This window comes from Canis lupus, chromosome 20 (genome assembly GCF_048164855.1).
Source record: "Canis lupus baileyi chromosome 20, mCanLup2.hap1, whole genome shotgun sequence".
NCBI lineage: Eukaryota > Metazoa > Chordata > Mammalia > Carnivora > Canidae > Canis > Canis lupus.
Genome location: NC_132857.1, coordinates 10,332,206 through 10,404,294, shown reverse-complemented (window position 1 = coordinate 10,404,294; position 72,089 = coordinate 10,332,206). Strand labels below are relative to the sequence as shown.

The window sequence follows — 72,089 nt, the reverse complement described above, 5'->3', positions numbered from 1 at the left end:
ATTCTCATACATATCTTATTTCCACTCTTCACTTGCAGTTTGTGTGTGACCTCACATCTAAAGTGACTCTTTTGTAGGCAGCATATAGATCGGTCTTATTTTTTTTTTATCTGTTCAATCAACCTATGTGTTTTGAGTGGAGAATTTAGTCCACTTATAGTTAAGAAAGTAATTATTTAGACATATGTACTTATTGCTGTATTATTAATTGTTTGCTGGCTGTTTTATAGTTCCTATCAATTTTATTAGTAAATATGTCACATGTCCATGTCTTCTTTTCATCTATGTTATCATTGACTTAGCACCGGTGCTCACTACCCTTTGCTGGGACCGTTTGCAAGGCACGTTAACTAATTCCCTTTTCCAAAGAGTTCTCTTTATCAATTCTCTTCACATAAAAACTACACATAAGAACTACTACTCTGTCTAAAGCAAATCCACTTACTTAAGATCCATTAGTCAATCATTTAGCCTAAAAGATAATGTCTATGTTCTTCAATCTGGCATATAAGTTATTTCAAGAACTATTTTTTTATTTTTATTTTTTATTTATTTATTTTTAAATTAGCATTTTTAAAAAATTTATTTATTCAGAGAGAGAGAGAGACTGAGAGGCAGAGACACAGGCAGAGGGAGAAGCAGGCTCCATGCAGGGAGCCTGACGCGGGACTCCATCCTGGGTCTCCAGGATCAGACCCCGGGCTGCAAGCGGTGCTAAACCGCTGTGCCACCGGGGGTGCCCCTAATTTTTTTTTTTTAATGGCTCTATCCTACATTTATCCATGCCAGTCAGAGAGAGAGAAATATATATCATATCTTTATGAGAGATGGAGATTTCAAATTTAAGGAATTGGTTTGTGCCATTGTGTGGGTAGACAAATCTGAAATCTGTAGAGCAACTGGCAGGCTAGAGATTCAGGTAAAAGTTGACTTCATATATATATATTTAAATTCAAATATTGGAAATAGGCAAAATTTTATGTTGAAGTCTGGAGGCAGAGCTCCTTTTTCAAAACAATCTGTCTTTACACTTTGTATCTGCAACTGATTGAATAAGAATCATGCACAGTATGGAGGGTAATCTTTACTGAAAATCACCTGATTTTTTAAAAATTAATCACATCTAAAATATACCTTTACAGCAATACCTAGACAAGTGTATGACCAAACTACTGGTTTCCACAATCTAATAAAGTTTACACATAACATTAATCATCACTTATGATAAATAGCCTTCTTTCTCTCATCTACCTATATTATTTCTATTTCTCTTCAAAATACAGCTGCTGGGAGTCTAATATGGCTACTATAGACTGTGTTGGTTGGCCCTAATCAATAAAACATTGTGTTTTAATATTTTCTGTCAAGATTTTCCTTTACAAGAACATTATTATTTTTCCCTCAAAGTTTTACCTTCATAATGATATAAATAATCTAGTATTGGATATGGAGGTGTTGATCATGTGATGCAAGACAGAGGAACTACTGACTACAAAGTTTTAACTAATGTAGCCACCTATAATGAGTGAGGTCAGTCATACAGCACCTCCTCCCAGATAACAACTATAAAATATAATGAAGGAAGGCACTTGTCGTGAGCACTGGGTGTTATATGTGATACCAATATTACCATATATGTTAACTAACTTGAATTAAAAAAAAAACTAAGAATAAAAAGGAGTTTCAAGTGTCTAGTTAGGAGATCTTATTTAACCACAAGGTCTGGATGTCTAAATATTTGAATGACAATTAATTGGCTAACTTTGTGAATCTATGGATAGATATTTGAAATATAAAGACATTTTTCATCTAATGTCAAATAATCAACATGATATAGATAATGATTGGAAGATAAAATATAAAATATGTTGGTTCAAGGCCACTCAATAGAAGTAAATAATAAATATGAAGATGGAGCTTATAGAGAATTAGGGAAAAATCACTACTGTGGATGCATAATTTTACTACAAAAGACCAGATAGTCCAATAGATTTTGCAGGCCATGTACAGCCTCTCTCATGTATTATCTTTTTTTCTTTTCTTATATACAACACTTTAAAATATGGGTACTATCCTTAGCTCATGGGCCAAACAAAAATAGGCCCCTGTCAGATTTATCTTCAACGTGTAGCTCTTAAGTAATTTTATAATTCTCTAGGAAATATGTAATGACAGGAGATGTCTCCTCATTCTTTCAAGTGTATTTATGATCTGTTCCTTTCTTTCCTGCATTATGTAGGATATCTTTTGGCTATGGAAAATAGAAAAATCTAAAATAAGGGTGGCATAACTAAGACAGAAATTTATTTCCCTCATGTTACCTTCAGAGGCGCAAAATCCAAGTCTGAGCCACATATTTTGTATGGATCCAGGCTCCTTCAAACATATAACACCCAGTGCTCATTCTCTTGGATCAAGATTGAATCTGTGTCCTAGACAGATGAAGGAGAAACAAAAAAAAAAAAAAAAAAAAAAGAAAAAGTGACAGTACCAAATGTATCTAAAGAAGTGTTCAAGAACGCTTCTATAACCACTTATATTTATGTCTGTTTTGTCCAAACTTACTCATGTGAGTACATCTAGCTGCAAGGGAAGTAAGGTGATTGTCCTTATATTGGATCATAGTGTATCCAGTTAAATTTTCTGTTTCTGGGATAGAAAATGAGAACAGATTTTAGGGAATAACTACTGGTTCCTGCCATGATTCCTCCTTGTTTGAATTAGGAAGTTCAATTATGTTATATAAATATTTAGTCCTATGGCAAATTAAGTATACATACAGATACAAATATTCACATTATTTAATTTTTTTATAAGTTATCTGTCAATATATTTTAACATTAAGTTGAATCATTTCCAGAAATATTATTTTATGAGAAAAAACACAAACTAAATTTCTCTGAGAAACAGCTATATACCACAAAGCCTAGTTGATCAGATATATATATTATCTCTTTCTGGTAATAAACTCACTATCAGGACTTGAATGATCTTACTAATGAATATTAAAATACCATATTCTGAAAGATATTTTTTAACTTGTCAATTTCTCATGCTCTGGCATGGAGAATTTTTTTAAATAAAAATGTATAAGAGGAATCTTTTTAAGTAGTTCACTGCTCTAAAGGAGAATTATTTAATGATTCATTTCACCCAGATAAATGCCCAAAAAAAGTAACTTTATTATTGTCATTTTAACCACAATAATAAAAATGAGTAGATAATAAGTTCCCTCATATTTATAGCTTTATCATATGCATTTTTAAGTGAAGTTTCTCATTAAAAAAAGAAATTGAGATGTGAATAATTTGATGTCTATATACCTCACTTTTCTACTTGTATCTAGAGACATTATTTTGATTTTTGATTTCCTACATTTTCTTCACACACACACACACACACACACAATTTACAATATTTATTTCAGCTCTACCTGGGAAATAAACATTACTTTATACACATATCTGTATAAATTTTTGTGACCAAAACAAAAACATAACAAAAAGATAAAATAAATAAAATAATTAAAAATATTAACTTTGAAAACATATATGAAATTTTAATAAGCTCATAAGTAGGTGGAAAGTATCCTAAAATCCCTACATAATAATAATTTATAACTCTATATTATATGAAGAATTTCTACAGTGACTCCACTTATGTTATTTGCAGATTTTCTTCATAGATGACTGAAGCACAAGTGGTACAGACATAATTCTTCTATTATTCCTAGATATTTATTAAACTGCTATATTATACTAGGTTTGATTTAAATTCATTAGAGATAAATTACATAACATAATATTTCCTACTTCAATAAAAATGATCTCTTTCACCAAAATTATACTTGGTGACCAAATTAGCATTTATCTAATTGAAAAGTGCTTCTTCCATGCAGACTTATAGGTGCAGAGTGATTTATCTTGCAATTCCTAGCTGTGATCATTTTAAATGCATAGGAAGTCAACGTGTTCAGTGGTCTCTTCTCCTTTGTGCAAGTTCTTTTATTTCAGAGTTAATTAATAAGCAGTAATAAAAACTCAGGAGTTCTGAGCAGAGAATGGTGAGCATTGTGTAAATATTTATCTAGTTCTATACAGGCAAAAACAAAACTTGTCAATTCCAAATAACATATGCCACTGAAATACTGATTGGTTTCATTTTGTGAATTATGCATTAAGTTTTATGTACTTGCAAGCTATTAAGAAGCCTTCAAACTCAGCACAGGGTTGGGAATTCCAAATGATTCACATTTCCAGATAAAAATGAGTATGTTTCCAAATATTCCTGAAAAATGGAAAGGATATGTAGAAAGACAAAGAAGGGTAGCAAATCAACTTGGCTGAAGCTTTAGTTTTTGGTGACATGTCCCTTATGAATATTTTCTGATTCTTTTATCATGGTTGTTACTAATACAAAACATTCATCCTAGGATGTGCCACATAGGTTACTACGGTAGCTGTAACAACATTATATTTTAGAGTGCTGGCTGCTTGATTTAGCATTTACAACTACTAACGGAATTATTCACCTGTAGAATTCTTAGACGTATCTGAGTCAACTTTATTTTACTTTATTTACTACAAAATAAGTTGTAACTTTCTTTAAAAATGTTTTATTTATTTGAGAGGAGAGAGAGAGAGAGAGAACATGAAAGAAAGCAAGAGCAGGGGGAAGGGGTAGAGGAAGAGAGGGCAGCTGACTCTCCACTGAGCAGGGAACTGAGAGGACCCCGGGATCATGACCTTAGTGGAAGGCAGACACCCAACTCACCAAGCCACCCAGGCAACACTTAGTTGTAACTTTTTAAAAGTGACTAAGTAATTTTCAAAACTTCATCAGAATAATACAAACTATCCTAAAGTAACTTCTCCAAAGTATTTAATTGTTATTTAGGAAAATAAATATATACGTATAGGAAAATTAACACCAAAAGAAGTGAAATAATTAATTAATTATAGTTTGTGAGCCACAGCCAGGAATCTGTTCTGACTCTGTTCCAGAGAGATTTGAGGAATTGCTACTTAATAGCTACACAAAGTTATGTACATTCATTTTATTTCTTTAATGTTTGGGGGGTTCAAAATTGATTGTTTCTGGTATATGATGGCTGATATTCATGTAAAGCTGGGCTTCTCATCAAATATTGGGTAAATATTCACAAATGTAATATTTTTTAAAATAATAATTATTGCCTTAGAGTCTAACTTGAGACACTACTCAAAAGCCATCATTAAATACACCATTTCATTTGTGTTTTCCTTACTGCAAATTGAATTTATTAATAGTTTGTTTGGTAAAGTAAAAGACATTCACAAGATTTATAGCAGAAACAATCACAGCAGATATTCTCTGTATTGTACTGAGGCTTTGTTGAGCTCATGGCATCCGTTGATTAACTGCCATTGGAGGCATAGTTTCCAACAGGGCTGTGTCACAGCTCCATGTCACTGTGTTTCATGAAGTTACTGGTAGGCCTTTGGGGAGGGTAAGTGTATAAACATTCACTTAACAAGAGATGTATGGACTAGCTGTGAAAGTAATGACTAATTGACTGCCATTCGGGATTTATTTGGAAATCTTTTGACTCCAGCTCCACCTCACATGATGATGAATGACATCTCTTTTTCTAATAGAGGAAACAGCAGGCTTAGGCCCAGAGCAGACACTCTGAAGTGTGACTAGAAGTCATAGTGATTCAGTGTGTGGAAATGAACAGATAGAGATGGATTATATAAGGATTCTCACTCACTTTTTCAGTAGTGAAATTAATCAATTAGGTATATATAATACTTTTTTTTTGCAGGATTAAAATGGCAAATTAAATCAAAGCATATATATGGTTGAAACTCAAATGCTTTAATTTCAGAGGTGCTTATTATTTATTAGCTGAAGAAGGAAAGCATAGTTTGTTTTCTGTGAGATGTAGTTTATATTTTATTAATACTGCCACAGTGTAGAATGGCCAAATGTCCACACCTGGCTTGTTAATCTTCATGGTCTTATTTAAAAAGAGTGCATGGAGGTGCCTGGGTGGTTCATTTGCTTAAGCCGAGGAGCTTTTGATTTTGGCTGAGGTCACAATCTTCTGGTGGTGAGATGGAGCCCGGCCTAGGACTCCATGCTCAGCTGGGAGTCTGCTGGGGCTTCTCTTTCTCCCTCTCCCTTTGTCCACTCCCTTGCCCATGCTCTCTCTCTCTAAAATAAATAAATATATATATATATATATATATATATATATATATATATATATATATATATATATTTAAAGGAGTGCTTTTTACTACAATTCATTTTCTCAATAATCATATCTATTCCATCAAGGTTATTTATTACAGTCTAGTAAAATCTTACTCCTGAGACACTTCAAATGTGTATCAGTGGGCTGTATACTTGGAGGATAATTGCTACCGTATATCTTGTAGGGGGGAGGGGTGGGGAGAGATAAAGGAAGTTTCCAAAGGAATTTTTATATGTTAAAGGAGACTTTTGGGATCCTGGAGGTAGGGATAATGTTAAACTAGAATTGCCTTTTGTCCTTAGCAAAGAATTAGCATTGGGGCAATTGAATTCCCAGAGGAAGATCACTCTGTATGTTTCAAGGATTTGTCAATGGGTTGTAAGTTGTAATTGTAAGGAAATTCAATTTTTTCCTTTGCCTTTTTTTCTCACATCACCTTCACTTCCCTTACTCCCAGGTCCTGAGGGTGGGGGGATCTTGAGAAGGGCAAAGATTGATGCTATTCATATAGTAGGTTTAGATGAGGAACCCCAAATTCAGGATATTTTAATCTTTTAATGTGGGCTGGTAGATGACTTGCTCAATCTTTGCCACATATGGAGACATCATTTTTATTTTCCTGGTCCTAAAGCAAATATGCTCACTTCCTTGAGGATAGTCACTATCTCACTCTTCTAAGTTTTTTTGCAACACAAATGTCCTGAAAATAATTGAGAACAAAAGCTTATTCAGACATGCAGAAATACCATAAAGAATTATCTAGGGATCCCTGGGTGGCGCAGCGGTTTAGCGCCTGCCTTTGGCCCAGGGTGCGATCCTGGAGACCCGGGATCGAATCCCACGTCAGGCTCCCGGTGCATGGAGCCTGCTTCTCCCTCTGCCTATGTCTCTGCCTCTCTCTCTCTCTGTGTGACTATCATAAATAAATGAAAAAAAAAAAAAAAAAAGAATTATCTACCAACAATTAGGAGAAAGATAACTACCAGAAAAAAATTATAAAGTTTTCAAACTACCAAAACAAAGAAAATAAAACAAAAAAAATCAATAAAAATAGGCCAGTATGTGAAAAATACTGCATAAATATGACACAAAGGAAATATGAAATAAATGATGGCAGATATGAGACTAGACATATATGTTCCACCACCAAGTGTAACTGGGATTGTTTCTTTTTTAAAAGGCAAATATTTTCAGATTGTTTGCAAAGAAAAATTCATGTGTAGCTCTGAGAAGCTACATAGTTACAAGAAAAAGATACTAAAATTCAGGAGAGATAAAAAGCTATACCAGATGGATACAATCCAAAGTGAAATCAGCATTGGTACCTGAAAAGTGAAATTCATAGCAGCAAAATCAAGACAAAAGATCCTTCATAATATATTAGCACAATTTTTATAGTGAGGATATAACCAAGTATGACAGCAGCCATTGACAAAATTGACAAGAAGTTAACAGAAGCTCAATAAAAATAGATGAATTCAACATATCGCTCTTGGACTAAGACAAGTCAAATTGTTAAACTGGAAGTAATAATTTATGATCTTATAATGTAAAAATGATTTAAACAGTAAGGTAAATTCTATGGATGCATAATGAACTTTGCATTTAGATAACAAACAACACATTTTGTGTTCAAATGCATGTGGAGAATTCAAAAAAGGAAATGGGATAAGGAAATAATTTTATTTGTGTATATTAATTAAAATGAAATATATTATTAAAATGAAGTATCTAAGAACTAGTTCATAATATAATTCTGTGACACATATTAATAAAGCCCCTTCTTCCTTTTAGGCAACATTCTAGGCACTGCTATGAATACATTACTAAGTTCATGTACCTTCTATTATACTTTGTGTAAATTGCGCATTCATGTATTATTTCTCTGTTCTGACCCTCCATATCCACTAATATAACAATTACATATAGTTTTAATTCAGTTGCTTGGTCCAAGATATTTTTTAAAACACACACACACACACACACACACACTCACTCACTCACACAGAACAGCCCTGATTTTCTTCACTCATAATGGTCCAAACAAACAAACAAAAAAACAGATTGCTGAAACACTGCTTCATATACTTGCATAATTATAAATAACTTCAGAAAAATTGAGGATATGAAATAAATAGTAAAGGAAAAGTACTAAAGTGAGATTTTGGTTAAAACTGAAATAAATGGCAGAGTAAATAGAGAAAAGGAAAGCACTGTTGATTGTGCATAAAAGAGAAAAATGAGAAGGTAATGAAAGTTGATTGTTGATTGTTCTGGTTCCTGTGTGTTGCCTTCTGTAATGCATCTGCATGTCTTTTTCTGCTTTTATGATTTTAATTTCATTTCTATGCAGTATTGCTGAAGCACAGGCTTATCAATATCAATGAACTATTAGAACGCCTCTTTTGAATTACATTTTTTTCCAGAAACCTTTTCTAAACAGGAACAAGCCAGGTCTTTTGAATATTTCAAAAGATATATTAAGCAGTTACCAGGAAGCCGTACTTGTGCAGACTTTCAAAATAAAGAATAAAGTGTATTTTAATTTAATTAAATGAACATTTATTCATTTAGGATAATTTATAGGATAAGGAAGTAGCAAGACTAAAAGTAATTGAAAGACATTCAGAAACCAGGCTGTATTCATAAAGATTTTATGTATTTGGAAAAGAAGAAAATAAATTGTCAGCTAATTTATTTATTAACAATTCTAAATTCTATTAACAATTCTCAATTTACTAGAAAAATATGTAACCTATAGCTGTATAAATGTCCAATGACTTCTGATAAATCACTGAAATAAAAATTCAAATTGATATAATCTTATGAATTGATAAGTATTAAGTTGAGAACAGATAAGAATGAGAGGTAGGTCACCTCTTTCTCAGTAGAATTTTAGTTTTACTTTTTCATTTTAAGTATCTCTGACTGAAGGTTCTACTCACTGATGTAAGCAGGCATATCTCATACTTCTATTATCTCATTATATGGATTTTTTTTTATCCAAATGAAATATCAAAAAGATCATTTAATTCTATATAATAGAAAATAATATCACATTCATTTGGAATTTGATTACAGAAAACACAGGTGCTCAGTAGATCAGATCTGTATGTATGTTCCAACTGCTACTGGTGGGGTGATTCATCTTTTGTGGCTTACCTAACCTTTACTACTCATGTCCTTTTCTGCTTCTCCTATGTCCTTGGCTGAAGACCATTGATTGTCTCTTGAAATATCATGGAGAGAAAATGTTAACGTCCAGATAAGTTTATCTTATCATAGAAACATTTTCACTACATTTCCATTGAGGTATATCTTGCAAAGACATATGCTCCGGGGAAAGGTGATGGGACGCAAGTGTGCAAAAATAAATTCTGTGTCTGTACATGTGAAGGATTAGTTGGGTATAGAAGCTTGCTTAGAAGTTTGTACATGTTTGTCAGTCTATGTCTTCTCTTCCTTGTATATTCAAAATAAAACCAAACAAAATAAAACAAAACAAAACAAATGTGTCTTAGCAAAGGAAGTTAACTGGAGGACACATACAGAATTAAAGGAGTCAGAAAACTCCAGAAGTCACTAGACTAGTCACCTAAATCTGTAGGAGTTTGTCTAAACGATCAAATATTTTAAAATATAAATAGTCAAAATATAAAAGTCAGAATCTTTGATATTTGCTCACATGTGGGTTAGCAGGTGTGCTGATGCAATTTACAATCTGATACTTTAGAATATTATGTATTATTCCTTCACTTAAGTTTTCTTGTTTTGGTGTTTATTTCCTTGGCTCCTTTTACTGCTAACTTATAATGGGGCTCCAGACACTCACCATCATCTCTATAGACCACATATATAGCTAAATGAAAGTAAGCCAAAGTATAATAGAATTTGACATAATGTCATAAGAATAAATAATCACCCAAAATATCTATTAGTATGAATCTTTCTTAGTAAAATAGATCTGATTTTATTAATTAATAATGGGATTTGTCCTATTTCTTTCTCTCTAGCCAAATCTTCTCTTCCTTATTCCCCAAATAAATACTTAATATCCAAGCATTCAATATGATGCCATAATAACTTAGTGGATTATGTGTAAATCTTAACAAAGTTCATACTGCATGGATTTAAGAACTGCAGTACATCTAAAAGAAGGAAACTAATTTTGTAGATTTTGCTCATGAATTATGGTATTAAAAGTCTTTGTTTCAGAGTTAAAAATAAATGTAGATTTCTTATCAAGTAGACAAGTTGTTCTGGATGGGGAAAATTACCTAAAATTACATATATTAAACTCCTGTGGAATTTTCTGAAACAGTTCACAATAGTTCATAAAAATACAAATATACGAAGGATAATTTTGTTAGGCAGAAGTTTGTATCAAAACAGAACATATCCTTATCCAAGGAAAGAATAATACTTTCTCTAAGGACGGATGACTACTGTAGAATCAGTCCTAAACTCCTAATTTTTTTAGAAGAAAAATGTACCTTAGGATTCCAAACACTATAAATTAGAACTCTTTCAAATTCAGTTTCTCAGACCTCATGACCAAAGACTTATATACATATACTCAAATAGGATATAGGACTCTGCATCTTTAAAAAAAGATCCATATGATAAGAACAGCAGTGGTTTGTGATCCATGTTTTGTAAACCATTACAAGTATTTGGTTTCCTTGCATTCTTTTTTTTTTTTTTTTTTGGAAAGTGCCTGGGTTGTTAAAATTCAGACCTCTAAATGTTTGATGCTATAAAGTATAGCTCCTGGGTTGTGGGTAAAGAAAAGAAGACAACTGATCAAGTGTCCTTCATTTGGTGTCACAGAATTGCATATTCCCTCGCCCTGACATCAAATTTGGCCTTTAAAAGATGCATAAATATGTTTATGAGTGCTCTGGGCATATCAACATCAAATTCCTGCCTCATTTAAGTTGTTTAGCAAGAGTGAAACATACTAGAACTTTCAAAATTAAATATTTCATAAGAATAAAGATACATATATCTTTAAGAATTCTAAACAATTCTAAATGGGTGACGGGCACTGAGGGGGGCACTTGATGGGATGAGCACTGGGTGTTATTCTGTATGTTGGCAAATTGAACACCAATAAAAAATAAATTTATTATTTAAAAATAAATAATTAAAAAAGAAAAAGAAAAAAAGAATTCTAAATAATGTTGAGCAATTTGCAGTTGATGATCTGTACTGATCACAAACAAATGTTTATCCTGTACAATATGGGGATTCACTATAAAGTAAGGAACTTATCTGGTGGTCTTAGACATAGCTCTTGGTCCCCCAACTATGTGAATCACCTGTGCATTGTTAACACAGAGACAACTCACAACATTGCATCATTCAGAGAATTGTAACAGTATTTCTCAGAGTATAGAACCAGTTTCAGGAATGACATGCAAAATGCTTAGAAGTCTTCACTCCTGTCCTCATGAGAAGAATAGTGAATATACGGAGTCAACAAATTTTCTTAATTCCATTAGAAGATTGAGTTGCAGAAAAATGCCCCTCAAACTGGAGAGATAGGCAAATGCAAAGAACCCTGGCTTACCAGGAAGAGAAAACATTGCGAGAGCCAGAACTGAAAGTAACACTCAGAGGTTAATTAACTAATTGTTGGGTACTGGCCCTCCACTAGTTTGAGAAGTAAAAGTTCCTAGAGACTGAGCCTGAGGAGATACCCCCCATTTTTGTTACTTCTCCTTCCCGGAGTCTTCTAGTATTCTTAAGGTGAAGCTCAAGGAAAAATTCATTCCTGCTCTAGCAAGGTGACTGGAAAAGTAGATATCTTGTTATTGCCCAGAGTTCTCTATACTCTTCAACCAAGGAAAGACTATTTTACCAGAGCTTAACCAACCTAGAAAAAGGATAATATCTAACTCCAGCCATCACTAGTCCTCCATTAATTAAGGACTAAATAAAGGTAAGATGCATTGGTGAGGATCACAGCCCAGGGGTACAGGCTCATTAGGTGTGAGATCACATCATAGAATTATAGAACACTTCCTCTTTCCCCCAACATTTCATTAATAGAGTCCATTTACCTCAATTCTCTTACCTGATACATCATGTGTAGCTTTTAATAAAAATTACAAGGCATGCTGAAAAGCAAAACAACAGTCTGAAGAGACAAAGCAAGCAACAGAACCAGGATCAAGTGGCAAGGGTTTTGAAATGATCAAATGGGTTTTTGAAACACTGAATAATTTACTAAGGATGCTAATGTAAAAAGTGGACAACATACAAAGAGACATGGGTAGTATAAGCAACTTTAAGAAAGAATAAAAAAGAAAAGGTAGAAATAAAAACATTGTAACAGAAATGAAGAATACTTTTTGTAAGATTGACAGGAGATTGGAAAGAGTGAAGGAAAGAAAAATTGAGGTTGAATATACATCAATAGAAATACCCCAAACTGGGACACCTGGGTGGCCAGGGGATGAGTTTCTGCCTTTAACTGAGGGCGTGATCCTGGAGTTCAGGGAGGCTGCTGCTCCCTTTGAGGAGCCTGCTTCTCCCTCTGCCTATGTCTCAGCCTCTCTCTGTGTCTCTCATGAATAAATAAATAAAATCTTTTAAAAAAGAAACATCTCAAACTAAAAATAAAAGAGAAAAGAAATGAAATAATCGGAGATGGATAAAAGAATATCCAAAAAATGCTAGACAACTTCAAAAAGTATAAAACATGCACAATGATAATAGATAGAGAAGGGAGACAGAAACAAAATATTTAAGGTAAATGGTTAAGAATTTTCCAAAGTTAAAAAAAATAAATAAATAAATAAAATAAAATAAAATAAAAAAAAAAGAATTTTCCAAAGTTAATAACAGAAAACAAATCACAGATCCAGGAAGCTCAGAGAAATACGCCTAATTTATAAACAAAACTTCATGATTAGTATGTATTTACAGGGAAAAAAAAGAGCAAATAATAGGGTTTGGATACTATCCACAGCTTTAGGCCTCCACTGGATGTCTTGGAATATATGACTCATGGATAAAGGAGGATCACTGTACAGCATTAAATGCTTATTTTAGAGAAGAAAAAAAATGTATCAAATCCATAATTGAAGCTTTCATCTTAAGAAACTAGAAAAAAGATTAAATCAAAAACAAGAAGATGAAAGAAAATAATAAGAAATCAATGACATTGAGAAGAAAAAAATAGATAAAAATTAATGGAACCAGATTTGGTTCTATGAGAAGATTGATAAAATTGAAATACCTCTTAGGTGCCTGGATGGCTCCGTTGGTTAAGTGTCTGCCTTTAGGCTCAGATCGTGATCCTGGTGTCCTACGATCAAGCCCACGATGGGCTCCCTGCTCAGCGAGGAATCTGCTTCTCCCTCTCTCTCTTCCTCCCCATTGCTCATGTTTTCTCTCTCATGCACGCTCTCTCTATATATATAATATAAAAAGATTTTTTTAAAAATTGAATATCTCTAGACAGACAATGAAAAAGGGAGAAAACACAAATTATGCATGTCAGGAATCAAAGAGGGGATTTCACTACAGATCCCATGGACATTAAGAAGATGAAAAAGAAGCAGTAACAACTCTATGACCAGTTACATGGCCCAATCTACTAAAGTTGAATTCATAGTTTGAACTATCCCAACAAAGAAAACTAGTTCTGGATGGTTTCATTAGTGAATTCTATTATTTGAAGAAGAAATAATAGCAATTCTACACCATCTCTTTCAGAAAACAAAAGAAAAATACTCCTCAACCCATTTTTTGAGGTCAGCATTACCCCGATATCAAATTGGACAAGCACATTGAAGAGAACCATAAAACCATTGAACCATAAAACCAAGACAATTTAATGGAGAAAGAATAGACTTCTTTTCATGAAATAGAGTTGATACAGTTGGATATCTGCATGTCAAAGAATTAATTTGGACAACCCTTTTATGCCATACACAAAAATTAACTCAAAATGGATCATGCACTTAAATAGAAGAACTAAAACTACACTTTTGGGAGAAGATATAGAGGAAAAGAATATACATATATAAAGAAACATTTCTTCCAGGAAAATATACAAATAGCAAATAAACACATAAAAAGATGATCCACATCTTTAGTCATTGGGGAAATGTAACCAAATCACAATGCGATACTATTTTATACCCACTGTGATGGCTATAAGAATGAGAAAGACAGGTAATAACAAGTGATACTGAGGATGTGGAAAAACTAGAATGCTCTCCTTGCAGCTTTTATGGAAAATAGTTTGGCTGTTCCTCAAAATGGTAAGCATAGAGCTAACATATGACTCAGCAACTCTATCCCTAGATATATAACCAAAAGAACTGAAAATACATGTCCACTCAAAAACTTGTTCACAAATATTCATAGCAGGTTTATTCATGATAGTGAAAAGGTAAAAATAATTGTCCATCAACTAATAAATAAACATACATTCACAGAGTTAGATATTATTTAGCAATAGAAAGGAATGAAGTAATGTTAACATGCAACAAGGTGAATAACCTTGAAGACATCATGCTCAGTGAAAGTAGCTAGCCACAGAAGACCATATAATATATGATTCCATGTATATAACATGTCTAAAATAGACAGATCTATAGATACAGAAAGTAAATTAGTGGTTGCTAGATCTGAGATGTGCGTAATTGCTAATGTGCATGGGATTTTTGGGGGGGTGTTAAATGCTCTAAACTTAGATTGTGGCGTGGTCACACAACACTGTGAATATAATACAAAAACATTGAATTGTATAATTCTTATTGGCAAATTTTATGGTATATGATTTATAGATTTAGACATTTAAATATGTCTAAATCTTTTTAATTATTATAGATTATAGACATTTACAGATGTTTAAAAAAAAACTATGGTAAATAATACTACCTTGAAGCATAGTAATAAGAAAAGCAAACTACTCCGGGGATTTATTCTTTAACATTAGTTGTCCTTACTTATTTTTTTGCATTGCAAAGGGGCTCAGAAATAATTTACTGTAATTTCCTACTTTTATAATAAGAAAACTAAGGCCTAAGGGTTTACTTAACTTGCACAAAATATTTTTTATCAGCATACAAACTTATTTGAATTCAAAATAATATGGTTATATTTAGAATAATGTGATAAATAATTAAAACAAATATCAATCATGGTTCTGAAACAGTTCTAAAGATGTCATTCTCTTGAAGTGAAAAAAAACATAGTAAGAATTCATAAGGAAGGGTCAATATAAAAAACAATTTTGCTGAGTATTGGGAGTTGTTACAAGAGGGACAAAACTAAGATAATATAACAGAGTCCAAATTATGAAACACGCAGCAAGGAATTCTCCTGCTTTCTCAACTCCCTGGAAAATAAATCAGTAACCTTTGTAAAGCAAGCATACCACCTTGTTTAGCAGGACAAACTCCCTGAGGGCCACAGGTAGCAATTCACTAAACTTCCTATTTTTCTAACTCCTTTCTTTACATCAATTTCTATTCTTTAAGACAGATTTCATCCTGTTGCAAAAATATGTTTTTATATGTAAATTGGAGTAAGTAATATCCTGACTGAAGTATGAAATGATTTGGTTGACAATACTCAGGGATCACTCTTGAAAAAGGTCAATCAGTAGTTAACAGAGATGATTAGTGGCTTGCAAAAAAAAAAAAAAAAAAAAAAAAAAATCAGATAATACCTGTTTGCTAAATAGATTAAAAAAAAAAAACAGTGAAAAATTCTAGAGTTTACTGGGACCTAGACAATCAACAGCAGACAAGTGACCTTTGATTAAACCCATTTACTTGGGTAGCGAGCTAAAAGGAGGCTTCAAGATAGAGTTTGATATCCAACAGTGTTCACAGCCAAAGGGCAAACTCAAAAGGCCTCCTCCTCTCATAGAAATTGGAAGATTCAGGAAAAGTCTTTCTCTGAGTAACCCTTTGCACACATCATCCTATAGACCTGGGCTTGACTGTCCAGAAGGATTAGGTGCAGGTGGCAGCCTTGTGCTAACCCCAGATTCTTAGCCATGAGTGTTGCTCCAAATCTACCTAATAGTTACTAGCAGATGGAATTCCATCCATCATCCCAGGCACAGGGTTGTGTCACTTGACCAACACCATCCTGAGCTCATATTTAGGATTTTAGCGAACAGTTTTGAGTCAAGCCCTACCCGGATTTCAAGATCCGTAGCTTTAGCAGGTCCAGTCATACTGGTAGTGAACATCATGTTGTTGCAGATCTTTGCAGCCTACATGGTCCCTACAGCTCCATATTAAACCACATTGGAGCACATGCACCCCAGTGACTCTCTTGCACAGCAACAAATTTATCTTCTACTTCTCTCACCATAAACGAGTTTCCCAAATGGACCAGCTCCCACACCATCAGAAACAGGGATATCCATGAAAATGCTCCCATTTTCTCCATTTCTTTGGCCAACTCTTTTGAACCTGTAGGATCCATAGTGCTAAAATCTATTAATAGCCTTCTTCTTCTTGTTCTTCTTCTTGTTCTTCTTCTTGTTCTTCTTGTTCTTGTTCTTGTTCTTGTTCTCGTTCTTGTTCTTGTTCTTCTTCTTCTTTGAATTTCATTTGCTCAGAGTAAGCTTCTCTTGCATTGATACTGGCAGGCAACATTGTAATAATGTCAGCTTTTTCAGCTAATCTGCTAGGGAAGACTACCGTTCACTGCCATCTGGATACTGCCTGTAGCATCAGGGAACCCATCATAAATAATGAATAGATAGAATGAGATTTTTTTAAAGATTTTATTTATTTATTTGAGAGGGATAACAAGAGAGTGTGACAGAGAGCACAAGTGGCATGGAGAAGCAGCCTCCCCACTGAGCAGGGAGCCCAAGGCTGGGATAGATCCCAGGACCCCTGGATCATGACCTGAGGGGAGGGCCAACACTTACCAGACTGAGCCACCCTGACACCTCAGCCATGAGGTTTTTTTTTTTTTTTTTTTTTTTTTTTTTTGCCATTAAATAACCCATGTTGCCCTGTCCAATGAATCCAACTGGAGTCTTAGAAGCCATTGACCTAGAACACAGAGCTGCCAGGCGCTGCCTGTAGGGTGGGGATGCTCCAATACCAGACTCTGGAGGCTGCTCCATAAAGCACAGCGATTTTGAGGTTAGCATGTCCTCCCAGCCTCACCTCCCCTTTGTGACTTTCAGACTCTGCCTCCTGGCTTGCCCACTGACTGCTTGCATAAGCTATTAAAAGCAAAGCCTACTCACATCATTGTTGTGTAGATTAAATTTGGCAAAGCTACTTTTAATCTACAAACTGCTATATCAGTATATGATATATATTATGTTACATGTTGTATATAATATACAATAATATAGAATGTTTTATTATTATTTATGACTTCATTAGAGTGAAGTCTAACTTGTTTAATATTCATCATTTTGAAACAAGAATAAATTATGACATGTGAATTGATAAAATTTCAATTTATATTCTTATCCCAAGCTGTTTGCTTCCTGTCTCTACTGTGAACTTTTTCTAGTGTTTGGAGAGTTTCTTAGTAGCAACTTTGGGGATAGAGTATTATTTGATCATTTTAAATTATATTTTTAGAAGGAAATAAACCCTCTCTGGGTTTAAGATAATATAAAAATCAAAATCAATAGAGAATATATTAGTCTGGGATTGGTTTTGAAAGTTCTCATATGGATCAGGGGGTCAGAGCACTGAATTGAGTCTCCTCTCCTTAATGGGTTTTCCCTTATATTATTTAAAGTACTCAAAGAGAATTAATCCTTGTTGTGGAGAACATTAAAGGAATAGATCAATTTTTCCCTCAAAGGAGTTTTCAAATAACCCATATGACCTTTGCCTTTTTGATTGTTCAAATCCTAAGATATCTTAGTATGTCTCTTGAGATTTCTTTTTTTTCTTCTTCTTTTTCAATATTTGTGTGAGGCGTTGGTTTTTGCCTGGGGCAAGAACCTGATAGAGGAGAAATAGGAATGTTTTAAAAGCACAAGAATCTAATATGCATTTTTTAAATCAAACCTTTAAAAAGGTATTTTTTCCTTAAAGAAAGATGAATCTAGGGAGAAAATTTGAAGGACTTGAAAATTGCAAAAATTAAACTATAAGTATTTCAAAAAAATGTCTGTCTGTATTCAAGTCTCTATTTGACTACAACAATGACCACTTTCCCTATTTCCCTGAAGAAAAATTTCCTCAATTTTGCTTTATTTAATCCAGGAAATATATGTACATTCTTACAAATATGAACATACTCCTGCTGAAATCACTTTTCTAGCACTCATAAAGAGATACATTATTTCATTAAATCATCTGTCTAGGTGCTTTTTCCATATTAAGAAAAAAAATCCTCTAGTTGATTGAAACTTGGCCAAGCCTATCTATCCTCCTTTCAGAAAGATCACTAAGGAATTTAATGTCATATTTTTTATTCCCAATCATAATTGAAGAGGTAATCTGTTACTGAGTTTGATATCCTTTAATTTCTTTTTTTAAGATTTTATTTATTTATTCATGAGAGACACACAGAGAGAGGTAGAGACTCAGGCAGAGGGAGAAGCAGGCTCCCCGCAGGGAATCCAATGTGGGACTCCATACTAGGACCCCAGGATCATGAGCCAAACACAGATGCTCAACCAACTGAGCCACCCAGGTATTCCCTGGTATTATTTAATTTCCACTCTTATTTTATTTACTTTATATCCATCATGCTAGAGTGGAGAGTTTTGAGGCAATCGAGTACAATTTGAAAAATGACATAGGGTTAACAGAGACTGCAAAAATTTTGAGTGATTCTTCATTAGAGATAACTTTTAAAAAAGAAATAAAGTTATTAAAATGATATAGCCCTTCTCAAAAATTATTTTTAAAATACTATGTTTTTATACTTCCTATTCAAAAAATTCCAAATCTGGGCAGCCCAGGTAGCACAGCGGTTTAGCACTGTCTTCAGCCAAGGGAGTGACCCCAGGGAACTGGGATCGAGTCCCACGTCAGGCTCCCTGCATGGAGCCTGCTTCTCCCTCTGCCTGTGTCTCTGCCCCCCTCCCCTCTCTGTTTCTCTCATGAATAAATAAATAAAATCTTTTTAAAAAATTCAAGTCTAATATGCAAATAGCGGAATTATATTATTTTTACTTAAGATCCAATTCATGAATACCTTTGTGCTAGGAATTACTACTGTACCTATGTCACCTGCAGGACTGCCTGACTCCTAATTGGTAAACTTCCTTCTTTCTTGGAAAAACACACATTATATTCCATTATTATCCTTTTGAAGTCTTTATGATCTGTAGTGACATCCACTTTCACTTCTGATATTGGTCATCTGTGTCTTGTATTTTCTCAATTTGGCCAGAGGCAAATTAATTCTATTAATTGTGTCAGTCTGGGTCCTCCTAAAAGCAAACACCAGATAGGATTTGTTGCTCAAAGGAGTTACTATGGAAATGTCTGAAAATTATAAAAGGGGAGAAGGGGACAGAAATCAGATGGGAAAATTTCCAGACAACAATGCAAATATGACAGCTGTGAAAAGAGGGGAAAATAAAGGAAGAATTGGATGGGGAGACCCTCTGACACAGCATGGTTCTGAGAAAGTTTCGACCATAGCAATGGTTTTCCCCATTAAAGGAATCCTGTGTTAGGAATGGGCCAGGATTAGTACCCTGGCTTTGCCTTTTCTTTGAATGGTTCCAGAGCAGTCGCCTACCAATGGAGCTAAGACATCTGTCAATGATACTCTTCATATCACATTTCTCTTGAAAGGGATCTGAGTAGAACATTTCCATGGGTGTCATAGTCTATAGCTTGCACGAAAAAGATACACATATTCATGTAGTCTTCCATGGATCCTGTCCATCTGTCTTCCAGAGGAGAAGCTGAGTAGAATGAAGTTAGTAAAATAAATTACAGCTCCTATACCAGGTGGTCTTGGAGCCACAGCTCATACCTCATTTTCTAATTCCTACTACATTCTGATCTCCCTTCATCCTCATCTATCATTTTGGCAAATCTTCATGACTTCCCAGATGGCATGACTCAGATTCCTATTCCCCCTAGTCATCATACTGCCTCCTTGGGCGAAGTTACTGTGCATGTTCATTTACCATTATAAACAGGCAAAGGAAAACTAAGAAGCATCTAAGTAGATAACTTGTGTTTTATATTTCTCTTTGATTCCATTCGCAAAACCAGTGCAACCTCCTTCTGTTGATCGGGGCCAATTACTTTTTCTAAGGTAGTGTGATTCTTTTCTTACTTGCTGTTTCTGGAAAACCAGAAGTCCAAACTCTCCTGTAGTGGTGATGTTTTTCAGTTCAAAGAAATCATTGCAGTGTTCTTTGAAAAGAGACCTCTTTGTGGATGAAAATTGCCAACCCCAGGTTTTGGGTCAAGAAGCAAAAAAATCCTCAGCAGGTCATAAAGAGTGATGGCACCTGGGACCACTCTTATTTCCACTGATTAGTACTCTACCTACGGATTCTTCCTATGGGGGAAACAGCTCCATATAGAGTTCTCTGATTTAATGTATATACTGCTTCCTGAAGAACGATATACATTCTCTCAGAGCATTGCTTCTGAATTGTTGCTTTAGCTGAGCTTTCACTAGGCTATTCCACGGCTCACTGAGGCTGATTGTTCTGTAGAGTGCATGGCCATGGAACCACTTCCACACCTCCTTATCTATGAATTTAGTCCTCACTGAATGCTATATTGTGTGGGATTTCATACCTGTGGATCAGGTCTTTTGTCAACACCAATATGCCAGTACTTGCTGAGGTTCTGCAGACAGATTTGAAAACCCATACCCAGAGTAGGTGTCTTTCCCTGGGAGGAAAAACAAAACAAAACAAAACAAAACACCGAGCCTTACAGGATGAAAGGGTCCCAACTTAGTCAATTTACCACCAATGGACTTGCTGATCTTGAGCAATAGAACCATGTCCCAGGACTCAGTTCAGGTTTCTGTCACTGGTGGGTTGGACATTCCGAGGCAACAGTAGCTGGATAGGTAGGTAGATAGGTAAGATAGACAGGCAAACCTTGGTAAGTAGAAGTCTATGTTGTTCAGTTCACATGTAGCTTCTATCTTTGCTACTGTGGCAAGACTATTTACGTGCCCACTGTGTTGTCCTGTGACGGCTAATAACAAAGCAAGGCCAGGGTAGGCTGTTCAAGTCACTTTGGTTGGTTAGTGCCTATGCCATGGTGGATATTTTCTGGTAGGTATAAATGCATCTGTCCACATACCTTAAACCCAAAACCTCTTGTCTCCATTCTTATCATACTGTTCCTTCCAGACCCCAGACCACCCAGTCTGGCCATACGGGGCAAAACTATACATAATATTATTCTGATTCTAACTCTTTCTGGTTCTGTTTCCTCATATAAATAGAAAAGAATAAACACATTGAACAAATGAGCAACTGCATATAATGTACTGGGGTCTTATTAATCTGCTCTAGCAACTATGCAGCTTCTAGTAGAGGAGCTGCAATTAGGGCCACAGTTTGGTTGAGTTTGCAGTAGTCTACAGTATTCCCTAAAATTCATTGGGTTGAATTTAATTTTAGATGTAAAAATGTAGGGATCACCAACCCTGTATCCTTTATCCTTCAGCTCCTTAATGGTAGCACTAATCTCTGGCATTTTCTTAATCCTGGGATGGATATATATATATATATATATATAGAGAGAGAGAGAGAGAGAGAGCAAGATCCCATAGGTATAATATATATAGATAAATATTTGTATTATATATAAAATAATTTATATATTTTACTAAATATTTATTTATTTAAAGACTTTTTTTTTTTTTCTTTTAGAGAGAGAGGGAGTGAGAATGGGGGATTGGAGAGGCAGAGAGAAAATCTCAAGCAGACTCCATGCTGAACTTTGAGCTTGATGAGTAGATCAAGCTTACCACCCTGAAATCATGACCTGAGGCAAAACCAAGGGTTGGATGCTTAACCAACTGAGCCACCCAGGTAGCTCTTTATTAAATATTTATATTACTTACTATTTTGAATAGGTGGGCAATATCAGGGGTTTCCATTTGTCTTCCCTCCCCCATGTTATCTTTTATCCAATATGTGAAGGACCCCATGTGGTTGTTACTCTATTTCTACCAAGCCCAATGATAGATTCAGAGAATAGGGAAACGACCACTGGGTGGGTCTGAAAACCTTGTGGAGCCACTGTAAGCTGAACTCTAGTCAGCACTTCATTTATTACATGGCCTCAATAAGCCCTCCCTCTAAAAGTGGGGCCGTGATGATACTTCAGTTCTCCTGGTTTTAATGTCAACTAGTATTTATGCCCTTTAGCCATCAAAATGTTGGGGTATGCCTTTCCCCAGGGTGTAGTCACCTGGTAAATGACCATTAGTCCTTCTCAGGGGAAACTAGGGAAACAATACAAGATGTAATACTGGAGAAACATTCTGATTATAATACAGTAAATAATTACAGTAAATAATTATTGTGGGGGCTCCAGGGACCCTACAACCATTTTAGCCAATGGGTTCCAAATCAAAAAACAGTTTTGTTTTGTTTTGTTTTGTTTTTTAATAAAGCAAATCCTCTGGCATTCTCTGCTGGGAAGTATATTTTTTTTTCTTTAAGATTTTTATTTATTTGTTTGAGAGAGAGAAAGAAAGAGAAAGAGAGAGAGAATGAAAGCACAAGAAGGGGGATGGGAGGAGGGACAGCCAAGCAGCCAGCCCAATACCGCCTTGGTCCTAGAGGTCTGTGAATTGATTAAGAGATGTTTGTTTGTTTGTTTGTTTGTTTGTTTGTTTAATCAGGGCAATCGCTCTTAATTTCCTGCTCGTCCATTTTTCCCTTGTGATTGGAAATTCCAGTATGTCCATTTTCCTCAGCTTTTCCCAAACCCTTGCCTTTATCTCCTGCCAAAGTGATGTCCAGTCCTATCACTTTATCTCCTGCCAAAGTGACGTCCAGTCCTATCAGTCAGCGTGAACCACTGCATTTTCCAGGTTTCTAAGAACTACCCCAGCAAGGAGTACATCCCATCACTCAGAGTCCTGACAGCAACCTGAGACATGACTCCTGAGTAAGAATTTCTTATTTATCATCTAATCTTATATTTAGCCCTCTGGATCAATCATTCTCATGTTCAACCCCAAGAATACATCTTGGACTCCTACCAGTAGATGGTAGCTAATTCTTGTAGCTCCACCAAGGGGTAAAATTTCTTTTCTCCCTTATCAGACTCAGCATATTCCAGTGGGTTATCCTGGGTTCTAACCATTCTTATTGTCAAATAAGCCAGGAGAGGAGGTAAAAGTTTCCTAAGGGACAACTGTTGCTATCTAGAAGAGAAGGAGGGATAGTTCTAACTATGGAGGGAAGGGCTTCCTCTAAAAGTCTCATTGTTCAAGGAAATCTTACAAAACCAAAATCTTTGGAGACATCTACCTAAGTATCCCCGCTCTATATTTCAAGCTGTCTACTTTCTCTCTCATAGCCCTGACCTTAGCATTAAAGACCTGACCAATCAGAGTACTTTAATGTTTCTAGATCTCTACACTTGTATCAGATCTTCAGTGATCTTTGGAATTGTATCTGCTTTTTCACTGAGGGAGATAAGGCCCACTTTATAGGATGCCAAAGAAATCCTCTGGGCCTCACACTTTTATTATTTGTTTAGTGCACCTCATTTCTCATTGCAGAGGGTGCCAGTTAGGACTGTACTATTTGTGTAAGCACTGCTTTTCCTGCATCTTTTAAATGCCTGAATCACTGCATCAGAGAGGGTGTTCCCTTCCACCAGTACATTTCTCCAAGTCAAAAGTTCTGAAATCTTCAGCAATCAGACCATCAGTGCCAGAAACTCTCAATATTACAAATAAAATTTTGTATGGGTCCTCCTTGCCAGCCAGCCAGAGAGAGAGCCAAGTCCCAAACTTCTCTTACCTCTCATTTTCTTGCGGGACTGACGGTATTGCCAAAGCTGAGTGGGAATAACTACGCAAAAGATTTATTGAGGGGAATGGTCATGAAAGATAAAACAAGAGGGAGCAGGAGAAGTTATTTAACTTTTAAAGTTTATTAAAAACAGATATATGGTCCCCACATGATCTATATTGGTAATATAACATTTGCTCTTGAAAGAGTAATTATTATGCTCTTGTTAGATGCAGTGTTCTATAAATATCAGCTAAGTTACTTGACAGTGCTTAAATTTTCTATCTTACTGATTTTATTTTTGTTTTTCTGTAAACTACTTAGAGAAGAATGTTAAAATCCTACCTATTATTAAAAGCTTGTTCATTCCTCTCTTTAATTTTGTCCATTTTGCTTCATGTGTTCTAAAGTTCTGTTTTAGAAACATACACAATTTATGTTTGGTAGCTATTGAAATACAGTGTGAAACTAATAATGATTTTAAGAGACAAGGTTGTTTTGATATCGCAAAAAAAAATATTTTAGTAGTTTACATTCTCATTATTAAAACAGTTAGACACTGACCTTCTTTATTACTTTCAGGGAGAGGATATTTCCTGTCTATAGCACAATGTTTGATGTCTAATATATCATCCCTGTGAACTATCAGGATTACTATTGTAACATTTACAAATCTTACATTTTTGACCTTTTAAGCTAACTTAGATTTTTGCCTAGGGGCCTATAGAATAAATGTTAAGTATAGGTTTATGCAAATATGCACATTAGTTGGCAAGTTAAATGTTAAAATGATGCTTTGAGGGTGGAAAAAGACAAAATCTAAGAAAATATGATAAAATTTATCAAGCTTATAAAGTTGGATGTATTTACTTTAGTTTTGTTATTTTTTTCAGAGTTAACCTGAGAATTATTATCATGTGAATAAATATAGATGATCAATATCAGCAAATGTTAATACCTTAGAATACTTACTTTTATTAAGTTTGTGCTCAGTTTTTAAATGAAGAATGTATATTCTTCAATAGCAATGTTAACTTTTATTTTACATCTAAAGAAATAAAGCAATAGGTAATATTTTGGAATATTACTTCCATGCAGTAATTCAGTACATCAAGCAAATATCAAAGCTAAAGACTTCCTTTTCACAGCAACATTTTACATTGCAACTTGGAAGAGGGAACAATGTTCAAAAAATTATACTTTCATCATAGTTTCATAGAAAAAAAAGTTTAATATTCAAATAATTGAAGAAATAAATATCAACTAGAATAATAAAATACTAGTTATTTTTTGCATTCCTAAGTACATTTTGGAATTTTTCCTGTAAATAATTATGAAGAATACCAATAAAAATATTTCAAACTTTTGAGAACATTAGTGCTCAATGAGTTTTATTTATTCTCTTTTAAATGCTTGTCTAATTTTTTCTCTACCGAAAATCAGTAGATGTTTGGATGTTTTATTACAGGGAATATCCAAACAGAAGAGGAAAAGTGATGTTTGACTGGATTGGAGGCATATTTAGATCAAGAGAAATTAAGTTCTTCATATGTTGTCCTCACAACTCCCTCTGAAAAACTTAAATTCCACTAAAAAAAAAAAAAGTGTATGGCTCTCATGGTATATAAATAGTAGCCAGTTTGATTTTTCTTTGTATTACAGTGGAAACTAAAACCTATAATATCGCCAACAGGAATATGGGAAAACTACATCTTAGCATATGAACAACAGTGTTTTTCTCATCAAAGAAGTAATAGGGTAGCATTCATGCTTCATTTGGAATAAAAGTAAAGTATTAAGACAAAGAGATTTATTCTATGAATTAGGTGGCAGAGAGTTCTCTCTGAGCTAAAAATAAACCTTAAATTCTTGGGAGATAATTTGGTGAGAAGAGTTTTGCATAAAAAAGTAGTATTCTTTTGGCATTTGAAATAGTATTATTTGCTAAATTTATAAGTATGCCATGAATGAGAGTAATAGATATTTCTCTCCTAATATGCAGTATATATAATCTCTTCATATTTCATTTCCTTCATAACTAAATTAAGCAACAGAATGTTTTACATTGGAAATAAATAGAATTATTCTGGTTTTGTTGTTGTTGTTATTGAATACCTCAAAGTTACTAAAATTGAGTTATTTTTAGAAATGAATTTAATTTCCAGTACTAAAAGCTTTGGGAAAGGCTGCTTTCTGGAAAAATCTATTGTTTTTTATCCTAAGTTGTTTTTATCTTGTCAACTATAGTCCATAGTTAATTTTCCCAACTCTGGACTAGTCATTGTTTGAATTAAGAATGCTGGTGAATAATCTCAATTGCAGTGCCAGTTAATAAGTCATTTCTTGCTGAAGTAGACCATGTAAGGCTTAAAATCTTGTCTTTAGCATGATACATTATCATAAGGTCATATTCACCTTTTAAAAGATTGATGGCACTACTCTGAAAGACACTAGTGGAGTTAGGTTTAGTTTTATGGCCAAACATTCTGATGTGACTTTCACCCAATCAAACACAGACACAGAGAGAAATGACTTAGAAATGATATAATGGAAAGACATTTCAAATTTGTGACCTAAAACAGTCACTGTGATGCTACTTATGTCATATTTCATGTTAGAGGAGTTATATGTAAAATCGGTTGGCTCTACAAAAATCATAAATGTATCAAAGATATAATATTCTGATCTATGTTATTCAATTAAGCTTAGCAAGGACTACCTTTCCATTTTCATGACAAAATAAATCAAATAAATGGTATGTGGGAGTGCCTGCTTGGTCGATTTCTGCTACAAGTTTATTTGAATCTTTGTTAGTTTTAGAGAGCTCCTTTAGTTGAAAAAGCACCTTTTACAATCATGAACTAATCAGTATCCCTCTTATTTTTATAATTTTAAATTTTGAAAAGGATTATCTGGAAAAATAATATCACTTTTAATAATCATGATAGAAATTCTATTATGTGGAAGTATTAATAAGTGAAAAAGCTGAGATAGCATCTTTTTATTAAAATAGCTTACCCCCGTCTGCAACTTTAATATATTCTTTTCTCCTTGCCATGATTGAAGTTGGCAGTATTAAGACCAATTGTGCATAGGGCCAGCCGAATTAGTGACAGGAGGCAATTAGATTTGACCAGATCAACTAGAAATTTTCATAAATTTTTGTCAGTTTATAATAATGAATAAACCTGTGTGAGCATTCAAAGAAAAATGTTGACACAAGAAAAATATTTACATTTTAATATGCTGGAAATTCCCAATGAAATTATTCAAGCCTCGTTTCATCTCTTATATTTATTTTTGTATGGGAGACTGAAAAAGCTCCACAAACTAAAAATGCCTGTTGATGTCTCCTGAGAATAGGGACTAGTGATTTCTGACTTTGCTGTGGCATTCGTGTGTTGACAGACTTTATCCTGTTGCTTTCTTTTCAGATTAATTTTTTACCCAAGTAGAATATACTTTTTAAATGTGCAAGTTAAATAATGGAGAAATGCAAATACTGTATATATATGATTTTTTTCTTCCACATACATTCTCAAACTCCACAATTTTAAAAAATAGTTTATTTAAATTCAATTTGCCAACAGATAGTATAACACCCAGTGCTCATCCCATCAAGTGCCCCCTTCAGTGCCCATCATCCAGTCATCCCATCCTCCATCCCTCCTCCCTTTCCACAACCCTTTGTTTCCCAGAGTTAGGAGTCTCTCATGATTTGTTTTCCTCTCTGATTTTTCCCCACTCAGTTTTCCTCCTTCCCTTATGGTCCCTTTCACTATTTCTTATATTCTACATATGAGTGAAACCATATGATGATTGTCTTTGTTCGATTGACTTATTTCACTCAGCATAATACCCTCCAGTTCCATCCACATGGAAGCAAATGATAGGTGTTCATCCTTTCTGCTGGCTGAGGAATATCCCATTGTATATATAGACCACATCTTCTTTATCCATTTATCTGTCAAAGGACATCATGGCTTCTTTCATAGTTTGGCTCTTGTGGACATTGTTATTATGAACATGGGGGTCCAACTCCACAATTTTTTATACCTTATGGGCACATAGAGTATTTTTCAATACGAAATTTTTGAATGAGTAGACTGACCAAGGAATCCTTGATGCCTCTTCTCTTTAATCGTATGCCTAATCCATTAGTCAGTTCTGTTGTTCTACTTTTAAAATATTTCTCGACAAAAATTTTAGCATCACTAAAATTTACCACTAGCACCGATTCAAAGCTATCATTCACTTTTGACAGGACAGCTCAATACCTATCATCTGGTTTTCTGGCTTCCTGCTTACCAGCCTCTCTTTTTATTTTATTTTTCAATTTTTTGGAGACTTATTTATTTATTTGAGAGGGAAAGAGAGAGAGCATGGGGGAGGGGCAAAGAGAGAGGGAAAGAATCTCAAGCAGACTTCACACTGACTGTGGAGCTGGACACGGGGCTCCATCTCACAACCCTGAGATCATGACTTGAGCTGAAATAAAAAATCACACACCTAACTGAGCCACTCAGGTGTGCCCCCAACCTCACTAACTGCAAATAGAATTATGTTATCATTCAATGGTCTCCATCCTTCTCTGCCTCCACCTAGAAGCAGGACTCAGAATCCTTATTTTGTTCTACAAATCTTATAACCTGAATCCTGGCTCACCTTCGACCTTTTTTCTTGCCAATCTCCCTCTCTACTCCCTTGTTTTTTGTGCACCGCCTCTATGTTTCTTGAACACATCAAGTACACTCCCACATCTAGGCCTCCACAATTACCGTCCCGTTTACCTGAAGCTTTCTTCATACTGATTTCAGCTCATTTACCATCTGTGCTCAAAAAACTTTTCCTGAACATACTATCTAAAATGCCAAGCCTAGTCACTTTTGATTCTTTTAGGTTATTTTTTTAAACGTTGTAACTGATATTTCTTTATATGTGTATCTACTTATCTGATAATTTTCTATCTCCTCTTTGATGGAGACATTTTTATTATTTTCTCTGTTCTCTGTCATCCCAGTTTCCCTAGCACCCAGACAGTACCCAAAACATAGTGAGTTCTCATAAAAAGTCAGTGAACTGAATGAATATGAATGACTAAGATGAGAAATGGTTCAAAGACTTCTGAAAATTGAAATGTATTGAATAATGTTTTGAATCATTTAGGGATGATATTTCAAAGAGTATAGTCAGTATTAATCAAGAATATTACAGGGACTTCAATTTCGGTGAGTCCTTGTTATTCACACCAAATTTGAACACTTAATATTTTATTGCCAATGTGTTTAACTCTGAATTGAAAGGTGTTTTCACAAAATCATGAACCGCAACATCCCGTTAAGAATGGTAAACTCAATATTGTTCTCTTATATTTAGTAATGAAGCATTAGTATTTTCAGTAATTTAATCCTAATAATACATAAGTTTAAGGATACGTGTTGTTCCTTGGAGCTACTCAGAACGGAAGTAAGTGTATTCACCACCGTCTTATAACTGTTAGAATTCTGTGCACTGCATTTAAAAGTGTAGGAAACAATAATGTAAATTAAAGCAAATACCTAAAATGGTGAAAAACATAAATTAGTAACTAGACATGTGAAATTAATGTTGTCATACCAAATTGTTAGATAATACATTTTGTATGATAATCTTCTGCTCATTTAAGTATGAACATTTCCTAGAAAAATAAAAGTAAAATTCTTACCAGTTCTGATTAAATAACTTCCCTACTTTAAGTTTTTTTTATGTATTTTTTGTATAAAAGCACCTCTGGAATTCTTTACATTTTTATTTAAAAATTAACATATCCTGAAAAACTAAAAGAAAAACATTTGGTGTATTGCTGTAGATATGTTTTATTTTGTTTTAGTTTTTTTATCTTTTATTTATGTTTTATTTTATTTTGCTTGTAGATATGTTTTATTTTTATTTTATGTTTATTATACATAAAACATTTACTACATTGATAAAGGATTACAGTGATAAACTATTCCATTGTTTTACATGATACACTTAAGATAATCCTTGAATATTCATTTCATACCTATGGTTACCATTTCCAGATAATTCTGTGATCATCTAAATTCTCCAGTTCCTTCAATACTCTGACCAGTTTTTTTTTTAATCAAGCATAAGAATGATTTAACATCTCTAATCAGCACTCACAGGTAAACAAATATTGAAACTATATTTTATATTTTGTAACTGACTGGTTACTAAGTCAGGTAACTATGCTAGTGAGAGTGATATTAGCCTGTTGGTCTTCCATGACCACATATGAATAGTTAAATTTTCTACAAGGCCCAGAATAGAGAATTTATTTATAATTACTTAGTTATTGATCAGTTATGGAATCAGGGGTTTTTAATAACTTTGACATATTGCCAGTTACTAATTACTAACGATTTAGGTAATAATGATACAAGGCTAGTATTTTAAATTATGCATTTCTGGATTTCCCATTTTAGACAATAAAACAATAGACCTACAGGGACACTGTTTTTTGACAAAATTTGAAATGAATGCCGTCATCACACTTAATTTTAATGTGTTTACATGAGTAATAAAATTAACAAGACATATTATACTCCGTTTGTATTTAGTAAATATGGGACCAGTCAAGATGATAAATAAATTCTGCATTATTTTCCAAGGATTTTTATTTTCACTACAAAATTGATAGGAAAGACAAATACTCCTTTATTCTTATTTAACAAAAAGGTTTCCTTTTTCTGCTCATTCAGTTTTTTTTTTATTGAACAGCATTTAAAATGATATTTAAGAGTATATCACCATGTAACGAAAAATTGGGAAACAATGAAACATTTTGTTTTTCAGTTTGAATTCTACTCAAATCAGGATCAATTGCCTAACTTCATTAGATTTAAAATGTAAAAAGTACAATATCACTGTCCATAAAAGGAATAAATATTTCAAGTTTTTGGATAAATATTTAAAAGCATCTATGGAGACACATATTCAGTATCAGAATTATTGGAATATTTGCTCAAAGTAAATGGAAAGGCTTTTAAAATATGATATGTATTTAAAATATGGTATATGTAAATATATATAAGCCCCTACAGACATATGGCTCCTTAGAAATATTTATATTTATATTATATACTCATTTAATTTTGAAGAGAAAAATTGGTTTATTGTATCTATATGACTATAGTCAATGATTTACAGAAATGTACTTGCCCTCTGACCTCAGGAAGCTTGCAAATTAATGGGGAAAAAGACAAATAATCTTTAACAAACGCATGGTTACAAAATTACAAATTATCTGCTCTGAAACAAAGCTAAAAGTGTTATAAGACATTACAATAGTAGATCTAAATTTATATGGAGTCAGGAAAGGCATTTTCAAGGAAGTAACATTTTGTTTTTTGAAAGAGATTGATGGGGTAGGAGCCAGAAGGAATATCAGGAAGGAGCATATATGGAAACTGTGAGTGTGGCTGTGGAGGAAAGGCAGAGAGAAAAAGAAAAAGTTTGAGGAAAAAAGAGGAAGAAGATCTGTGAGGCTGCAGTGTAAACACTGAGAAAGAGGGAAAGAAGGACACTAGATAAAGTTAAAGAGGTCAAAAAGATCAGATAATGCAAAGTTTCCCAGGGGAGAATACTCCAGTGTGGGAACATCCAGTAAAGAGATTGAAGCCAGGACACAATTTTACTGGCATAGAAGTAAGCGAGGACAAATGAGGATAATTTTCAGGATGTTTGAGACTATGACAAAAGCCCAGGAGACATGATGGGGGTTCAGAATAGAGTGTTGGTAGGGAACATGGAGGGAAGTAGAAGTAGTAAGGATATCTGTGTGTGTGCATTTAGAGAGTTAATTTCATCTGTTCATCTATATTCCACTGATCTAAAAGATGACTATGTAGAGTTAGATCAACTAAAAGATGGAAGAAAAAACAAATATGGTTTTCAAGGGAATTTGGAATGACATTAAGATGCCTACCTGCTTTAGGTGGACCACAGATTATCAGCTTTCAAGCAGTCAATTCATTAAGTAAAGACTTCTTAATTATAAAATTCACCCTGTATATAAAGTAAAACCAAACTGCTTTTTTTTCAGGTGTATGATTAAAGATAGTAAGATCTAGCAGGGTCTAATCAGAATTTTTCCTGGAATATTCAGATGACTAAACCAAATAAACCAAATACACTGAGGAATGGGAAAGTAACAAAAGTCATACCTATATTCCTGTGTGTGTATGAGTGTGTGTGTGTGTGTGTGTGTGTGACAAAGAGAAAGAGAGATGGAAAGAGTAATTGATAATGCCCTTTATTTAATTATTGTAGTAGTCACACAAATATTAAAGAAGTTTAATAAGATACCCAGCTCATATTTTGTCACTAACTGTTATAAGAATGCTGAAAGCCTACAGAAGGAAATAAAGTTGAATATTGTTTTAAATGTGAAATGATGTTCTGAACATTGCAAGTACAAAGTAAATGAGTGATATTAAACAGGTCACCTGTAGACATTAAAAGATTTCCTTTTGCAAGATTAACTCGATTAACTCATCAATACATTATAAATAGAGTTAACTGGATTATTTCTAAGGAACAAACAAGGAGATAAACACTTTAGGATCAATACAGGTAATTAAACCTGTTACATGTTACAGTCATTAGTTTCATAGTTTAGCAGATGACAGAAACTTCTATTGGAACCAAATCGAATGTGCCTGTTAGTAACCATGAGTAATAATAAAGTACACGGCTATGTAACAGAAACAAATGAAGTGGAAAGTAAAATAATAGAGGAACATGACAAGTTAATTTTTTTTTTGTTTTTGCTGTGCAATGTTCTTGGAATAGAGAACATCATAAACAAAAATTTACTTTTATATCTGCTAATTTCATGGACAGAAACATAATGAATAGATCAGATAACCTGCTTTATAAAGTTTTTTGTATTCTCTTATCAAACATCAGACTCCGTAGCTCTCATGTAGCAAGTGTTTTACTCATATTATGTGAAATGATTAGGACAACCACAAATTATCCATTTTAAACTGGGTATTTTTTGAAACTCTCTTTTATATTTCCTTTTATGTAATAAAGAGGTTATTTATTCACTTACTAAAAATATGGAACTCTCTTCCTGAAAATATGCCTATCTGGATATTTAACTTCTAAACTGCTTGTTATTGATCTATTTCATGCAACTTTAACTATTGAAGGGAGTTAGTAATAATTATAATAAAAAATTGAACAAACCAATAGAGCCATTGAAATAAATGGTCAGGAAACATGTGGGAGACTGTAAATGCAACAGTAGAATCTGGTATGCAAAGAAATATAACTAATGAAGCAAACATAAAAAGCTTTAATAGTAATGTAATAACTTTATTTTAACATTTGTAAAGATTATAAATAGTCAAAATGGTATCTATCTATTAAACAGAAATGGAAAAAATAAACAGAAATGGATGCTGTGAAGAAGAAATCATGCCTGTTCTTTTATACTTTAAATTTATTCATAACCCAATTTATTCTGAAGGGAATTAACATGAGTTGGTTTTGTGTTTTCCTATAACCCTTTACCTATTACCTCCCCTGTCATACAGAACTCTCCTGACTTTGCAGTGATAGTCAGGTATGTGAGCTCATGTCTCCACTACACTGCAAGCTCTTTGAGGGCACATCAGTAGTGTTGTCTCTGCATCTCCTACCATATCTGGATAGGGGTTTATGATATGCACAAATAGGAAGAAGAGGTGTCTCTTTAGCTGTCTTATCTAAGAGTTCTCAAAAATGTTCCAAGTCAAGGGATAAAAAAAAAAAAAACCTACGGTAGAGCTGAGGTCAAGAGCCAAGAAATACTAGGTCATGTGTCAACTTCAATCTCCAGTATCAGCATACATAGGTGGTAAAGATGGCATGGAAGTAGAAAAAGACAATAAGAATGAAGGAAAAATCAAGGTGAGAATAGGAAGGTCAGCAAGCCAAATCCCATTCCTTGGCAGCCTTTATATACTGCTAGGGCAGATAGTATGCTGTAAGGTACCACAAGAGACCACAGCCAGTTCCTGACTCCTAACAAGTATTCATCAGTATTAGATAAGCTGGGAAAGAATATTCATAGTCTACCATTTTTTAGTTTTAAAACTAAAATAATATCCCTCCCCTTGACAAAATATATTAAGTTAAATAAGAAAAAAGGACCTTAATTAATGTCAAACTTGTGAATTGGAAGATGGTTAAGAAAATTTTCCAGCACATAGAGTTAAAGATAGATAAGAAGCAGAAATGACAAGTTAAGAGGAAGAGTGGAAATATCCATCAGTTCCAATACTTATTGGACTAATAGGAGTTTCAGATGGAGATACAGAAAAGCCAGAGATGACATTCATCAGTCATCCAGTTCACAAATACGTGTGCCTACTTTCTTCCCTTCAATGAATTGTGTCAGTGATAATAAGGGAGACCCCTTCCCTAGAGAAAGAAGATGGACAATAATCACAGAAAAATAAGTTAGATCATTCAGATATATATAAGTATTAAATTAGAAGATAAAATCTGTAATATGATAGAGAAAGATAGTGTTTGGAATGGTGTAGCTGGAATTACTTAATACAAGACAGTCAACATTGTGAACGGCATTGGAAAAAAAAACTACACACATACACACACACACACACATATATCTCATGATGTGGCTGGAATTATTTAATATAAGACAGTCAATATGGTGAATGATATTGGAATTAAATATATATATATGACTATGTATTATTTTATCTATCTTTCTATAGATAGAAAGGAGGATTCTCATGTGAAATCTAAAACAGCATATATAAGAAGCTCTCTAAAAGGAATGAGATTGGCATGTTTGGGAGAATGAGAAACAGTGGTCTGAGCATGTCAGGTCATTACAGAATGAGGTGAAGTCAAAAATGATGGACAGAACCTTATCAAATGGGAACTTTTGGCCTGGCCTACAGAAGGTAGTATCTTATTTGGGTTGCAATGAGAAGTCTTAGGAGGATATGGGTTGTATGCTTTAAAAAGTTTCAATTCTGCTTCATAAAAGTCATTTTCCTTGGTAGATAGAAATGCTATCATAGCTTTAAGTGGGAAAAACTGAATAGGATCAGTTTGACTGCTGTTGAGCTAGTTGAACTAAGAGACGATGATGGTGGCAAGTAAGAGCTGCCAATGGGCCCTACAGAGATGGCTTCCAGAGGCCTGGGAGATTCTTAGGTTATCCCTACCACCTATCACTGGAGAGTCAGGTCTACGAAAATGCACCACTTTTTGGTTGCCTTATTTATTTATTTAGTTAGTTAGTTAGTTAGTTAGTTAGTTGTCTTATTTAATTGGTCATCAGTTGGCACAAATTATTTTGATTGCACAGATTCTATTTTAGTTTACACTTACAAATTGCAATTTTTCTAGCATATATATGTAAACATTTGGCCTGAATTTTACACAGCAAAAAATATTTCAGTGAAAATTTAAAGGTTAGATAGTTTTCTCATTAAATTTTTGCTCAGAAACAGAAGTTAGAAAATACAAAATGAGCCTTGGAGTATGGAATGGTACATTAATCATCAACTGGATATTTTTAAATGGAAAATTTTAATACCATTACCCAACCAATTTAAAGTAATTTCTACTTCTATTATAAGGAGATTTCTTTGAATCTGTATACATCATGAATAACTTTAGATTAATAAAATTTTATAATTTTGGCTAATGTCATCTGTCATTAAAGTGAACAAAGAAGTGCACTGAATTGTGTATAAAAGATTAATAAATTGTATTACTTTTAAATATCATTACTAGAGAACCTGAGAAAAATATGCAATTCTTTGGAGCCCATGCATGACCAGTAGCTAATTTTTCAAGTTTATTGTGTCAGAGTTGTGCTTTCTGGATTTCAGAAGCAATTAGTTTGAAACAAATGTTTGCTGAATTGCATTAAGTTTGGGTGAAAGTTTTTAAAGAGTATTTTGAAGACCAAGAACAAGAAGAAATTCAACTTCTCACTTGATATATACATTGCTTTTCAAAAAGAAAGTTAAAATCCTAGTATAAAATACCTCTTTATTTCTGATTAATCCAAATTTATGCCTTAGTTCAGGGAATATCCCATCCTCTCCTCTTTTCAGATAATACTGAAGTATGCCTTTGTTCAGGGAATTATTAGTGAAAATGCCAGTGTATCTACTCTACGAAAGGGGTACAAAATACAGTGACCCAAATAACCAAAAATATATTCTGTCGCCATTTATCATAAGAAGGGAAGGAAGGTCATTACTTGGCACAGTGACCACCTTTCTCAGTATGTGACTTCAGTTTTGGAGACCAATGAACTCAGTACCTTTTTCTCTCTCAAATATTTTTGCATATCTATTTAATTTTAAAAAAATTTTCAATTGATTCTCAGTGTTTGTCCTTGTATTTTAGGGATGAAATTGTAGGCTGAACAGACCAGGACTGAGATAAAAAATTAAAAATTTAGCATTCTTCAGCTACAATAGTGCTATAACTTGCAGTGAAGAACACTCATGCAACTATGTGAGAAATTCCCAAATAATTGTTGATAAATACTGGATTTTTCTAACAAGTTACATGCCTTACTATTTTTACATAACTTATTCAGAGGTGGCTAGCTGTATTTATATTAACCGTAGATATTTCTATTAAAGTATTTGTTATGCAATATATCCTCCTCATAAATGGATCAAATGCAGATTTACTATAAATTAAGCACTAAAATTTCAATATGTTTAAGTGCTTAATACAGAGTTAAATGCTCTTAAAATGTCAAATGATCTATATATTCTTAGATATGTGTGTGTATTCCAGTTGCTCATACATGTATAAGCATCCATGTATATTCTTCACTATTATTCTATAGAAATAGTATGTTCTTATTAAGTAACAGTTAAAAGTACAGAAATAAGATAAAAAAGATAATGGTCTTTTTCATGTGTCTCTTTTCCCCAATCCCGATTCGAAAGTCATCTTCAGAAATCTTTGCAAACAACAGTACGTATGTATATACAATACTTTTACACATCTTTAAATATGTTTCTGGTTATGTATATAAACCACATGGCTTTTCTTTGTCATTTCCTATAATGGAAGTCATACTCTTGTATTTTTATGAAATATTTAAAAAAATTTAAGGTGCCTTGGATGCCTTTTATTTTCATTCACATAATTTCATTTTTTGATTAATTATTTAGAAATGTCTTTAAACTAGCAATTATTGCACATGGTAAAGGAAAATAAATGAGCCATGTAAACCTTAAACAATATATAACCTTCGCTTGAATTACTATTGACAGTTTTCTATATTTCCAGTGTAAGATAGTATTGCATTGCATTTTAACTTGATTTTTATTTTATTCAAAAATATAACAGAATAACTCCTTATTCTTTATAAGACTGATGAAATATGTCATTAAGTGGAATATTGTTTTTTAAACAACCCACTGTAATAGGAGTGCGTATTTTTCCATTTTTTTTCCTGTAACTACAAATGGTATTTTAATGAACATGTCTATATACAGATAGCCATATTTTAAATGTATTTATGTGGTTAACTTAAAGGCTTTTTAAACTTGAGTTTTTAGCAATATCACAGAATTTTTAGATGGACTTCACTTGATACAGTAAAATCTAAATCCTCCTTTATAGATAAGGAAACTCTGGTTTTCCAATATCGTATGGTAATATCACTGCCACCAAAAAATGTATTTTTTTCCTGTGGAATTACTTCTATATTTTTCTGCTTTATAAATGCACATTTGTTGATTGGGAGATGAACTTAAGACCTCTGACAATCCAACATCATGCCAAGTTAAACTTGCTTCATATTTAGAGCAGTGATTTTGCTCTGCAGATTTTTCTAAGTTTTCCAATTCTGAAATTATAAACTCCCTTCAATCCTAATGATTGTGCCCTCATCAATCCTTATCTTTCTAGACAGATTTATTTTCCTGATTTCATTTATTACATTGAATTACTTTTATTATTATTATTTTTGTTGTTCATCTTCCTCTTCCTTCACATGGAGTACAAATGTCAAGATGTCATGAGGAAACTGGTATTTGTCTTTTATGCACAGGGATAGCTCTAGCATTTAGAATGAAATTTATTGAACAAATTCTTTTCTGCCTTTTTTACTGATACAAGAAGCATTTTACTTTCATTTGTCACAAATGTTATTATATGCCATATCATGTACACATTATTATTATTTTTAGATGCTTTCTTCAGAGTTCTATGGCTACCTGCCCTAAAAGGAACAGATTTGATATATATGTACAGTTTGTTCTTTTCGTTTTTTTGTTTTTCTCTGCTGGGCAATTAGAGGGCGATCTCGGGTCAAAAATCTTTTATTTTCAGGCTTGGGGCATTTTCATTTATTATGAGTACTTGTTCCCATTCTATATTTCCTTTTACTTCTATTTATTTGCTTTCTAAGAGACCATATTTTGCCTTTTGCGCTTTTACTTCCTTCTCTTACCTTTTCTTTCATTCTGTCTATACCTTTGTCTTTTGGCTTTCTAACCTGGGAGGTTTCCCCAGTGCTGTATTATTATTTTTGCTATAATTATATTTTAATTACCAAGAATTTTACCTTGTCTTTTGAATATTTATTTTTTGTAGCTCTCCTTCTTATGTTTTGGATACAGTATTTTCTCTGATCTGAAAATATTGAGTAGAATTTTCCTCAATCATTGTTATTTCCTGAATTGTTACTGTTTCATCCACAGTTAATTTTGGTTTTCTTTGTACTTTCATTCTTTCTCTTTCTTCAGTTGTTTCATGATCCTTGATTGTTTGTTTATATTTATGAATTAATGAGAAGACTGGTTAATATAGACAGTTGGGGGGCACCTGGGTGGCTTAGTTTGCTAAGTGTCTGCTGGGGTACTGAGATTGAACCCCAAAGTGGGCTCCCTGCTCAGAGGGGAGTCTGCTTCTCCCTCTCCCTCTGCCTCTCCCCCTTGCTCATACTTTCTCTCTTACTCACTTTCTCTTTCCCAAATAAGTAAAATCTTAAAATATAGATAGATTATGGACGATAGATAGATAGTAGATAGATGACACATAGATAGTAGATAGATTAGATAGATAGGTAGATAGATGATAGATAGATGATAGATAGTAGAGAGTTGGGAGGCATTTCTTCTCTTTTGGGTAGGTTTGCTTCTCTTTCAGATTCCTCTGCATGGGATGTGAGTGCTCTATACATAAGTGAGAGGTTTTAGCAGACAGGATTCACCTTAGTGCACACGTTCCCTGTCATCTAACACTTACACCATGCTCGGAGAGGTTTTATCACTTACTCTAACACTCTACTGAGAGTTTTAGCTAAACTCTGGTAACTTTTTAGAATGCAAAATTTGTTTTTACTTGGGAGACAGCAACACTTCTGCTTTTCTCTCTGAATGTGTAGTGATGATGGTGACATAGGGTATTTGGCCCTGTTGTTCCAAATGTGATTAGCTTGATTATTATCCTACCTCTCATCATCACCCTGAATGCACACTGTCCAAGTGTGGGCCTTTCTGAAAACCTTACAGTTTTCAACCATAGCTGCCTCCTCCCTTTCCCTACATATGCTCCTTTGCTACATCATTCTCAACACCTAGAGATGCTCTTAGCTCAGTTATTGTGGTTTTGTTGGGGCTATATCTACTCCATTTTGAATACGCTGCTCCACATCCAATGAAATTTTGGAAGAGAAGGTCAACATATGTATGCCTAAGCATCATCTTACATGGAACACATGGAATCTCTTTTACATCTTGCCTTAATGTTTTTTTTTTCTTAAAATACTTGATCAGACAACTAACATTTCAAATCTATTTTCAAATGGTTGAAATTGTAAATATTAATCAAAGACAATATGACAAATGAGATCTTTTCCCCTCAGATTTAGAGGTATACAGCATAGGGTTTTCTATATAATTCTTTCTGAATATTAAAATCTACTACAATTTTATGTATGCCCATTTTAAATCTAAATGGTCAATAGTTTCTTCTACTTCTCATACTTTTAGCATGATTCTGATATTGCTAACTGTAATGAAAATATAGTCGTCTATTTATTAGCATTATTTTTAAATAATTCCTGGTAGTTTTAATTATTTCACACTTGCATTTTAGGTAAAATTAGCATTATTTTTAAATAACTCCTGATAGTTTTAATTATTTCACACTATTACATTTTAGGTAAAATTATCAGCTTACATGCATCTGAACAAAAAATGCTAGTGTCTTATAGACTATGGAACCATATTAGTTATACAGTGGGTTCTTGGAGCAGCATGGGGGTGAGGGATTCCCCTAAGACAGTCCATGAACAACTGCTGTAACAAACTCAAGGAACATTGAGCTTCTGTTTTTCACTTTTAGCATCTCACCACACTTATTTTGCATTGTTGATCTCTATAGCGAACAGGGTCTACTTTTACTTTTTTTTTCCCATCGAGAAGAGATTTGATAATAATTTATTTTCTAAAGTCCATTGTCTTTTATAGTCGTGGTGATTTTTCTGTGGGCCTGGCTATTAGAAATTGCTGGGAACTAGGTGAAAACATTGTGCTTGATGTTGTTTCCACAGATTTTATGCTTCATTTGTTCTGTAGAAAAATGAACACAAGCTTTTCAAATAGCCGTATCTTGCTCAAATGTGTTTTTAGGACCTAACTCTACAGCTCTCCAGTACTTTGGCCTACCATCAAGAGTAGTGCTGTGAACAGCAATTCCATAATATAGTATTGCTTTTGTTATTTTATGACAATCTGCAGGCACTCAGGAGCACTAGATCGGCAATTCATATAATCCTACCACATAATGCAAATTTCCTTGAACTCCAAGGTAGCATTTGTCTTAGTAGTAACATGAAGGTGAACGTGGAGTGCTGTGGAAAAACCAGTGATTTATGATCCATGGGAATGACTCTGCCCCACTGGCTGGTTAAGTGTGGGGCTTTAACAGCTATAAAGCATAAATCTACTGTCTATGAGGCTGCTCTGTTTTATTAGTATTTTTCTAACTTGAGAATTTTCCTGTTGGGGATAGAACCACCTTGTCTCATCATTTATTACTCATGATTAGAGCTTTTGGTACAGCACGGGTCTGCATATGGCGGTATTAGAATTTCTTAGTTGTACAAGGGATGACTTGCATCCATCCTCTCAGGCTCTCTGGTTCTCTTCTTTATGGTTAAGGAAGGAGGCTCGTGGTAAAGGGAAGTAGATCAGTAGAGATTCAGGGATGCAGAGTCCAATTCTGAGAAACTGGGGTGGTGGTGGGGAAATGCAAAGAAAAACAGGTATCTGACAACAAGAGAAAACAAATCAAACCTTTCAAAGATGACAGAGGAAGAGCAAAGAGTGAGAAAGGAATGCTAGGATAATTGTTCTTAAAGGTAGGAACAAAAGAGAACAAAGGGAAGAGAGAGGAGCTCTCTGAAACACTGACTTTGAGGAACAGGAGTTGAGTCCTTTCCTGCATACAGTTAATGTTTTTGCCTAGCTGATCATTTTTACTCCTGATTTTTTTTTCTTACACTCGTGTCTATTACTGGCAATTTCTTTATGCAATCACACATCTTTATGTCATCAAAGAAGAAAGCATATTTCTTGTCTGGATAACCTTTCGCTTAACAAACAAATGATGCGTATGCGTGTGTGTTTGTGCAACTGTCATGTAGGTACTAACAGTTTTCAAATTGACATTGTGAGTCTTGTAGAGTCTTAGGCAGAGATGTTATATCTTAGAGATTGCCATATGTGACCCCACAGTCTCTGTTAGCACAGAAATAACCTCCTCCAGCGGGCCAATCACAAGGTGGTTGTCAGTAGTTAATCCCAGAGTGGGACCGATGGTCACTTTCAGCAGGTTTAGTGGTTTTCTTTGTGTGTATTTTGGGATGCCAGCAGTCCTTGGTAGAAAAGTTGTCTTACAGGAGTCTGGTGGCCTGTGTTCTTCGTCAGCTTCATGACTTATTCGTTCTGTGACTTGGAGCATGTCCCTTTATTATCTTAGCCTGTTTTTATCCCCCAGTCTGGAAAGGACAAATAATGCCTCCCCTATTGCCACCTAGTGCTGTTATGAGGACAAATAGATATTATATCCAAAAGCATACAAGACTACTCGATACCAGAGAAACATAAAGATTCATCCTCAGAGTGTGGGAGACTATTACGTGTGTGCATATTTCTATCTTCTTTAGATTTTACATAATAAGCAGGAGGTTTTTCTGTGGTTACAGTATTCTATAGGAGGATTTCTACTAGATTCTTCCCTATTTTTAAAACTTTACAATAATATTTCAGGATAGGTTTACTTTGTAACAAATCCCTGACTGCTATCAAATTATTCCAATATAGCATGCAAATAATAACCTTGTCATGTGAAAATATAGAATATGTTTCTATATTTTCTCACTAATAAATAGCTCAAGGAGTAAACGATTTGAGTCATCATTTGCCATGCTCTGACATAAATTTTCTCTCTTTTTTTTTAGCAGTAATAAGAATTGTCTACTTACAGTGGGGTTTTCATTACTAAGGAAGTGATACAAACATAAAATATATCAGTAATACAGTTAATGTCTGTCTGGAAGTCTCCATTAGATAACTTTCCAATTTAATACTACAGGCAAGGCTTGAATGTAATTCAGTGATGGCAAAATTAAATTTGAATTATGATTATTGATCTTAGATTACATGTTTCAGTTTTTAATTTAAAAATATGATTAGATTGAATCATTCAATTAAACATAATCCCAACCAGTGACATAAGGCATATATACTAGATAACATCTTACTATTATTTTAGTATACTGTGCTACCATGTTTTAAAATTGCAGGAACATAGCTTAGGAGTTTGAGAAAAATATCTGTTAATTAAGTGAAAGTTTGTTATATGTCGTGTTTTAAATGTTGAAAAGTTTAGAAAAGACTTAAACAATGACAGTAAATCACTCAGTAAGTCTACCATGAGAAAAAAAAGGAAACATTATAAAATAAAATATGCAACTATAATGATTATATGATTATAATACTATTGACAGAAAGTGTCTTCCAGAAATAATTATGAAGCCTGAAAGGGCACAGGTCGTATGCATTATTTACATCATCTAGGTGATTTATATAAATGCAGATATGTAAGTTGCCATATAACTGAGATCAGTATGAATTTTTATTTTTCTGAATTCATCTCAGTTTTACTAACAATAAGAATCACTTCGAAAAACAGATCTGTTTCACTGATTAGTTGATTTGATTGAAAAAGAATTTCTGCTTTACTCAAACCAATCAGTACCAAACATGTATCCTGGGGATCTGGGGTCACATGCAGCTATGACTGAAGAATGAAAAGGTTACTTGCTTGTTACGTGCGTTAGTACCTGGCTAACATTCAAAGTTCACACAGCAGACACCAGGTTGAAGTATTTATTTTCTCTACAGAAACAACAACTTTTCGGAACTAAAGCCCAGTGGAAAAAAGTTTAAAATCAAAACGATTTTATAGGCATTTTTTTTTTCCATACGCTATTCCTAAACTAATCATCCAACCTAATCACTTGAAACCCTGGAAGGATTTCTTTATTGTCTATGAATATAGACACAAATATAGAATCACTTTATTGTCTATGAATCTTTTGTTGAGGAGCATTTCCAGGTCAAAAATCTGAATGCTTTGGAACACTGTGGAAAAAGTATTGTTGTGGAAAGATGAGAATATATTCTGATGTAAACAAGTTTTAGCATGTTGCAAGTAGAATGTCTGCATCAGAGTGGGCAGGATTTGCTAATGGAATGTTTTCTCGCTAATATCATCTCCGGGGCCTGAATATTTCTGGGTGATACGTAAGTTGATCTTTCCAAAATAATGTAGCTGAATAATATGTCAGAAAGAAGGACGGGGTTGTTCATGATGAACTGGTTATGGCTTTTATAATTCAGTACATGAAGAAAAAACATGTTATTTATAAAGACAGATGTGAATGCACACTGCACTGAATTCACTCGAAGTTTTAAATAATTTACAATGACATATTGTGCTAGAATTTAGAGTCTAAATTTGAGTTGGATTTTAGAGAGTTCTTCTCCGAGGATTCTTGCAACTCTAAAATTTGAGTGGGAGGGACAATTGCCGCGTACAATTCCTGTGCCTCTGTGTTCAAAGCATATTGAAAGTTTTCTCTGCCACACTCAGCATTCTCCAAGAAATAAAATGGGGTTACTTATGGATTTGTATGTTTAATTGATACATTGCTATGCTACACATTTTTGGACGTGTATTAGTGTAGATGCACCATCATTTATCTCTAAGTCTCCAATTTTGTTCTTTCAAACTGGGAAGGAAGCAGATTTACTAACAAAGCTACAGACTTCTGTGCAGGTGCTGATACTATTTATAATGTTCAATATAGTTTCACAAATGGAATTGTAAGTGCACCGTGCGTCCAGTTCTTCTGATTTGTTCTATCAGAACTCACAATGTTCTTTTTCTTCAGCTTGACTGATAACATTTATTTTACCAGTGGTTTTATTTAGTAATAACCAGCCAGAATTAAATGGCATCGTTGCCCCTTGCCTTGTGCTGTACTTTTGGAATTCTGGTACCGAAGCAGAAATTATGAAAGTTTCCGTTCACAAAACGTAGCATCAATGGAGAAGAGGATAGTACTTTTTCTACTCTCTGATTTTTACCAATAAACACTCCCTTGAAGTTTTTTTGGAATTCCCATGCCAAGAGCCACTATCCTTGGACAAAAAAAAAAAAAAAAAAAAAAATATATATATATATATATATATATATATATATATATATATATATATATACTGTGTACCCAAAGTTGAAGTAAAATGCAGCTTTTGCAGTAATTGAGGGGCCCTTTTTACCTCAAAAATCTCAAAGATTGAGTGAGAATGTGTTAAAAATAACCAAGTGCTCCCAAACATTGTGATTGGGAACTCACAGGAACATCTCCAGCCTGCTGTGCTATGATCCTTCTAATTTGATTTTCCCACATGCAGATCTTACTTTGTTGCTTTGTCCTCTTATTCGTTCTTAAGAAAGAGCTTGAATAGGGCATCATTCACTATCAGGGTAAAAGAGAAGTAAGGCAGTAGAACTTTAGGAATTAATAATGGAAAGTGATGAGACTATGATATGACAAAGCAGTAGACATAGTTTAAGGGACTGCCAGGTGAAATGTCGGGGACAAGGATATCCCAATATCTCATTGTTAATGAATGAAGGTCATTAGCATTTCCACTTAGATGCCTACCTATCTATCCATCCATTTATCTTTTGTTTATCCATTTATTATTTATCAAGTAGAAGTTGTTTTCTTTTGTATCGCTTTGCTTTGTTCTACTCTTTGCTCAGGAAATTGTTCTTTATTTCATTGTTTAATAGTATTGGATTTTGAGAAATTTTCTAGTTTACATGACTTTCCATGGAGTCTTGAGCTAGCTATTGATAAACTGTAAGTCAAATAATTTACTTAGTTTCATGTCTTGGAAAAAAAGAGCTTTATAACAAAAGGCAAAAGAATCGACCAAGAACAGACTTGAATTTCAGTTTCATAATTTCATTGTTTTCTTATTTGGGTTGCAGTATTTGCAAACATAACCGTTCCAATGTTTTTCAGAGTGCTTTGCCCCAAATGTGCCTATATGCCACCCCATAAAAATATTCTTTACACTTTATGTTAGGAAAAAAAAGAACTCACCAACACTGCTTTGCTCCTTCTTATATTCTTTCCTCCCAGAATATGCTTACTCTAGCAACCCTAAAAGTGGGTTTTTTCAGTCCTATATTTTGCCTCTAATTTTACCAAAATATCCAAAAGAAATGGCTCTAATTTTACCAAAATATTAAAAAATAAATTTAAATATCAATAAAAATTAATTTTATTTTTGCCAGTCTTTAGTTTATCCTGACAATACAACTACTCTACTTTCGGACCTCCAGAAAAGCCTACAAGAAATTCTTTTCTTTTTCAGCACAGTAAGAAACTAGAAGGGGGCATTTCAAAGGCGCAAAGCTGCATCCTCTTGTGGAATACATAATGGACATACACAAGTTTAGAGCTGTCCCTAAACTACGTAAGTCTATTTAATCCATTCTGCATATACTTTCTTTGCTCCTACTTACTACAGTGGTAATTATAAAGCAGCAGTGTGTTATTTCTTAATTGCTTGTGTTTCTGATAAGAGCAGCTTCTGGATCTGCATTGCTCTGCACCTCTTCCTAGTACCTGGAGGAGTACCTGATGTTTTGTGGGTGCTCTTTATGAATATTTGGATTAATGATTGTGTCGTGGACATCTGGCCTTAATAATGACCTCATGTGTCACCTTCCAGAATAAATTGGTTTAAGTGTTGCATTTTTAATTATGGAATTAAAACTACATTTATTAAAACACTTAACATTTTATATTTAAAGCTGTATTTTATTAAATGGAATAAAAATGAAAAACATCAATTAATACTTTTATGTTTATTTTTAAATAAGAACTAGTCATATTAAACATTTTATGGTATCTTTATTGACTCTGCATAAGGCACACCTACTCTGGTGCAGTTCTGCTTTTATTCTCTCTTACTATTGGGCTAATTCTAATTAATTTAATTCATAATTTAGCCATATGGAAAAAATTGAAATATAAATGAATTTAATAAGAAAAGAAAATACATTTTACTTTTATTATTATTATTATTATTATTATTATTATACGTCAGCTACCTTTTTTAAAACCAGAACTTGTGGGACACCTGGGTGGCTCAGCGTTTGAGCATCTGCCTTGGGCTCAAGGTGTGATCCTGGGGTCCTGGATCGAGTCCTACATTGGGCTCCCTGCATGAAGCCTGCTTCTCCCTCTTCCTGTGTCTCTGCCTCTCTCTCTCTGTGTCTCTCATGAATAAATGAATAAAATCTTAAAAAAAAAACTTGTTTCAACACGTAGTCTAATGAAGTCAATAGATATTTAGAAATTTATATCTCTTTATATGATAAGATTTAGATAATAGTCTAATGATAGTATATAATTTTCACAATAAGCATTTTAATTTTTTAATAAATATAAATTTTATGACGCTTAATTCACAGATATTTTTTCAGTGTGTTTTATCTTCTGGTCTTTCTCTTTGACCTATTTAATATCTCTCTTTGTGTTTAGCAATAAAATAATTATGATTATTTTTGCAAATTAGGTGCCTTTTATTAAACTGTTAAGAAGAGTTTTGTTTTTGTCCTATAATCCATAAATAAGTGGTATAGAAGTTATGTTTACTTTTTATGTGTTAACTTGGCTAGATCATGGTTCCCAGATATTTGGTCAAACATTATTTCAGATGTTTCTGTGAGAGTATTTTTTGGATAAGACCAATATTTAAATCAGTATTCTTTGAGTAAAATAGACTGCCTTCCAGAATGTAGGCAGATTTCATCCAATCAGATGAAGGCTTTAATAGAAAAAGATTGAGCACTCCGCATGAGCAAGAAGGAATCCTGACAGCAAACTGCCTTTGGACTTGAACTGCAACTCTTCCCTGAGACTCCGGCCTGCTGTCCTACCCCATTAGGTTTTGGACTTGTCAAGCCTCCCTAATCACATAAGCCAATTCCTTAAAATCTCTCTCTCCTTTCCTTTCTCTCTCTCTCTAGACTACACACACACACACACACACACACACACACACGCATTCGAACAGACCCTGTTGGTTCTATTTCTCTGGACAACTCTACTACAACAGATTTTACTTAATGTCTATTCTTCCAATATTTTTCCTATCCCTTCAGTGATATTCATGCTTTGTATTTTGATATGAACAAGAATAAACCATGATCTTAATAAATGTGTTGTCAATAATTCAAGTAGTTTTTTGAGGACCCTAACTATATAAATTTAAGAATCAGTTATATGTAACAATATACTCCTCAGTGTTTTGGAATAACATTGTAGGTCACCATTATTTTATTGCAGGCACTTGTTTTTACATTTCTTTTTAAAGCTGTACACTGTCATGAAACACAGGAGTATTATGAATGCATATTACTCAGATGTATCCTTGCTCTCTCCTATCTCTGGTAGTTCCCAAAGCATCCTTATTAAACACTGTTTGTTGCCTTATTAAACACTCTGCAGGGTAGCTGCTACTGATCTTGTTTCTAATATGCTGGATGTAATGTCATCATGTATTCTGAGTGTCTTATTTATAAGTCTTGCAATAACAAGTACTCAATAAATATTTTATAAAGTATTCGAGTCTAGCTATAGTTTAAAAATATGCTCTATCTGCAAGGCATGTGACCATTCCATAAAAGACAAGTGATTGATTCAATTTAAAGTAGAAACAATCACAAATGGAATCAAAAAAAGAAACTAGGAAAAAAAAAAAAAAAGAAACTAGGAAAAACTACCAAACAAATTGGGAAAAACAGGAGTTAGGAAAAGTTATGAAGAGGGCCGGGATTGTTTAATTGGACATGTTAGATAACTTGGACTTTAAATTAACATAATTGTTAAAATTAGTATGAATTACATTTGTTTGCTAACATGTCTGCCCTGTAAGTCTTTAGTGCTTAACTCCTTCAATAACATATTTTATTTAGTAATAGAGTCCCTCAACTAACCTTTTTTCTAAGCCAGTGGACATCTATTTGAACTTGTGTTTTTTATTTCCTGAGTTTTCATTTAAATTCCAGTTAGTGAATAGGCAGTGTAATATTAGTTTTATGTGTAGAAATTAGTGATTCATCACTTCAGTACAATACCCTGTGCTCATCACAACAAGTGCCCTCCATAATCCCCATCACCTATTCACACATGCCCCCACCCACCTCCCCTCAGGTAACCTCAGTGTGTTCTCTAGAGTTAAATCTGTTTCCAGGTTTGCCTCTCTCTTTTTTTTTCTCCTATTTTCATCTGTTTGTGTCTTAAACTCCACATATAAGTGAAATCATATGGTATTTGTCTTTCTCTGACTGGTTTACTTCATAGAGCATAATCCTCTCTAGCTTGGCACTGTGGTTTTCACAATGATGTCTTCTTCAGGGTACTCTATAAGAAAGTTTGGATCCTTCAATAATTCTGAAATAAACTGTAGTTATGATTCATTTTTATTTGATACAAATACCAATTTTTGATTGAAGTAATCTAGTACTCCATCATTAATGATGCAGAGACCGAGAGTTAGAGGAGGCGTTGGATGGTTTTTAAATTGTGAAATATCTATCATGCTACAGAGATTGAATTCTCATAATAGGTGATAACAGGATGGCAAGATATATTGGCATATTTTTATCCATAGAAAGATATATGTTTTCTTGATATAAACATTGATTCCCAATTTAGGCTCAGTCACTATGAATATCTGAGTCAATGAATCTTGGTATTGACTCTAATAGTAATCAATTCCTACTTCATGTTGCTGAAGTCATAAATCATAGTTACATGACATTTTGGTGTTACTATTTTCTAATTTCCCATGACATTCTCAAATCAATACCTCACTATTTACTAAATGAAGAAAACAATTTATTCTGGTAACTCATTTGTAGTACATAGCATTTTAAAATTATGAAGCTGATATTTTAACTTTTGTAATTCCTAAAAGACATTGCAAGATGAAATGTGATCAAGGGAACTTATGTTCTTGACACCTTTGAATCTTAAATAACTTGATTTATAATTGATGATTGATGCACATTTTTATTTCTAAGTGTGAAGGCTACATAAACAAATAGGCAGTTACATTATTTTATTCAGAGACATGCCACTTAAAGCCATATTATAAATGCAAAATACTTGAAACTGAATTAAGCATTTTAACCTGAGCCATAAAATTAGTTGTTGGAATGCAGAGTTAGAAGATAATTGCCAGATTTCAGCATCAGTATGTACCATTTTCTAAAACTTTAGAAGTGTTATGACAGTCGTTAAAATATAAAAAGCTGCACCTAGATGAAATTGACTCATCAAAAGAAATATACAGCAAAGAGACTACAGAATGGGCCTAGAAAATTAACAAGGCCTGGTGCTCTCTGCCTAAATCATTGTTACACACTAATTAGTGCTGTGCTCTGATTTGAGGCTTTAAATTTGTTCCTTTGAAGATTTTCTTAAAATTGTATTCAAAGGAAAGGCTCTTCTTTAATAAAACTGTATAATTCTCCATTCACTTGGGAAACATAGCTTCCCAGCATAATGCTGCTGAAAACCAGGAGCCGACTTCTAATAGAGGTGCTAATTATTAACATTCCAGCATCAGCCAAACATTGCATTCTCTTGGACTGAAATAAAATACTAGTGCACAAATATTTCTCCTCTATTCCAATAAGTACTTGAAAAATTCAATAATGTTCATTAAATACATAAATGTGAATATTAAAAATAAAGATTTTCCCCCTGTGATTTATTATGTACTGTCTGAAAAGCATAGCTAAAGGAAAGCATCATTATATGGCATAAAAAGGAATTCTTTGGCTGTTAATTATAATGTAAATTTATCCTTATACCAGGGGAAAAGGATGACTTCATATTTAAAACCATCAGGCATGGCTGGTCACTCAAAATAAAGGTGCATTAATCTTTAATAATTCATACAGTACAATATGGACAAGGATAATATAAAATGATGAGATACCTTAAAGTGATTTAAAAGAAAATTCTAGTAATGGTCTGTTATAATGGAAGCTTGACAGAAGAAGAGGGTATTTAACATTGTCTTCTAGAAGATAGTTAATAGGAAAATTTACACAGACATTAGCTCCATACAATCTGCAAATACCTTATTTACTACTCTTTTTCTCCACCAGTTTTACAATGACACTGAATGTAATCTAGAATCCTTTTCCTAAGTGAAGACAGTTATCATTGTCATGTTAGAAAGAGAAAGACCTTGGGTTGGGAGTTAAAATAATGAACTTGTTTAGACATTAACTCTGTGTGTCTTTGGGAAATTAACTTATCCTCCCAGGCACTCTGTTTCCTCATCCGTCCGATCAGAGAGCCAGAGAAGCCAATTTCCACATGCTCACAATTCGTATCATTAAACTCAAGGCAGCTTTCACCCTGAAATGTGGCAGCTACTGGGAGGGTGGGTAAATTTTTTTTTTTATCATGTCAATTTAAATACATGATACTTCCAAGATTTTCCTTTCTTGTATAGTTCCAAGTAAAGATTGGACACAAGAGATATTTGTAGGAGACAGGGAGAAGGTGAAATGAAAGCCATTGCACTTTGGGAGCTGGCATCATTTCAGGCAGTGAGGGATAGGTGCAGAGTTGTAGCCTGTTCTCCTATCGCTCCGTGACCAGCTCTCCTCATCAATTTCTGGCCCTGCTGATCTACTAGGTGCTTAGCCATCAACTCACAGAGACAGAAGTGATTCAGAGCCAACAGCCATCCATAGACATCTACCTTGCTCAACTTGTGCCCCCCTCTCGTAGCTTTCTGTGAGTTCTGACATTTTCATCTCTCTCAGGGCTATTTAGTGACTTTTTTTCTGATCTCCTTTAAACCTTTAATTCTTCAGTTTTCCAATAATTATGTAAAACCTAATTTATATAGCAAGTTCTTAATTTTCTAATACTGACCCGATGGATCCCTTGCTGATAGAGTTGGTGAATGTATGTATCAGGGTGATTTTACTTTAATAGATTCATAGACTATATATATATATATATATATATATATATATATATATATATATAGTTGAATAGAAAGTAAATGCCTACATGCCTTCAATTTTATAGATCTGAGAAAGTTATTAGAAAATTATAGAATTCCTAAACATATTTAAGGTGGAAAGCGGTACAAAATCCATATACTCTAGGTTTTAGATCATTTCACTTTCCTGGATTTTGCCTTATCTTTCAAATTCTATTTAAATTTAGCTAGTCAATATCTTAAAGAAAACTTTTAAATAGACGTGAATTTGATATTCATATAAGCTAAGTGAAAATACGGAAAAACTTTGAACACAAACAAATTTATGGAAATTTTACTAATACTGAAATTACTATTTTAGATAGTGTCAGAGCTCATCTGACATGAATTCATTGAGGAGTTCAACTTCCTCTTGGTTTCTAAAGCCCAAGTGAACTTTTTGTTGTCCTAAACATCATTTTTCAAAAGCACTGTTTCAAATTTCCTTTCAAGGAGTCTTTGTGAGGGGCTAGAAGGAGCAATTCAGATTTTCCCAAACCTCACTTTTTTTTCTTTCCATCAAATTGTATGTATACAATTCATTCAGAGGAAATATGATGGGCTGCAGGAGGTCCTTTCCTAGGAATATTGTTATCAAAATTTGGGAACCTGTGAAGGCTATAAAAGTGACAGAGTGATGATATGCGTATACCTATCAGTTTGCGTGTCTGTCTTAACTATGTATTTTTGTTTACAATTTTAAATGTAAAGCTAACATCTGTTTATAAACTGCAACTTTCAGGAAAACTCAAGCTGATGAATGAGGAATTCTCAGAGATAGTGTGCAAAATGACAGATCCTGAAATACCTGAAAATTGAGTTTACAGACTGAGGGAGTCCAAAAATTTCCTCAAAAGGTCCCAGCAGAGGCAATTAGGGCAGAAGAAATAGGAAGACCAAACACCTATCTTTTCCCACCATAAACAGCAGAAATAAATGCAAAAAAAGTAGGATATTAAGAAATTTCAGTTTTATATTATTCTCTATAATGCTTATTTTCATTTAATTTTTTGTGAATTAAACAGTGTAGATTCTAGAAGTATTGAAAGAAGAGATAAACTAGATTCCCCTTCTCCCCAAATAATATTCTAAATTCATGCTTTACATATAATGTGGCCAATAATTTTGTTCTGTACTGATGGGAACTAAAGTGAGAAAAACCAAACTGGAGGGGGGGCAGAGAAAAGGTGATGTAAATATTTTTCAAGTATTTTTGACAAAATGCCAATTTTTCATGACTTAGAGCCAAGGGAGAACAAATTATAAGATATTTTCATGAAGCTAATTCCAAAATAGCTACTAGATCCATAGTCAAGAGGAAAAGAACTTATATATGAATTATCTGACTCTGATGGGTTACCCAACAAACAGCTAACAAAGTCACAGAGAGAAGAACTCAAGATGAACAGAGTAGAAAGGGCCAGAAGATGAGGAGACAAAGGTGAAGAGCAGTTTGGTGTCGTTATCTTTTCTCTATAACAAGGGGTAGGTAGGAGAGTAGTTGCTGTATTCATTAGAATTAGCTTTGACTGCAAGTGTTCAAAACACAAATAGCAGCAGTATAAGTAAGCTATAAATTTCCTTTTCCATAGAAGAAAGCCACGTTTCAGCATTTCAAGGTTATTTTCATAATTTACGTTGTGGTTTCACAAAAGTGTCATTGTGGTAGCCAAAACTCCAACATGACCACCAAGAATGTTAGCCCCTACTCTACACACCCTATTTAATCCTCTTGTGTAAATGGAAATTGTAACATTATTCTACCCTATAAAATATGGAAAATACAAAGGGATTTTGCAGGTGCAGTTAGGTCCCTAATCAGTGGACTTTGAGTTAGGAGTAAAAGACACTTCTCCTCGGTGGACCTGACTTATTTGGGCGAGCCCTTTAAAAGTGATTTCAGGCTTTCCCTTAATTAGAGAGAGACTTGACGCAGTAGAGACATTTTTTTTTTTTTTTTGGCCTCAAAGAAGCAAACTGCCAGGTTGTAATGAATGGTAGAAAGCAGGCAAGGGTGGGCAGCTGCCAGTGGCTGAGTGTCTCAGTCCTGTAACTGATAGGAACTGAATTTTCCCAACAACCACATGGGCTTAGTAGAAAGATATCAAGCCCCAAAGCAGACCATAGTCCCACCTGACACCTTTATTTATAGCCTTGTGTGACCCTAAGCAGAGATCCAGCCTAAACTCCTCACCCCTGAAACCGTGAGATCATAGATGACTTTACCTCATGATTTAAGACTCCTTGAACATTTGTTCTCAAATCCCTTACATAAAATGTAACATGAAGGAAGTTTTTTTTTTTTTAAAGGAGAAGAAAAGGCAGTGCCTCATTTTAAGAATATTTCCTAAATTTCACACACAATAATTCTTACTCACTGGAGCATTGTCACGTGACCACCTTTAGCTGCAAGGCTCCTTGTTCTGGATAATTATTGAAGATTCTCTGTCCCAGGAAGAATATAAGAATAGATATTAGGGGAAAAATGAGTCTCTACCATAAAATTGGAATAATTAAAGTCTGGTTGTGACCATCCAGAATGCTACCAGAACAGAGACCTGCCTGTACCATATTCAATCTGGTCATAAAATTACAATATACAGAGCAATCAATTATCTTAGAAATTGTCAAATGCTAAATTCTACCTCTGATAATAAAAATAAGACCTATAGTTGTTTTTACCTCAAAAATACATAAATATAGGCCACAGAATATTTCTTATGCTTATTACTATCTCTGTATGATAGCCATATTTATATTCCAAGTATACATTTGTTCTTATAATTTAAGGAATAAATTATAAATAACATTGTAATAAAGTAAAATTTAGAAAAGGTTTTGTGGATCAATCCACATCAATCAAAATCAAACTTTATGCTTTCAAATACGTTGAACACTTCATCCAATTGCTTATTTTAAAGATTCTCAAGTAATAATTGAATTAAATACCTTTGTATTAGTTTTCTAAGGTCACCATATCAAATTATCCCAAAAAGCGCGTGGTTTAAAACGTTTAAAAGGTTCATTCTCTCACAGTTCTAAATAAAAAAATCAGCAAGGTCAGTTCCATCTGCAGGCTCTAAGAGAATCTGTTCCATGCCCCTCTTCTAGCTTTTGGTGACTGCTATAAATCCTTGGCCCTCCTTAGCTTGTGGTAACATCACCCAAACCTCTGCCTCCTTCTTTCCATGGCTGTGATCCCATTATGTATGTCTCTTGCCCAAGTTTCCTTCTTCTTATAAGGACATCAGTCATTGGTTTAGGGCCCACCTTGATCCAGTATGACTTCATTTTAACTTGATTCTATGCAGAAAGACCTCATTTCCAAATAAGATCACATTCACAGGTTCCAGATGGATATGAATTTCAGTGGCGGGGGGGTGGTGGGGGGTGGGGAGGGCACCATTCAATCCCATGTGACATCTTTCCAGAGGTCATTAGTCAAATATAAACAAGTGACAGTCATAGAAGTATATCAATTGGTGAGAAGGTGGCTGGAGGGTGGCTAAAGAGTGATGGAGGCCAATGAAGTTTAAACTAATGTCTGAAGCCCTGCAGGACTATCCACACATGGCTGCATGCCACATTTCGCCTTCTGGCTGCCTGAAACTAAGCAAGTTCTTATTCTGACATAACCATAATTTCCAGACTCTCAGGAATTGACAAGCGAGGTCTAGACACTTTAGGAATTGAAGGTTCAAAGTTTAGAGTAAAAGAGACACGATAAAATTTTGCAGATATTTGGTACATGGTAGAAAAGCAGTCTTTTGCCCAAATACATCTATTATCAGAGTTGAGTTTTATTTCTTATTTACTCTTACAAACTGTGAGTCTTCATTTCTCTTATTACTCATCTATTCTTCTCCCAGTGTCTTGATGTGTTTCTGGATAAGAATCCAGTCATTTTTTTTTTCATCATTCCTCACAATTCCTAACACAATGGTTTTATAAAATAGATAGTCAATAAAAGTTTCTTTGAATAAATGGAATTATAATAATTTTTCATTGCAGGGAAAAGGAAATGGATCCTACATAGAGTATCTAGGAAATCACCAAAAACAGGTTAAGGAGCAGTTCCTATTAATCAAATTGTGAATTACTTACATGATCCTTTTCCTTTAGAAAAATATTAAACAATCCCATTCAAGAACATGGTATGTTTCCTTTTTTCAGACCATCTTAACTGTTCTCTTCTTCATTTACTAATATTTATATTTCTGCTGAGAGATTTTGTATAGTCTGCAGTTAATTCTCTGACATTGTATAATTTCATTGTTAATATGAATAGTATCCTAATTATAGATTGCATTTTTTAGGTAAATCTTGCTTATGAAGAACATATATTTTTTTATAAGATGATCTTACATAAAATCAATTACATAGGACTTTGAAATATATTTTATCATATATAAAGATTGAATTTGAGATTTCCTTTTTTTTGTTTTTGAGATTTCCTTTTAATTCATATTTGATTAGTATGTATTTTTCCATTCCTTAAACTATTATACATTATCTTTCTTTACTATCATGCATCCGATATATCACTGTTATTATCTTTATATGTTATAATTATGATGCCCTGCAGTTAAAATATTATTTTATTTTTGATATCAATGATACTCAGAGTATACTTTTTTGGTCTTTTTCCATTTATTGTAATTAATGGCATAATTGGACTTCTTTCTAATATTTTATATAATTTTATAATTTATTTTTTTATTTTATTTTTTTTTAATTTTATAATTTAAAAAGAAAACTAAATTACTTATTCCACTAGATATGATACTTTTTTATTTACCAGTTTAAAAATTGTGTGTTCCTTTAAAAATTTAATCACATGATTGGACTTTAACATTTTATTTATTTTTATGACCATTTTCATGACATGCATGTAAAACTTAAGTCCTTGAAATTTTATTGCTTATAAGTGAAAAAATATTTGATAGCTGTTTTTCTAAATTTGACAAAAAGCACTAAGTCTTATGTAAATTTCCATTAGAACTCTAAAGTTCTAAGAAGTACTTAAAATTATAATGCTAAAGAACCAACTTCAATGAACTATGTGAAAAGAAAGACTGAATTATCATTCTCCATATCGTTTATGAAATAATTGTAATATCATTGTCATATAAGGAGATGGTCAGAGAATATGTAGCCAAAAAGTATAGGGAAATAAAACTGTTCTAGAAGTGCAGATAGGTGATTAAACTAAATAAAGTCATAAATAAAATTAGTCTATTTTCAAAATTTTGTGATACTAGTGATATTTTCTCATTGTAAATATTTATTTTGTGTGGAATTTTAAGTTTGCAGTTTTGTATAAAGAAAGCTCCAATATTTAAAAACTTCAATCCATTAAAATTGAGTGTCTCTCTGATATTCTCTTGTCCATTTGAATGTATCTGTTTGCTGTAAATTGATTTTTACATTCCACTCATTTTACTTCAGTGATATGTGTCATCAAGTTTTGAAAAAATCTCTTTGAAATAGAGACTATATCCTTTTAGCGTATGTTTGCTTCTATTCTATCCAATAATATGTGTTGGGAAAGGTAGTATATCCATGCTATGTCCCTCACATGATGTGAAGCAGTATGGATAAGGTGAACCAGTGCAGGGAGCTCCAAATACCACAGAACCAATGTTGACTTGGCTAGTTTGCTTTTATTCCACAAGGCCACACTTCAAGGGCTTCACATTTAAATTCGTAGAAAAGAAAGGCACAGTCATTGACAACCAGCCTTGGGGTCATAGGAATGACGCTCAGAATTTGCTGTTCCAACCTGATTTTGTTTCATTCAATTTCCTATTCTCAGCAAGACTTCTAGATAGTCTAGATGCTTCTTCCCAAACACCGATAGGTGGGCTATATCTGCAGATTTCTGGGGTAAGGAAACAAGCAATCGTCTCTGTGCAATGACAGGGAGGCAGCAAAATTTCTTTGAACCACCTTGTGATGACTGCCTCTGGATTCCTGCAGGCCCAGGATACATTTAATCCCCACAGCCCACTCTGCAGTACATGGCCAGATCAGGACAGCCATCTGTATTCCCAAGGATGTTTCTGAGTTGTGTGTGGTTCTGCATATGTGTGGTGGTGAGTTATTCCTACACAAACTGACTTTGGATTTCTGTAGTTTTGCTACGGCAAATGTTGGAAACAAATTGAACAGCCTAACTGGTTGAAGGGTGTTATGTTACACCAGTTCTCTGTAGAAATTCTTTGCCAAGTATATTTTCCACTTCTTTATTTTGAACTTTCCTGTATCTTTATCATACACATTTTTTTTTTTTAAAGTAGGCTCCATGAGTGCAGCCCGACACAGGACTTGAACTCATGACCCTGAGATCAAGACCTGAGCTGAGATCAAGAGCTGGACGCTTAAACAATTAAGCCACCCAGATGCTAGATGTAGTATATATTTTCTATATGCCACGCATAGCCATCTACCATTCATATACCATATCCCATACATACATATGCCATTAAATTAAATAAAATTTTTTCTGATATGTGACTTTTTGTATTTTGACAAATAATCTCTACACTAATTTTATAGATTGCATCTCTCCTTGGATATATATCTATATTCTATGTTTTTTGTTTTTGTCAAACTTTCTCTCTGCTCTGTAGTAATTGTTTTTATGATTTATAAAATGTTTGCTATGAAGGGATTTTATTTCATAAGTAAGAAAAAGAACACGAGTAAGAATGAACACACATTCTTATCACAACAAAAGAGGCATTAACAGCTTTAAGTCACTCAACCATTTAGCCCTTTACATGAGTTAATTCATGTAAAATAAAGATTTGGAGCTTAGTCATATCAAGATTTGGAGCCAAGGCATATCAAATTCATGTCTTTTCTGAAATTTCTTAATTCTGTAAACAAAGGCAAAACATTGAAAACAAACTGGTAAGTAAGGACATTTGTGTAACAGGCACAGGGCATTTGAACCTGGATTTAGGTACAACTCTGACACTGAGTAACCATGTGACTTTTGCAAATTGTTTAACCTTTCTGATTTTTTATAATCCTCGACTCTAAAATACTGATACTCATGTAAAGGAGGTTTTTAAAACTGTCAGTGACATTTTAATGCAAGGAGACAAGATTGCAAATATTGGGAACATGATGAGTAGACTGCAAATGTTTAGAATAGATATTGTATGGGATTATGCATGATAAGACTGTATATTGCAGAGAAAGCTAGTTATTAGAAAATGTTCCTGTCTTTGATATTCTTATCCAAAATTTCCAGCAGTTAAGTTATGGAAGAAAGAGGAAGTCAAAATCTTTACCCCTGTTTGTCTTAGAGTTTAGCTACCATAATTATATATGTATTGGGTTGTTCCTGAACCATAAATATATAATATAATTTAGGGATTTTTTTTTAGTCTTGACATTATTTTTGAAATTGATTTGTATATAACAGTTGCATCATTTTTGAATTTCTAATAAGTTGTACTACCATAGCCCCTCTTATCACTACTCAACTTCTCATGCTCTCATTATAGCACATATTAAACTCAAAATTATATATAATGACATCATTTAACAATAGTAATATATGTCACCTACATATATTTTACAACTTTATGATATTAGTTGAGATATTAATCTACTAAATATCTTTTAGTTCAAAAACCAGTAACCTTGCAGGTAATCATAGTGTAACTAGGTTGCAAAACTGGTATCACAGTCTTGCAATCATTGTGTGGCTTTTCAGTTTCATGTAATATGTTTTATATCCTTTCTTTTTAATTGTGTCTATACAGACACAAGTTATCATTTTTGGATTTGAAACGTGAAGTTTGGGTTGTGACGATTATTTCCGCAGTCTCCAAGAAAGCCATATCACAGTTCTATTTCACATAAATTGGCTATCTTAGCTGTGAATATATATTATGTGTTGATTTTTTAAATTTAGTTGTAATATAGCAAGCAAGCTGTTATAAAGGTATCAGTTTAGATCACTCTGACTTAGTATATTGGCTCAGTGATTATAGGGGTCCGCTATTTTTCTGATGATCCGAAGTTTCTCTGAAGTTTTTTTCTGATCTAAACAAACTACTTTCTCCTTGTTAAAACTGAAGGACAAAGGGTCGCAAAGATTGAACTCAATTGGAAAAAAATTAAACTGACTTTAGTTTCAGCTAATATAATGTGGCATGGAGCTGGCATTTAATTCCCATTTGTTTACAAATACCAGACACTATGGAGCTTCTGAAACCTCAGGAGGAACTCCTCTCAGAGAAGGGAAATATATTAAAAGAAAAGTAAAAGTCTCTTTTACCTTTTCCATTTCTATCCTCAAACTGTGACATCTAACGTATTTTATCTAAGCCAAATTCTCTGTGCCAGAAAAGAAGTTTGAAAGCAAATATTTATTCGATAAAATAAGTGATGTAAGAATTAAGGAAATGTCTACATTGATCGTATAGTATTGATCTATAATTATTAGATGAATTTGGAAATTACATTATTTGTTATTTATTTTACCAAGAGGCTCTCATTCTTTGAAACAAATGAGAAATCACTTGGGACCACGGGAGGGGTGGGATGAAACTCCAAAACTGGCACCAGATAACTGTCAGTTCTTCGCAAGGGGGGGCAGATTTGGTGAGCCACGGCCGGCAGAGAGGAATGAAACCACAACCACCCCGACAGTTGTATCATTACTTCCCATCAGTAGCCTCACAACCTCCTGGACTGTTTTGACAATGGAAGCTAAAGAGTTGCATACACTTTGCCAATTAGAGCATTTAACTTCTGGGTTGGAAAAATGACTTGAAGTCCTGTGATAATAAAGAAACAATTCCAAAGACACTGAAATGTTCCTGAGATTACTTCATAAAGGAATCCCATCTCCCCATCTTTTAACTTCAGTTTGTCTTGGACAGTGTCTGACATTTTTTTTATGAGTAGCTCACTTACCAATCATACCATATAATCCCAATTTGTGAAGTTAAAAGAAAAAAAAAAGTTCATCAGCTTATGGAAAACAATAACACATATTTAGTTTGTCATCTAATATAATCTTATTTTTTAGACATCTAACTTTGGGGAGTGGATTTTCTTTTAATTTTTTAAAGTTTTCTCTCCTTTGTGATTTCACTCAAACATCACTCTAACCTACAATGATTTTTTTTCCCCTGACACTCAAAAGGGCTATAGTAATTTTGAAACTTCATGAGAGATTTTCAGGGACACAAAATACATTAAAGGTAAGCTAATTCTTTATTTCATTTATGTAATCCTAACAAAATACATTGCGAAGAATATTTTTTTTTTACCAAAACTCCCTGTACTATGATTCTAGAAATTGAAAATGTACCAAATCACTAAATCCCATCCATTTAACAATGTAAACAGGTGCAAAAACGCATTTGATTCTGAACTCATGATCATGTAATAATTTTTATTATTTTTACTTTATTCATGTAATACTTTTTAACAACCGTCTTTGTATTTCACATTGGATGGAACTATCTCTTATATGTGTGCTATGTTTTAAATTCATTTGGGGAATATAAATAATAGTGAAAGGGAATAGAAGGGAAGGGAGAAGACATGGGTAGGAAATATCAGAAAGGGAGACAGAACATAAAGACTCCTAACTCTGGGAAACGAACTAGGGGTGGTGGAAGGGGAGGAGGGTGGGGGTGGGGGTGAATGGGTGATGGGCACTGAGGGGGGCACTTGATGGGATGAGCACTGGGTGTTATTCTGTATGTTGGCAGATTGAACACCAATAAAAAATAAATTTATTAATATTAAAAAATAAAAATAAAAAATAAAAATAAATTCAAAGAGGGCTTTAAATTTACTTCGGACATTAAGAGTTTATTCTAATCTTTATTATTTCCATATTGCAGATGAGGATTCTGTTTCCATCAGGGTACCTAATTTAATCCAGACTGCATTGCCAGTAGAAGGCAAAAAGTGCTCTGAAACATAACTCCATTTATTTTCTGAGGATAGTCCTCATTTCACTGAAGTGGTTTCTGTATTCTCTCATTTCACTGTTCTGGTTGTGTGCATGATCCCAGCACCCTATTGAATCAACAATGTATAAGAGACTAATCAAAAAGTGAACCTTATTCTACAAAATTACAAGTGCCTGTATGTAAGCACTGCATGAAATCAATATCTTTTTATTTATAAGTTCCTTACTCCCTAATTTCTACAAGTAACTATTTGATACTAAACAGATATACAACTGCAGAACATATGACCACAGGAAGGAAACTACTTAATATTTGTTTTATAACTGACACAAACTGTTTTATCACTTCTACTGTCCAAATAATTGCTAGAGTCTTAGAAGTTTTTATTAGCAAGAAGCACAACATGCCCCTCCGGCCCCATCTTAAAATGATCAGAGAATCACGAGCATGAATATCAAGTCAAAGGTATTGACCTGGGGATCCCCAGGTGGCTCAGTGGTTTAGCGCCTGCCTTTGGCCCAGGGCGTGAGTTTGGAGTCCCAGGATCGAGTCCCACCTCAGGCTCCCTGCATGGAGCCTGTTTCTCCCTGTGCCTGCTTCTCCCTCTGCCTGTGTCTCTGCCTCTCTCTCTGTGTCTCTCATGAATAAAATTAAAAAAAAAAAAATGGTATTGACCTAACTTTCTGACAACAGATAGGAGGAAGGTGAATGATTATAAGGAGTGGTCTGTCCTCCAGAACCTATACTTTGGCTGCTGCTTTGCTGCATCACTGAAATAGCCTTTCCAAAGGATCCTGACACAACCTGATAGCTTCACTTCATTTCATATTTGCAACTTTGTACCAAGTTCCAAAGTTAGTGCAATTTTAGTTCACCTTCACATCATTCACCTATCTTCAAAGCAGGGCATTTTGCCAGGTAATTAAGCCTGGAGATTCCAAGTTCGTCCCTCTATTGTGCCTCCGACTGGAATAACCACAAAACCTTAAGCCCTTGGTGTTATTGCAGATCATCAGCCCAGATGGCAGCTTCCTGTAGGGGAAATTTTCCTTTAGGACCTCTGATACATTTTCATGCCAAAAGATGAAACTTAGAATAATATCTAAACCTGCAAAAGGTTCTGATAAAACACATTGTCAAAGAGAAAGAGATTGTGATTTTATTCAGTTTGTTTCAATAGAAGCTCCCTAACGCATATTCAAATACATCCTCTGTCTTTCAGATTCCAATATTCATCAATAGGCAAGAGGGGTAGTACACTTCCACCAAATCAAGAGTGATTCTGTTACACGGTGCAATAAATATCTACCGACTTTACATTTGTGGAAATGAAACTTCATGCTGTGTACCTCACCATAAAAACAACAACAACAAAAAACTCCAGTTACAAGATGCCTTGTTTGAGCAAATTGCGCAGCGGGTTATAGTACTCTGTTGATAATTCAACACCCTCATCCCCCCCCCCCACTCAACAATTTTTAAAAAGATTTTATTTATTTATTTATTTGAAAGAGACAGAGAATGAGCAGTGGGAGAGGGAGAGAGAAGTAGACTCCCCACTGAGCAGAAAACCCAACATAGAGCTCCATCCCAGGACCCAGAGATCATGACCTGAGCTGAAGGCAGACACTTACCTGACTGAGCCTCCCGGTGCCCCAATTCAACAGTTCTTGAGGGTTAATAAAATCCTATGCTGTGAGAACAAACTGAAATCAGAATATGCTCAATAATGTAATATTTTATTGTATTTTATCATTTTATTATATTTTCACATTTGAAACAATTTTATAGAGGTGCCCTCTCTACCCACTGTCTAAATTCTGTGATAGAATTTATTATTGTATAATATTTGATTTGTCATCTATGTATCCGTGTATCCATCTCTTGACCAAACATGTTTTTTTCCCAGTGCATTTCCAAATAAATTTCAAACATTTTTCTCTTTAAGGTATCAGAATGTATATTGTTAAACAGATTTTAATATTTGTTTGGTTTTCCTTATGATGAAAATTAATATAAAATGAAATACACCCATTTTATATTGCACATTCTCTGAGTTTTTCCAGATATCTGCTTACCATAAACCCTGAGCAATATATAAAATATCATCATCACCCAAAAGTTGCCTCTTTCCCTTGTTTAGTCAACCTTTGCCACAATGTTACCCCAAGGTAAACATTGTTATGGTTATTTTCCATGATATATTCAATTATCCTGTTCTAGAAATTCATTAAAGTAGAATGACCACGTAGTAGGTACGCTTTTGAATAAGCTGCTTTCATTTAGTTTAATAACTTTTAAAATTCTTCCCTATTGTCGACTGTTTGGACAGTTCATTCTCTTTTCATTGTTGAATAGAAATATAAAATTGCATGAATATAACATAGCTTATTAATTCTCCTATTAATGGACATTGAGCTCGTTTCCAGTTCTTTGCCATTATGAAAAGAGCTATGAACATTCTCAGACAATTTTTTTTTCTCAGACAAATTTTTATGACATTTGCTTTCATTTCTCTTGGTTAACTACATAAGATTAGAGTTGCTGAGTGATAGGGTAGATATATGTGTAATTTTATTAAAAAATTATCAATTTTTTCCAAAGTTGTTTAGTATTTTGGAATCCCACCAGGAATTTGTGGGAGTTCTGACTATTCAGAACATATTTGCCAATACTTGATGTTTTAAGTCTATTTAATTTTGTCATTTCAGGTGGATGTGGAGTGGTAGTTTTTGTGGTTTTAATATGCATTTTTTACTGTGTAATAATGTTAAACTGTTGACACATTTTCATACATTTATGGGCCATTTTATATCTTTGTGAAGAGCCTCCTCAAAGATTTTCTCCTTTTTTATTATTGGGTTGTTTGTCTTTTATATTAAGGTGTAGGAGGTTTTCATTATATGTAGATGTTAGTTGGTTGAAGATATATTTTGTGAATATGTTCATCCAGATTGTGTTTTCTTTAATTTCTTACTGTTTTCATCATATGAATACATTTTTGAAATTTTGCTATGTCTAATTTTATCATTTTTTTCCTTTAGAATTATTTACTTCTGTAACACATCTAACAAGAACTCCTCCAAATCAAGAAAATGTATATTCCTCTATAAGTTGTAACAATTTTAACTTTTATATATAAGCCTATGTTCCACTTAATTTAAATATTTTTGTAGAATGTGAGATAGGCATTATGGTTATTATTATTTTCATATACATATTCAGTAATTCCAGCACCTTTTGTATATAAAAGACTTTTCTTGCCACAGCAGCTTGCCTGAGAGCCTAATTTTCCTAAGCTGAAAATTAGTCATGTAAATATGTGTTTATTTGGGGGCTCTCTATTTTGTTCTATTAACGTGGACATTGTTTATTATGCCAAAACAACATTCTCTTGATTACTGTAGGTTTATAGTAAGGCTTGAAAACAGCTAATCTAAATATTCAAAGTTTGTTTTGTCAAAATTACTTTGAATATTTTGTCTTTTTCTTCTCCATACACATTTTATTTTATTTTTAACTTTTTATTTATTTATGATAGTCACACAGAGAGAGAGAGAGAGAGGCAGAGAGAGAAGCAGGCTCCATGCACCGGGAGCCTGATGTGGGATTCGATCCCAGGTCTCCAGGATTGCGCCCTGGGCCAAAGGCAGGCGCTAAACCACTGCGCCACCCAGGGATCCCTCCATACACATTTCAGAATCAGATTGTCAATGGCTACGAAAAAATATAATAAATAAATAAATAAATAAATAAATAAATAAATAAATAAATACCAAACAAAATTTGTTGAGGTTTTGATTTGACATTGACTAAATCTATACATCAGTTTGAGAGAAGTTAACTTTTAATATCAACTCTTACAATCTATGAAAAATATTTTCTTATTATTTATTCATTTATTAGGTATTCATTAAGCATAGAGGTGTTAGCACATATCTTGTTAAATTAATTTCTAAGTTCTTTAATTTTTCAACACTGATACAAATAGAATATTTGAATTTTTTGTTCATAGTATATAAAAATATTAGTGCTTTCTGTATATTAATCTTGTACCTTGAGGTTTTCACTGATTAGTCCTAATAATTACATCATAGATTCCTGATGATTTTATGTATAAGCACCATGCCATCTGCAAATAATTTTACTTCTTCCTCTTTTATTTTTGTGCCATTATTTCTATTCTTTGCTTTTTGCGATGACTGAGACTTCCATAGTAGTGATGAGAATGGTCATTTTTTTTCTTGTTCCCAACTTGAAAGAAAGTATTCAAATCTTCACTATTAAGTTGGATGTTAGCCCTAAATTTTTCATGAATGTCCTTTATTAGGTTGAGAACATTTCCTTCTATTACTTAAATTGTTACAAGTTTTAATTTTGAAGGAGTGTCAAATTTTATAAAATGCTTTTCCTCATTCATTGAAATTTAAGTTGTACTTTTTCTTCTTAATTCTGTTAATATGGCAAACTACATTAATTGATTTCAGGAAGTTAAATTGACCTTGTATTCCTGTGACAAAACCTATGAGCTATGATGCATTATCCTTTTTATATATTATTGGATTCAATTTTCTAAAATATTATAAATTAATTTTACATATAAGATCATGAGGGCATATTAGTCTTTAGTATTACTTTATTTTAATGCATTTCTGTGGGTTTGGAAATGTTTTCTCCTCCTCTATCTTGTTAAAAAGTTTATGTAAGATTGGTAGTATTCTTCCTTAAATGTTTGGAAGAATTTACCACTGATACCACCTGGTCCTGGACTTTTCTTGTTTGGAAGGTTTATGATAATGGATTCAATTTATTTCAGGATTTATTTTAGGATTATTCAGATCTTGTCCTTTGTCTCATGTCAGTTTCAGTAAGTTGCATTTTTCAAAAGAGTGGCTCATTTGATAGAAGTTGGTGAAGTTGTTGGCAGAAAATTGTTCATAATGGTCTCTAATCCTGTATATGCCTGTATCTCTTATAATGATTTTTGATATTGGTAATTTGTTTGTGTTCTTGTACTCTTTTTTTTATTAATCTAGTTAGTGGTTTATAAACTGTGTTGATCTTTACAACAAAACACATTTTAATTATTAAATTAAATTATTTAATTTGCTAAATTATTATTTTAGTATGTTAAATTATTCTAAATTATTAGAATAATTCTGCTAAATTATTCTTTTAGTATGTTTTCCTTTGTATTAGTTTCTACATGATCTTCATTATTTCCTGATAGTCAATTAGGATTTACTCTTGTTAATGTAAGGGGAGTGTTGTGTTAATATCAAAATAGATGGTTAATGGTGCTATTCAGGTCATCCACATCTTACCAATTTTTTGCTTAGTTGCTCTATATATCAATCATTATTTTTGTGGTATATGTTATTTATTTCTAGTTCTTTGTATGTGGAGTAATTGAATTATATCCTAAACATTGTGAATGTGATGTTCTCCAAGTTGTTGACTTTGGCGGGGGGGGGGGGGGGGGAGGGTTATGTTTTTAGTAGGCTTCTAACTTTTGTCATAATGCAAATCCTGCCTCTTAGAAGCTAACAAATCCCAGATTGGTTCTTTCTGTCTAACTGAAGTCTGCTCTATCATGCATAGTTCACAGGTAAGTCAAAGATTCAATAGAATTTATATATAGAATTTGGGACTTCTTCACTTTGGCTCTCTATTGTCTCAGATTTATCCTTTATTTTATAACAGCTGTGATTGTCCAAACTCTGTCTTCTGTTTTCTTCAGGCTAAAAATACTACACTTTCTATCATTGTCTTAACCATCATTTTTGTGCCACAGACATCTTCCTTAAAACTTAAAGCCAATACACAATAGTAAGCCTACTTCAAGCCATTTCTTTCTTTCAATATTTGACTCTTCTCCTTAATCTTCTGTATGTGTTCACTCTCTAGCTGCCTCTGTATTTTGCTCAACATAATCTGTGTGAACACAGGTCTAGTAGGAGCTTACTTAGCCAAACCATAAGTGGAACTACTCCAAATTTTACTAATGTAAAAAGACGTAAGTGTAACATATTCTAATGATATTCTAATTGCTTACAGTTTAGTTATATTTAGAGCAAGACATAATATACATGGGGAACTGATTCTTTTTTGTTGTTGTTAAAGATTTTACTCATTTATTCATGAGAGACACAGAGATAGAATCAGAGACACAGGCAGAGGGAGGGAGCAGGCTCCCTGTAGGGAGCCTGACGTGAGACTCAATCCGAGACCCGGGATCTCACCCTGAGCTGAAGGCAGGCGCTAAACCACTGAGCCACCCAGGGGTGCCAAGGGAAACTGATTCTTAACACAAATTTTGACAGTCATCCATTTCAGGTAGAAAAACCAAACCAAACCAAAACAAAACAAAAAACAGGTTTTATTGTTTGACAAGTTATCTTATATGTAATTCAATTGATAGTTTCTATTCATGTATCCTGTGCTAATTTTTTTAATATGTTATTTTGACTTATCCAGAACTAGAATTGGCAAACTGTGGCCTTCAGGTTAAATCCAGCCCACTGTCTATTTTTTTTAAGATTATTTATTTATTCATGAGAGACAGACAGAGAGAGAGGCAGAGACACAGGCAGAGGGAAAAGCAGGCTCCATGTGGGGAGCCCAGGATCACACCCTGAGCTGAAGGCAGTGCTAAACCATTGAGCCACCCAGGCTGTTCCACTGTCTATTTTTATAAGGGAGGTTTGATTTGAACACAGCTATACTTACTCATATACGTATTGTCTAAGGATGACTTCTACCTATCTTAGTATAGTTGAGTAGCTGAGACAGAGCCTGCAAAATCTAAAATATTTACTCTCTATAGAAAGTCAAAAATATTGACACTTTATAGATTTACAATACTGGACCTAAAATATACTGTAAGCTTTTTAAGGTGATGCTTTTGCTAACTGGAAGAATCCAGACATGTATAAACTGTTCCAGCTTATATACTGATAGCAGATAGTCGTTCTTTCTTTCTAGTTTCTAGTTTCAACTCTCTAAGACTTTAGCTTTACCAGTCCCTCCACCAACCATTGAATTGTGAATCAGAAGACTGCTTTATCATAATTATTGTTTTATCGTACTGTAATCATGCTGTTTTTATAAAATGAGATTAGTAATACCTTCAGCTGTCATAATACTATCTGTATTTTCACATGTTCAAGTGTAATTTTAAAGAAGTTATCATTCATTTTCTTTATAGTATGGAGTTTACCTATAGGGCATAGAAAGGACTCTTTGTTCATTAGTCCTATATGTCTTTGGTTTCAGCATGTCTTTTATTTGCCAGTATTTCAATATTGTATATTTAAAATACATTACCTACAGATATAAAGAATCTAGTAATGACATTTCTGATAATGATTACATCAATTTATAGTTATATATTTCTCAGAACAAGTTTCTCTTATGATTTTCATTAATTATCGATCATGTATACATTCTTTAATATGTTTCCTCTCACTGGTTTTTGCTGGTGGCCTTTGTCATTGACATGAATTGGAGATTTAAAGAGTACACAGCAAAATAAAAGGAAGAAATTTCACTTTAATTGTTCATTGTCAAGAACAATTATAGTGAATTTTTTATGTCAATCAAGAAAAAAGAAACATTTTTTTAGTTAAAAAATATATATATTTCCCATAAGAAATCTTAAAGATCTAGTATTCTCTTGAAGCTAAACTTTGAATTCAGGCTTTTAAAGAAATATGCTTATTGTGGTGTCTGACATAAGAAACTCAATATAATTTTTTTCTTTTAGACTTTTATTGAATTTGTCTATCTTTATTTGGGAAGACATAAGGGGAAAAGATCATCTGTTCACCTAATATTACTATTATTCATATTTCATCACACTTTTAAACTCTAATCTTAAGATTCATGTGAATATTAGCATTTGTAAAGTTACATTGCTGCATATCTATTTCTTCCAACCAATTTTCTTTCATGAAAAAAAAATACTAAATTACCTTTTACAGGGTCAAAATCACAGGATACAATAAATCCTTTTAATCTTTCTGTGTCCACATTTGGCCTTAATCTCCTTGTTTGTTTTTGGACTCAAATATCCAGAATAAAATTTTATTTTCCTCAGAGTGGAGAAACACATTCTGCAGCTTTCATGTTTAACAACTCAACAACCTTTGCTCAAGATTAAATACTTCATTGTGTCTACAGGCAGTTGCATATTTATTACTCCCAAGGCAGCGGTATTTGAAATAAATGGAATTGAATGACTCTGTGAAATAGTTTCTGAAATCCATATATTGTGAGTTGCTCTATCTCAAAGGAAAAGAAAATATTTCTGATCCCCACTATGAGAACAGTCCTTGTGAAACACACTAAGGCTATGAAAGTGATGGACATTTTAATACTGGCCATTTTGGCTCAGTTCCTTTTTTGCTGTTGGTCTGAAAACTTAGAATCATAGAAATGATTCTTCATATTTTTATTCTTTTTTTTTGAACAGAAATATCTATTTCTCTGGATTTTACATATTAGTATTTGACAACATCCTTATTAACACAATATATCAAAATTGAATTTGCAAAAAGAGTGAAATAAAGTCGTGGTTTAATAAAAAATGGCAGTGAAGTATATAAATGTATTTAAATGAATAGATAAATTATAAATAAAGTAAAAGTCAATGTTTTATTTCTTGGATAAATTGAGGTCACCTATGAATTTTGTTGATATAGAGTCTAATTTCTTTACAATGGGGATAGCTTAGTAACTATTTTGTTTTGCTAACCAGTCAAATTTTTAAAGTAAACAGATGTTAGGCTCATTCTTGATTGTTTAACTTCTCCCAATTCATCAAAAATTTTTACTTGTGTAGAAATATTTTCTTTCTCTCAAAATTTTTTGCTTCTATATTGCCAATAGTTTGAATTAAAACTTCTTTAAAATAACAAAAACAACAACAAAAATTGAGCTGCTCCAGAGCCACTTCTTCATTTTTAGAGGTGATTGTGCTTATACAGCAAACAATGCATTGCTAGCATCAAAAAGCTTAGTTATTGAGTCAGAAAAGCTGAGTGAGACCTGAATCCACAAGTATCTCTTCTAATTCCATTTCTCTCTTCCTTTTTATTTTCACCTAAATAATTCCCACTATACTTCTGGGTTATGTCTGTAGATGATTACCACACATAACTTCAGACATTTCACATCTCTGATTTCTATATGTGTTTTTCTTTAACAGACCACATGATTTACTTTTCCATGTTATAATCACAAAATTCATTTCCCCAAATCTCAGTGATTCCTCCTAAATTGTATTTATTTCTTCGTGTTGAGACTGCTTTCAAATTCTCATTTAATAATTATGTTCAAAGTTAGTATATAGGATCTCAGTGTTATTCATGAATGCCTTTCAAGGTATTTTTACCTAAAAATCATTAAATATTTACTTTTCTATGGAATTTGAGTGTGTTGAAATGAATATTGTTCTTACATATGTGTGATTTTTGAACATTTCTTTTTCCTTAGCCTTTTCTTGTCTTTCCTTATAGTATCCCTAAAACTGCATCAGAGTTGGAAAGTTAGAATATTAGCAAAATTACCTAGTTGTTTTCCAAATATCTATAGGTCTTGCTACACTTTCAAATACTATGATTTTTGACAAAATCTTTAGAAGACATCTCTAGTTAAGTCAACAATGATTATAATAACATCATCATTTTGTGTGCGTATGTATATGTGCAACCACTATTATAATATTATTCATTCTTGCTATATGAGCTTATTTCTTTGACCTTACTATGTTATATATTCACAAAACAAATTTTAGTCTTCATAAATAGATGATTTGTTTTTCACTAACCTGGTATTATGCCACTTACTTTAAATCCTACTGCATGTTATACTTCATTCTATCTAACAGGATTTAATACTAAGAATAGCTAAGCTCCAAAAAAAGTTTAATTTCTAAAACCGGGTAGATAAGTTATACAAGTTATATAAGTATCTAGATAGATAAGTTAGATGGCAGGATTTTGTTTCAGATGGAGACATGAAAAGCTTTAATCCTAAAATTCTCCTGAATCTTCTGGGACTGCAGAAGGAACCCATTCTTTACTATCTTGGCCTAGCATTTCCCCATTGCTGAAGACAATGCAGATGTTTCTTCCTCTTCTTTGGGCTGTTTCCCCTCCAAGCCATAAAGTCATAACATTACCTAAGGCCAGGTTAGGTCTGATAAAGAAAGAAATAGGCTGTATTTTAAAGGAGCT

The 72,089-nt window shown here is 33.5% G+C and overlaps 1 pseudogene; it reads right to left on the bottom strand.

The window, feature by feature from the left end:
• Positions 1–16,111: 16,111 nt before the first annotated feature.
• On the bottom strand, positions 16,112–42,197 carry LOC140611581 (3-hydroxyisobutyrate dehydrogenase, mitochondrial-like; annotated as a pseudogene).
• Positions 42,198–72,089: the final 29,892 nt, after the last annotated feature.